The sequence below is a fragment of the Haliotis asinina genome, chromosome 13 (genome assembly GCF_037392515.1).
Source record: "Haliotis asinina isolate JCU_RB_2024 chromosome 13, JCU_Hal_asi_v2, whole genome shotgun sequence".
In the NCBI taxonomy this organism is placed as follows: Eukaryota; Metazoa; Mollusca; class Gastropoda; order Lepetellida; family Haliotidae; genus Haliotis; species Haliotis asinina.
The window spans coordinates 45444686-45516774 of record NC_090292.1 but is presented as its reverse complement, the minus strand read 5'-3'; the positions used below and the strand labels follow the sequence as shown (position 1 = coordinate 45516774).

The window sequence follows — 72089 nt, the reverse complement described above, 5'->3', positions numbered from 1 at the left end:
AAAATAAACGTTCGTGTTCGAGATAACGAACACGAACTAACAAAAAAAGCATTCGTGTTCTATATACTAGATATAAAACTACACAAAACAAAACAAAACTTTCGACACGGGGGGGACCCCCGGATTCGATCCGGGTTCGTTACTGTACTCATTATCTATTTATAATAACATTCCCTCCCTCGAACACGAACGTTGATACGTATATCTCGTATATCCCACCGGTAAATTTTGATACTTCTTCCATAAGATGTGTATTTAGAATTCAACAACAATTAAGTCAGGACCTGACACCCAGCACGACGGTTCTACCGGCTCCAATGACGACACATGACTCTGATCACCACGGTAGGTGGAAAACCTAGCAGCAACAGTTTTACTGACATTATGAACTTGTAAAGTTCATCAAGCATCAACACTCTCAAGTCGTACACAAAATAATGTCAATTCTGGCTCTAACAAACAGTTATGTGTTAAACACGCAATCGGTAATTCCAAAAGTTACATGTAGACTTTTACGTCATGTTGGATTGTTGTCAGCCATGATGGAATTGTTGAATTGACGTAGCAATGTCCGAGTCACGTATCAACATGATGTAAACATTGTAGATGCTTGACAAGATGCCTGGTGTACATAGTTTACTTTATGTTACAGCGACTCCATCACCAGCAGCAGGCAGCGACATCTTCTCTGCCATCGGGGACGGTGTCCTGGAGAGAGTGAAGCGGATCCTGGAAGCAGGTCACGTGAACATCAACTGTAGAGGAAGGAACAGCTGGACACCGGTAATTGTGGCAACACTGCATGGACACAGGGACTTGGTAAAGTTCCTGGTGGGTAGAGGGGCTGATGTGCCACTGGTGATCAGTGGCGGTAACAACACCCTTCACGTGGGCTGTTATTATAATGGAGACCTGATGATTGTAAAGCTGATCCTGTCCGTGGTGGACGTCAACGTCAGGAACAACAACGGGAAGACAGTGACCGACACAGCGAGAATCTATGGACGTCAGCGAGTGGTGAAACTTCTGGTGTCACATGGTGCACACTGAAGTCAGCGTTGGTATAGACAGAGACGGAGCAGATGTCGTTACAGTCGCTGGCGTGGTGTGTGCCGTTCATGTCTGTCACGATTCATGTGATGTCTTTTTTTTCTTCTTGGTGATCATAAATTAAATTTGTTGAATTCAGACCCTTTGTCATGTTTTGTGTTTCGAACCTCGCATGATCAGGTAAGTAAATTGTGAAATGAGTGTAAACATGAGTGATTGGACGTAAACGTCGTCTGTCTTGAAACAATTCTGTGACAATTTTGTTCTGAGAATCTCTCGAATTCTGAGTGAGTGAGTGAGTTAATATTTAACGTCACATCGGCAATATTGCAGCCATATCGTGACGAGAACATGCATGACAAAAAAGAATATATAGGCATATTATGAACACCCTGTCTACGAAGGACAGTAAAACCACTAGACTATCACAGTTAATATTAAAACTAGTGTGGAAACTTAAATAAAAATATAACAGTATCATTATTTGGACAATAAAATATAAAAACAGGCCATGGATCGCCAACAACAGAGGGTAGATCACCATACCAGGGACCATGGGGACTTACAGTACCTCTGCTACCTGCATTGTCCCTGGCTGGATTTACACCATCCCCTCAGCTGTTGGCGACTGTATGCTAGATTAGCCACAAATTAAAATGACACATATTCTACGATTAAAAAAGTGAAAGATTGAATCTGACTTAAATCGTTTTGGGACTTACGTACCCTCTCAGGAGGACAATAATTTTACGGTACTTCAACCCCCTTCGAGGATACAGCCACTAACAATCTCAGTTGCTAATTCAACTTCCAATCATAAAATACTTATTTATTTACATGTCAGTCAATAAATTCAATTCTTTCAAAAATGCAATAATTAAATGAGAACGTACGTTACTAAAAAGGTCCTTCATAGTTCTTGATTTAAAATAATTGTCCCTTGTGATGGAATATTCAACACAGTCAAGCAAGACATGCTTGACCGTGATTATTTCATCACAAGGGACGCAGAACGGAGGATCCTCACCTTTCAAAAGATATTCATGCGTATACCTAGTGTGGCCAATACGACATCGTCGTATAATGACCTCTTCAAATCTGGACCGACATCCCAAGTAGGTGTAACCAACAAATGGTTTTATTGCATGTAATTTATTGATACCTACTTGGGTGTCCCACTTCTTCTGCATGAGATCACGAATGTAAGATCTAATGGTGGCTTTATAATCATTGTAAGGAATAAGAAGTGGTGATACAGATTTGTTAAGCGCTGCTTTAGCAGCAAGGTCAGCCAATGTGTTACCAGAGATTCCAACATGGCTGGGTAACCAACAGAAGACGATGTCGTATTGGCCAGTTGCAAGATAGTTATAAAGTTCAATAATTTCTATTAAAAGTGGATGTTTACATGCTAGGTTTTTAATAGCCTGAAGGCAAGAAAGAGAGTCTGAATAGATTATGTACTGTTTATGTTTAGGATGTCTTTGGATATATTTAAGGGCTGTTAATATGGCGTTAGCTTCAGCTGTAAAAATAGAACTATTGTCTGGTAATCTAGAAGATATTGTTCTGGATCCAATGACAGTAGCACAAGCCACTGCGCCACCGCCCTTAGACCCATCTGTAAATAAGGATTTATAACCGCAATATTTATGTTTCAACTGATTATATTCTTGTTTGTATTGTAGTTCATTAGTTTCTGATTTTTTAAATGTACTTAATGTTAGGTCAACTTGTGGCCTAACCAATTGCCAAGGAGGAGAAGAAAGAAGACGGGAAGGAGCTATGTTTTCCAGCTCAATGCCGGCCGAAGAAAGAAAGGGTTTAATTCTGTGTCCGAGAGGTGGAACAAGAGAACACTTTTTGTTGTATATATCCTCGTAGAGAGGATTGAAAACACAGTTATATGCCGGGTTAGATTTGTTAGAGTATAGTTTTGTAGCATATTGTAAAGATAATTTTATACGTCGCTGAGTGAGGGATGGCTCATCTGCCTCGACATAGAGACTGTCAACGGGAGAAGTTCGAAAAGATCCAAGACATAATCTTAGACCTTGATGATGGATAGACTGCTTTTACAGGCTCCACCATATACAATGGAACCATAGTCAAGTTTGGAGCGAATGAGTGATCTGTATAAGTGAAGTAGGGTGGTTTGATCGCCTCCCAATTTTGAATTTGAAACCACTTTTAACAAGTCGAGTGCCTTCAAACATTTAACTTTAAGGGATTTAATATGTGGCAAGAACGCCAAGTGGGAGTCAAATATAAGACCCAGAAACTTGGCCTCTTTAACAACTTTAATAAGTGTGCCGTTTAGATACAGTTCAGGGTCCTTATGTGGTTTGTATTTACGGCAGAAATGTATACAGTTAGTTTTTGACTTAGAAAATTTAAAGCCGTTTTCCAAACACCATTTATTTATCTTGTTCAGACACAACTGCATTTGCCGTTCAATAGTATGCATGTTTTTACCTCGACATGAAATGTTAAAATCATCCACAAAAAGTGATCCATCAATTGAATCGTTTAAAACCTTTGATAAACTGTTTATCTTGATGCTAAAAAGTGTAACAGACAAAATACTGCCTTGTGGTACACCCTGATCCTGACTGTAATGATCAGACAGGGTAGAACCCACACGGACTTTGTCTATCATTTAAAAAGTTGGCTATAAATTGAGGCAATCGGCCTCGCAATCCGAAGTCATGTAAATCTTTTAAAATCCCATGTTTCCAAGTGGTGTCATATGCTTTTTCTAGATCAAAAAAGATCGACACTGCATGTTGTTTATTAATTATGGCATCCTTAACAAAAGATTCTAAACGCACTAAGTGATCGACTGTACTTCTGTTTTTGCGGAAACCACACTGAATATCTGTTATTAGGTTATTTGTTTCCAAGTACCAGACAAGTCGATTATTTATCATGCGTTCCATGGTCTTGCAAACAGCTAGTAAGTGAAATTGGCCTATAATTGGAAGGATCCGTATTATCACGTCCAGGTTTAGGAAGGGGAACAACGATAGCATCACGCCACGACGAAGGAAATTGTCCAGATGTCCAAATATTATCAAAAATATGTAACAGCGTCTCTAAGCATGTATCTGGCAAGTGCTTCAGGAGTTGATAATGTATGTTATCAGCTCCTGAAGCAGTATCATGAGCCTGATCAAGAGCAGTATGAAGCTCATGTAACGAAAACGTTTCATTATAGTCTTCCCCATTATCTGAATTAAAGTTAATAGTTTTCTTTTCTTGCTGTTTTTGATGTGTTTGGAACTTAGGTTCATAATTTGACGAGGAAGAATGTTTTGCCAAAGTTTCACCAAGTTTATTAGCAATATCGGTTTCATTAGTTAATAACTGGTTTCCATCTTTAAGGTGGTGAATACTAGATTTGGAGCCCTTACCTTTGATTTTTTGGATCATATTCCAGATATTGGTGTACGTGAATTAATGTTTGATACATATCGTTGCCAAGATTGGCGTTTGCTTTGTTTAAAAGTACGCCGTGCTTTAGCATTTACAATCTTAAATTTATTCAAATTATGCACCATGGGGTGTCGACGGAAATAGTGTTCTGCCTTTTTCCGTTCCTTTCTAGCTTGTTTACATTGATCATTGAACCATGGATTGTGAATATGTGGAACTGCAGAGGACTTTGGCATACACTCATGAGCAATAACATTCATTTCATCACAAAAACGTTGAATAGCATCAGGAACATTATCAAAAAGTTCAGGTTTAAGCCTGTCAACACACAGAGTTTCATATAAACGCCAGTTAGCCTTTTTGAAGTTCCATCTTGATGATGGAGGAACATCAGATGGATTCACAGGTTTTAGTAATGTTGGGAAATGGTCACTCCCACAGAGGTCATCATGAACTGACCATTCAAATTCATTTAGAAGGCTTGAATCACAAACTGATAAATCAAGGGCAGAATATGTTCCTGTGCCAGGATGTAGATATGTGTTCGACCCATCATTGAAAATACATAAATCATTTTCGGAACAGAACTCCTCTAGTATTTTACCTTTAGCATTTGTAGTTATACCACCCCAGAGTGGGTTGTGGCCATTTACGTCTCCCATAATAACACAGGGTTTCGGGAGTTGGTTATACAAATTTTGAAGTTCGGTCTTCTGAAGTGTTGAAGACGGTGAGATATATAAAGAGCATAGTGTGAGTGCAACGTGTAAAGTAAGTCTCACGACAACAGCTTGGAGACCAGTACTAAGAATAATAGGGCTCTGAATAATATTCTGGTTTATAAGGATAGAAGCTCCTCCAGTGGCCCTCTCGCCCGGGGGTGAAAAAGAATGGTAAGCATTGAAATGGAGTAGGTAAAAAGTATCCGTCTGCTTTAAATAGGTCTCCTGCAGACAGACTGCTGATGGAATAAAGTCCTGGATCAATAGCTGTAAATCATTGAAATTATTTTTTAGCCCTCTGCAGTTCCACTGTATGATGTTATAAGAAGAAACTATCTTTTGGGGGGATTTCTTTGGGATCTACCCCGCACCTTTTTGGAGGGCGACGGGCTATGTGCCCTGGGATGGAAGTTTTCTGACACTTCCATGGCCTCAAGCGATCCGTATTTATTAAATAATTTTACAGGATTTTCTGAACCCTTCTGGGGTCTGCCACTCTTTTTTGAAGATTCTGTTCTTGAGTCAGTTTTACTTTGAACAAAATTCTTCGAGCTTGTTTTTGATCGTGATTTGTGAGTTGGCTGAGACAAAGATTGTTCTCCAGATAGAGATGAAGTCTGACTACAGGACTGTGACCCGGCTTTAGATACCACCTGAGTGTTGACAGAAGATGTCAAGGTTTGAGTAGACTGTTCGGGTGCAACGAACTGAGCATTATTTGTTTTAACCCACGTCAAATCTGTCTGGCAATGTATCGACGAGGTAGTTACTTTTGAGGTATATTCAGGAGTTCTTACAACTGATGCAAATGATTCAGTATGTGCTGCAGATTCCACAAGTTTCTTTGCGTCAGAAAAGCTGACGTTCTGGGTGAATTTAATTTTATTGATTTCCATTTGTTTTTTCCATACTGGACACTCTTTGGCGAAAGACGAATGGTTTCCCGAACAATTTGTACACTTTTTATGGTCACTGTTACAGTCTTCTGTGACATGAGTATTCTCACTACAGTGGGCGCATGTAATGGGCTTGGTACAAGTGTTAACACCGTGCCCATATCTTTGACATCTAAAACATCTCAAAGGATTTGGGATGTACACGTCAACTGAAAGATTACAATAACCTGCTTTAACAGACTTCGGAGGATTTGGCGATGAGAAGGAGAACAGATAAGTATTTGTTTGGACCGTTTCATTGTTTCTGCGGATCGTGAATCTTTTAACATAAATCACTCCCTGATCTTTCATCTCAGAAGCAATATCTAACTCTGACATATCAGCAAACAATCCATCTCTGTCTCTGATTATGCCTTTACTGGTATTCAGAGTCCTGTGGGCAGTGATAGAGACGGGAATTCCAACAAATACTTCTGTTGACATGAGGTTCTTTGCTTGCTGTTTTCTGTTGCATTCAACCAGCAGAGAGCCTGAACGCAAGCTGTCTAACGTTTTTAACCTCACCTGCAATGCCATGTATACCCTTGGAAATGGCGAAAGGGTTAAGTTTCAGTGGCGTCTTGTCTACAGTTTCTAGAACTAAAAATCGTGGCCAATAGTCGATTGAGTTGGAAGGTCGTTGGTCGTCATCATCGTTGTCAAGTTGACGTTTATTGCGTTTTTGGGGGGTTTGGTATTCCATAGGTAGTACATATGTTTCATCATCCGAGCTCCCCACCCACCACGGAGTATCACAAAGGACAATGCTAAACACAAGCGGGTCTCCAACTTGCAGCACCAAGGATACTCAGTCGATATACTCCAGCAGAAAAACCAAAAGATTAATTCTTCCACCAGATTGGCCCATGAGCCACCGCCTTCTGGGCATAAGACTCTAGGCAGAATTCATGTAAACAAAATTCAAGTCAGATAATATTCTGAACAAAGGGTGCCAAGACTAAAGTTTAAACAATTCCAAATCAAATTTTGTGCAATTACATATTATCTATGCACAGGGCTTGGCATGACCAGCCGATTGGTTGAACCGGGCCCATTCAACCACCCGTCTAGGTGAAGTCAGGGCCAAAGTGGTGTATTGGGCAATAGGAACACTAGTCCTGCTCCCATGCCCTCAACCACCAGGATCCCCTCCTCCACCGACACAGGGCCGCAACCCACGGCAAACGGGTTGGTGGACCAAATATCCCCCCGGGTCCACTACGGGGGTGTCGGCGAGCTCTTCGCGTTACCCAGCACCCACCACGAGGAGGTGGCTCGCCACGGGTGCCTCTCGAATTCTGAAACATACAACACCAAACTGTTTCTTTACATGTCGCTGTACTCAGTGACCTCAAACTGAGCACAGTTTCACTCAGCTGACGTGGCGCTATTTTGTACAGTGACAGTGACGTCTCACTGCTGTCGATGTCACAATCTTGCACTGAGGCGGCCTGCCGTCTTCACAGCCAGGTTGAGCGACGCAGTGCTGGCTTCATGCCACACAATACAAGCAGTGTCAGTCAACTACCGGGTCGTAGATGGAGGACAATATGGAACAGGGAAGAGGAAATCAACAACAAGTTAAGGAGCATTGCCAACAAGATTCTTCTTATTGGAGTATGGTGATTCAAACGTTAGTACCTTACGAAAAGTACGACAAATCTGACCTTAGTACTAAAGTCAATGACATGTTAAAAAGCATCAACAAAGACTACATCATCGTAGATCACCCAGCTGAAACAAAAACATGCACTACAAACACCGTAGGTCGCGAGAATAGACAAAAACCGTGGGGCGGCGTACACCACCTCCATGTCGGTATCAAAACAACCTTCCTCTATCACATCACTAAAAACTGCGTACGCGAAATTCAACATGCATTGCAAACGAAACTATGCCCCAAACAGACTTCCCAACGCGCATAAAAAATGCGCAACGTAGAAGGATGGCTGAGATATGTCACCATGAACGGTGAGACACGAAACGGAACACTGGCAAACACTCAGAGAAAAAACACAACAACAACAAACAGAAAGAGGGCAGGAAAAATCGCCAAAAAACGAAAAAGAAACAAAAAATGCCCAAAACCTGCAATTTCTCATCAGACTGATTCAAACCCACAATATAAAACAACAGGGAGAAATACTCACGGTTTACAATCAAAACAAATTATCCAAGAGTGAGTGAGTGAGTGAGTTAATATTTAACGTCACATCGGCAATATTGCAGCCATATCGTGACGAGAACGAGTAATTATGAAAGTACAAATGAATTAATAGCACATACGTTGTAAAACCCTGTCGACAAAGGACAGTAAAATTAACTAGGATATCACAGAGTAGAATGTAAAACTAGTGAATAGACCTAAAACAATGTATCTATACAGGACAATACAATATAAAAATGAGCTATAGGTTGCCAACAACTGAAGGTAGATCACCATACTAAGGGCCATGGGGACTTACAGTACATTTGCTTCCTGCATGGACCCTAGTTGGATTTACATCATCCCTTCAGCTGTTAGCAATTTAGACAAATCTAGCCATAAACTAAAAACATTTCACGATTAAAAAGCTGGAAAACTTAAATTTACTTCAAATGTTTTTGGACTTATGTACCCTCTCAGGAGGACAATTATTTTACGGTACTTCAACCCCCTTCAAGGGTACAGCCACTAACGGTTTGAGTCACTAATTAAATCTTCCAATTATAAAATATTTATCTATTTACAGTTCAGTTAATAAATCTAATTCCTTTAAAAATGCAATAATTAAATGAGGGCTAACATTGCTAAAAAGATCCTTCATTGTTTGTGAATTAAAATACTGATCCCTTGTGATGGAATATTCAACACAGTCAAGCAAGACATGCTTGACTGTGATTCTTTCATCACAAGGGATGCAGAACGGAGGATCCTCACCTTTCAAAAGATATTCATGAGTATATCTCGTATGGCCAATACGACATCGCCGCATAATGACCTCCTGAAATCTGGACTGACAACCCAAGTGGGTATAACCAATATAAGGTTTTATTGCATGTCATTTATTTACACCCACTTGGGTGTCCCACCTCTTTTGCATCAGATCTCGAATATACGATCTAATGGTAGCTTTATAATTAGAGTACGGGACAAGAAGTGGAGTCACGGATTTTTTGAGTGCTGCCTTGGCAGCAAGATCGGCCATTGTGTTGCCAGAAATGCCTACATGGCTGGGTAACCAACAAAAGACGATGTCGTATTGGCCAGTAGCAAGATTATTATACAATTCAATTATTTCTATTAAAAGTGGATGTTTACATGACATGTTTTTAATTGCCTGGAGGCAAGAAAGAGAATCAGAATAGATAATATACTGTTTATGTCTGGGATGCCTTTCAATATATTTAAGAGCAGTTAATATTGCGTTTGCTTCTGCTGTGAAAATAGAACTATTATCTGGTAATCTGAAAGATATTGTTCTGGATGCAATGACAGTGGCACAAGCCACTGCGCCACCATCCTTGGACCCATCTGTAAATAAAGATTTGTATGTATTATACTTACTTTTTAATTGATTATATTCTTGTTTATATTGTAATTCATTTGTTTCTGATTTTTTAAAACTTGTCAGTGTTAGGTCAACTTCGGGTCTAACTAACTGCCAAGGTGGAGACGAAAGTAGACGGGAAGGAGATATATTGGCTAGCTCAATGCCGCAAGCAGACAGAAAAGGTTTCACTCTAAGTCCCAGAGGCGGAACAAGAGAAGATTTTTTATAGTACTGATCCTCATAAAGAGGATTAAAAACACAATCAAATGCAGGGTTGGCTTCATTAGAATATAATTTTGTTATATACTGTAAGGAGAGTTTTATACGTCGTTGAGTAAGAGATGGCTCATCGGCCTCAACGTAAAGACTGTCAATGGGAGAAGTTCTAAATGACCCAAGACATAGTTTTAAACCTTGATGGTGGATAGAATCAAGTAGTTTGAGGTTGCTTTTACAGGCTCCGCCATAAACGATGGAGCCGTAATCAAGTTTCGAACGGATGAGCGATCTGTATAAGTGGAGTAGGGTAGTTTGGTCTCCTCCCCACTTTGAATTGGAAACAACTTTTAACAGATCAAGTGCCTTCAGGCATTTAGTTTTAAGGGATTTAATGTGGGGTAGATGTGAGTCGAAAATAAGACCCAAGAACTTGGCCTCCTTTACTACTTTGATGGGGGTGCCATCTAAAAATAGTTCTGGATCTTTATGCGGTTTATACTTTCTGTAGAAATGCAAACAATTAGTTTTTGTCATAGAGAATTTAAACCCGTTTTCAAGTGACCATTTTTCAATTTTATTGAGACAAATTTGTAATTGCCTCTCTATTGTATGCATATTCTACCTCTACAAGAAACATTAAAATCATCCACAAATAGTGATCCATCTACTGAATCACTTAAAACCTTAGAAAGACTATTGATTTTAATACTAAACAAAGTCACAGACAAAATACTGCCTTGTGGAACACCCTGATCTTGATGAAAATAATCTGAGAGGGTTGATCCCACACGTACTTGAAACTGTCTGTCATTTAAAAAATTGGATATACACTGAGGCAAGCGACCTCTCAACCCAAAAGAATATAAATCTTTCAAAATACCATGCTTCCAAGTAGTATCATATGCTTTTTCGAGATCAAAAAAGATTGATACTGCATGTTGTTTTTTAATGAAAGAATTTTTTACAAATGATTCCAAACGAACCAAGTGGTCAATTGTGCTTCGGTTTTTACGAAAACCACATTGTATATCAGTAATCAGATTGTTGGTTTCCAAAAACCAAACTAAGCGATTATTTACCATTCGCTCCATGGTTTTGCAAACACAGCTAGTTAAGGAAATAGGTCGGTAATTTGATGGATCTGTATGATCCCTCCCAGGCTTTGGAATAGGAACAACTACGGCGTTCCGCCATGAAGGGGGAAAATGTTGTGTTATCCAAATATGGTCAAAAATGCCAAGTAACGTTTCGAGACATGATTCAGGCAAGTGTTTTAAGAGTTGGTAATGGATATCATCAGGTCCTGTTGCAGTGTCGTGAGCCTGTGATAGCGCAGTATGAAGTTCATGTAATGAAAATACCTCATTATAATCTTCACCATTATCAGATTTAAAATTCACTGGTTTCTTCTCTTGGTGTGTTTGATAAGTCTGGAATTTTGGATGATAATTTGAGGAGGACGAATGTTTAGCCAAAGTTTCACCCAACTTGTTTGCAATATCATTTTTTTCAGTTAGTATGTTATTATCATTTTTGAGATGCTGAATACTACTGGATTTGGAACCCTTGCCTTTAATTTTTTGGATCATATTCCATACCCTTGACATAGGAGTACGGGAATTTATTTTGGAAACGAAATTTTTCCAAGTATGACGTTTAATGTGTTTAAACGTTCGTCGAGCTTTAGCGTAACTGATTTTTACATTATTTAAGTTATGAACAGTGGGATGAAGACGAAAATATTTCTCTGCTTTCTTCCTCTTTTTCCTAGCCTGTTTGCATTCATCATTAAACCATGGTTTACGGATGTGCGGATTTACAGAGGACTTATGAATAGTTTCATCAGCTATATGTTTCAGTTTGTCAGAGAACATTTTAATTGGATCAGGTACATCCATGAAAAGGTCTGATTTAAGTTCCTTAAGGCAGATGGCCTGAAATAATGGCCAATTGGCCTTTGAAAAATTCCATCTTGTTACAGGCGGATCATCGGAAGGGTTAATTGCTGTAAGTACTGTAGGAAAATGGTCACTACCACAAAGATCATTATGGACTGACCATTCAAACTCATTATAAACGTTTGAATCAGTGAGTGACAGGTCTAAGGAAGAATATGTTCCCGTTCCAGGATGTAAATATGTGTCAGAGCCATCATTGAGTATACATAAATTATTATCAGATATAAACTCTTCAAGAACTTTCCCTTTACTGTTGGCATCAGGACTTCCCCATAATGGGTTATGACCATTGAGATCACCCATTATGATACAGGGTTTTGGTAATTGGTTATACAAATCTTGAAGATCATTCTGATGGAGAATGGAAGAAAGGGAGATATACAAGGAACAAAGAGTAAGGGTTATATGTAAAGTAAGACGAAGAGGAACAGGGCTATGAATTATACCATGTCTCACCAATATGGAAGATCCACCAGTGGCTTTGTCACCAGGGGGTGAAAAAGAATGATAAGAATGGTATTTACGCAATTCGAACTTATCATTTTGTTTCAAGTATGTTTCTTGAAAACTAAATGCTGATGGTTTAAAATCCTGTGCTAATAACTGTACTTCATTAAAATTTGTCCTAAGTCCTCTGCAATTCCATTGGATTAAGGAGTTACTGTTCATTTTATAGCAGGTGGTAGTACTGGGGACCGACTTTTCCCCTTCCGAGGCGAACTGCTTCTATTTCGCGCACGGGGATGAGGAGAGACGTCCATGTCTTCTAACAGTTGAAACTTGTTATAGATTTGTACAGGATCACGTGATCCCTTTTGTACTCGATCAGTTTTTTGTCTGTAATCCACTTTTTGACAAGGATTTTTCACAACAGGAGATACTGTCTGTGATTCAGTCTGGCAAGCTGATGTTGCATGGTGTTTATCAACAGTAGAATCTGATGCAATTAAAGTGTGTTTGTCAGCTTCAACCCAGGTGAGATCAGTCTGACATGCAACTGACAGAACAGACTTAGTATTGGGGCGAGCAACAACTGTAGAATATGGTACACCCGATGACTGAGGGGAGGCTACATTAACTAAACGTTTTGCCTCATGATATGTGACATTCTTTTGGATTTTGATTTTGACAATTTCATATCCACGTTTCCAGACATGACTTTGACGAAGACATATGATCTCCAAGACAATTGACACATTTTGGAGAAGACAAACAGTCAGAACCTTCATGATCATCTTTACCACATCTATAGCATGTTGCACGATTTCTGCAGGATTGGGCACCGTGACCAAACTTTTGACACTTGTAACAACGAAGTGGGTTTGGAATATACTGTTCCACTTCGATGTTACAATATCCAGCTTTTATGTACTTTGGGTGTTGGGGTTGAGAAAAAGAAATTAAGTAGGTGTTGGTATTCAAAGTTTCTCCATTTTTCTTAAACGTGAATCGTTTAACATGAGTGACTTCTTGGTGTTGCAGTTCAGTAACTATTTCCTTTTCACTCATGTGGGCAAGCCAGCGGTCTCTGTCCCTCAAGATGCCTTTGCTACTGTTCAAAGACTTGTGAGGAGAAACTGAAACTTGAGTATTTGCAAGCTGTTTTGTGGCTATGAGGGTAGCTGATTGTTTTGCTGTTTTACACTCTATGAGGAGAAACCCTGATCTAATTTTTCTGACAGCTTGGACATCACCAACAAGTCCATAAATTGCTTTTGATGTGGCAAACGGATTTAGCTTGAGTGGTTCACCATCAGTCGAAGATACAACCAAGAATCTACTCCATGTATCTGGATATCTGTTTGTGATATTTTCATCATCAGAGGACAAACACTCATCTAGTGCTCGTTTGTTTTTTTGGTTGAGCCATGGTTAATAATAGAAAGTTCACCATTCCAGCTCCCCACCCTCCACCGAGTATCACATGGACAATGCTATACACCAGTGGGTCTCCGACTGGTAGCACCAAGGATACTGAAACGGTATACTCCAGCAGAAGATTAATAGAAAATTAATCGATCTACCAGATTGGCCCATGAGCCACCGCCTTCTGGGCATTAGACTCTAGGCAAAGTTGATAACATCACTTTTCAAATTTACAAGTGCTATATGAGTGAAAAGCCAAGACCTAAATTGAAACAATATAAAATCAAATTTGTACAATTACATAATCCACGCAAAGGGCTTGGCATGACCAGCCGATTGGTCGAACCGGGCCCATTCGACCACCCGTCTAGGCGAAGTCAGGGCCAAAGTGGTGTATTGAGCAACAGGAACACGATTGCAGGCCCCTATTGCCCTCAACCACCAGGATCCCCTCCTCCGCCGAGACAGGCCGCAACCCACGGCAAACGAGTTGGTGGACCAAATATCCCCCCGGGTCCACTACGGGGGTGTCGGCGAGCTCTTGGCATTACCCAGCACCCACCACGAGGAGGTGGCTCGCCACGGGTGCCAAATTATCCAAGAAAGAAAGCACTCAACTATTTTCGATAATAGCAGGCGCAAACTACAACACTGAAGGCCATGGCCTTAGAATGCCAGAGAACGCAAACACTGAGCTTCGACGAGCTCATGAACGAATACGAAAACAACAACACGACAGACACCAACAAATACGAAACTGTTGAAACCAGTACGCAAATTTTCAACAAAATAGCCAAACACAACGGATGGGACAAAGACCAGTTCTTAGAAGAACTGAGTTCAGTGCTAAACAAAAAAACAAGAAAAACACGTTTGTTCTATTAGGCCAACCCAATAGCGGTAAATCGCTGCTAGTGCGCAGTCTCATTCCGATAACACGCTTCTACGCGGAGGTCAAAATGGGAAGCTGCTACAATTTTGTCTGGCAGGACTGCGTCGATAAAAATCTGATACTCATAGAGGAACCATACATAGCCGATGACGCTCTAATGGAGGAATGCAAACTCATCTTCGAGGGCGCAGAAACTATGGTTCACAAAAAAAATCAGGGAGACACCCTACTAAAACGAACGCCCGTACTTATCACAACCAACAACAGCATCACGAAATATTTTCCCATAGCCAAAACAGCCATAGACGCCAGAACTTACCAATACAAAGCCAAACAGGCCCCATTCCTGAAACATGTCACAAAACAACTCAATCCAGGAATGTGGCAAACACTCTTTCATGAAATGGAACAAACAAAAAAAACAAGAGCTCTGCATTATACTCGATGACAGTTTTGACCAAGAACTATTACAATTACCACAATACACACAAGACGAGACGATAGTTGACTTGGACGAACTGAGCGACGAATCGCCAGAAACAGTATGGAATCGAGAAAGCAATGCTCCTATCTGTACTCCCGTTTCCAGGTGCGAGACGAGCCGCCAGTCGGACACCAGTCGGACTCCCATCGTGCCGAACAACACACCTCAAGCTCCCAGAAAGGTGGTGTCAACAAAACCACGACAACTGCGAAGAAGAATTCTGGATCATGAAAACGAGCAAAATGACGAGAGACGAATTAGAAGAAAGCGGGATATACGAGATACTGATCCTGGACAAAGCGACTATTCTGTTGCCGACGTGTTCTACTCGTCCTCTGCTCATGCAGTACAGCAAGCCAAGCGACCAAGGACATTTCAAGACAACCACCTTCAAGAAACACATAGCGTGGAAGTTCAGACAGTACCTGGAAGAAGTCGAGAATATCAATCAAGCCCTGAAGGAAGCGGCAGAAATGGTGAAAGAACAGGAAAAAGTCCGACTCCAGATAGCAGCAGCACCACCAACCAAGAAACAGAAAACCACGGACAGAGTACTATGGTAAAAGACGTAGAGCTCGTAACAACGTTGAAGCTATTCGACGAGCAGTGGAAATTCGGCAGAAACACCAACGCTCCAGCAAAAGGCAGACTATGGGAAGACTTCAATGACGAAGAAAAGAACTTTTATAAACATGTGCTAAACCTACTACGACAACACGAAGACAGAACAAAAGGAGAAGTTACATCCCTTCACGTCAACGAACAAGACACTATCGCTGAAATCTACACCAAACGTCGCAGAAGTTGTGACTATAACGACACGATAATGACGAGAGGATGCCACTCCGGCCAGATCAAGTGTTGCAGATGCGACTGGACCATCATGGACCATGACCATGTCAAGTGCCAAGAAGATCCGGACATAGACTATGTCACCGACAAGTTCGGGATCGAACACATGTTGGTATTACATTGAACTCTTCGCATTCTCGAACATTCGTGTCTCGAACACTTGTAACCTTGAAGTTTGAGGTGATTGATTGTTAAAAAAATAAATAGTTATCTCCCCTTCAAACCTCGTTTTCAATTTAGCAGAGGACTTCCGGCAGCCATATTGGACGAACAGGTAACGGTCACAGGTTTGAAAAATGAGTATAAAATTTATAGGTAGAAGGAGAGGCAGACTCAACGTTAGAAGTAGGAGACCTAGTATAGTACTACGTATAAGAAAAAAAAGACCATTAAAACACTTCAGCTCGCACGGGAACTGGAACAGACAAAGGTTTGGAAGATGAGTTAATGCAAAAGGGGAAGAAGTAACACCAAAAACGCAAGGAGAGGCATGGTACCCGATAACAAACGCACCCATAACACAAACACCGTACACAGGATTAACTTCGACAAGATGGCCCATATGACAGAGACTAAACAAATCATGGCAAAACGTAAAACAAAGATGGGAAAACATAAAAAACAAAAGAGCAGGATACCAAATAATAAGTAACGACGGAGACATAGAATTAGCAGAATTCACGAACCCGTACAATGAAAAAAGACCGACACCATCATTCAGAAAATGGTTGAAAGGTACTACAGAACAAAGAAGACATTACGAAAGAATACAACTACACAAAAACAAACCAGATTGGTCCAATCCAACAAGAGCAAATAACCCAGAATACATACACAATCTATACAACGCACAAATAGAAAGTCAGTTGTTCAACCAACACTTACCAGACATGGAACCCACAGACGACCTCATGTGGAATTTTGACGAAAATGAAAAAAAATGGTTCTTCATACAAAACATTGACGAAGAATACCAAGACACGGACTTGTTAGAAAGACCGGTCATAAAACACAGAAAAGCACAAATTAGGAGATGCGGAACACCGAGTCACGAATACTTAACAAGACACAAAGAAAGATTCAATTACAAAGGAAACCTAAAAGCAGAAGCACACAAATACGACAAAACACTAGGAAACATAAAAGGATTCGCAAAAAAACAAGGCAAAGGAGTAGTCAAAACAACAACAACAAAACTATCAAACATAAAAGACTGGGCAAAAAACAATGAAGGATCAATCAGAGACAATCTAAAAAAGGCAGGAGAAAAAGCAGCAGACTTTGACTACAGCGTAGCAAGAGCGAAGGGCCATTAAAAAAAATAGTGGAACAAATAAATCCAAATCCAACTCTGAACGACAAACAAATAGACACAAAAATAAAACAACTAAAAAAAGAAATAAAAAACCTACAAAAACTGAGAAATAAAAACCACGAAACAAAAACACCAACTGGTTTAACTTTAACACCACAGATACCAGATCCACCACAGTCCTCAGGCAACATGAGAGGAAGCAACACACAAACACAGGCAGGAACAGGAGCAAAAGATCACGGTGCAACAGCAACCGACATCAACAGGGGAGCAGGAGCGAACGTCAACGCAGCAGCAAACAGACCCTTCAACAATCCAGACCACCAAAGATTTCAAAAAGTAACAAGAACGTACGAAAAAGCTTACATAGTCACAATACCGATATACACTGAAAACACATGTGAGTACTACAAAAACAACCTACAAAAAGCCGTAAAGGACAGAACAACCTGGAAACAACACGGAAGCTGGACAGACGCCCAGGCAACGAAGGGAATACAACCAGACGAATACAAACCAAACAACGACGACACGGTGAAAATAGAATGGGCAAGTCCGCTATCCTACATACCGTACAACAAATGTGCACATCAATGACACCGGCCGACATGAGAGAATTCGAAAACTTGGCACTAAAATACAGAGTCATAAATTACGGATTCGAAATGACAGGATTCCAAGGACACTTCGAGGCACCGGGAACGAGAATGAATCAACCCAGACAAGGAATACCACAAAACTTTCAACTGCTACTAAACTTGGATCAAGACAACAGTTTAACACCCTTAAACATTTCAAACGGAGTCAGCGAATTAGATCCAAACGACACCTGGTACATAAACGGAAGAAACAACATATACGACCGAGGAACACACAACGTGGAATTCACGGAACCAATGCCTCAAGACCCCAAAGAAACAATACTACCAAAACTGATCATAGGGGGAACGTTCCTTAAACAATGGCTCATAGAAAACACGGTATCCCAGGAAAAAAGTAGATTTCGAAACAACCGTAGTAACACCAGAAGTGGATGTAGGATACGTGCACGAAAATCCATCCAAACAGTGGATCATGAACGGAGCAATGTACGAAAGAGCAGGATGGAAACAAAAACACGAATACCCAATACCACTAAGAAAACAAAACTGGGAAAAACTAGCACCCAAATACACACCTGTCACCTACGAAATACAATCAGACTGGGACACGAGTAGAAACAGAGTACAAGCAAGATCAGACACACAACAACAAATCTAGCCTACCAGTTCCCAGAATACTGCCCGATAGCAAGCCTGGTGGTATACCCAATGTACACCACAGGAGGAGCAACGATGACAATAACCACGGGATTCGTTCAAGCAAGAATAATCTACAGAGCACAGGTAGAAATGCTGATACAAAACAGAATACCACTCTTCCCGAACTTCAATCCAACACTACAATTCTGGTATTCAGAAAATCACAAAAACAGCGCACAATTCAACACATCAAACGAACAAAAAACAGAAGACGACAGACAACAAAGCCTACAACTAAAATTCGTACCAGGAGACTGGCCAGACCAACCAAGCGTCAAACCAGCAATATTCCAAGCAGACAGACAAATTCAGTAGACCAACCAGGCCTACAGCAAACACAAAACGCAAGCACAGCATGGGGATTAAAAGAACCAAGATACGTACCACACACAAACGAGTGACGTTTCTAACGTTCGTGTTCGAGATATAAACTACAAGAAAAAATAGACGTTCGTGTTCGAGATATAAACTACAAGAAAAAAATAGACGTTCGAGATATAAAACTACAAGAAAAAAATAGACGTTCGTGTTCGAGATGTAAACTACACAGAAAAAAATAAACGTTCGTGTTCGAGATATAACGAACACGAACAACAAAAAAAAAACGTTCGAGTTCTATATACTAGACCAATAACTACACAGAAACACTAAAGGAAAGTTTCGATACGGGGGGAGCCCCCGTTTCGAGCCGAGCCGAGACTGTACCCATTATCTATTTATATACCTAGAACGCGTATAAAAATATTGATATCTCGAATATCGCTCCCTCTCAGGAGGACATTAATTTCACGGTACTTCAACCCCCTTTGAGGGTACTGCCACTAACAATTCAAGTTACTAATCTAAACTACCATGAATTAAAATGCAGCTATCTACAGAACATAATAATCAAAATTCAGTTATCAAATCAATTTCTTTTAAAAATCCAAGAATTAAATGAGAACTTACGGTGTTAAAAAGATCCTTAATTGTTTTTACATTGAAATATTTATCCCTTATGATCGAGAATTCAACACAGTCAAGAAAGATATGCTTTACCGTGGTTCTCTCATCACAAGGGATGCAAAACGGAGGATCCTCACCTTTCAATAGGTATCAATGATTATATCTGGTATGGCCAATACGACATCGCCGCATGATTACCTCTTCAAATCTGGACTGACAACCCAAGTAACCAATATACGGTTTTATTTCATGTAATTTATTTATACCTACCTGGGTGTCCCACTTCTTCTGCATCAGATCACGGATGTAAGTTCTAATGCTAGCTTTATAATAACTGTATGGAATAAGAAGTGGTGTCACAGATATGTTGAGTGCTGCCTTGGCAGCAAGATCGGCCATTGCGTTATCGGAAATGCCTACGTGGCTGGGTAACCAACAGAAGACGATGTCGTATTGGCCAGTAGCAAGATCATTATACAACTGAACAATGTCAATTAAAAGTGGATGTTTACAAGAAATGTTTTTAATAGCCTGAAGGCAAGAAAGAGAGTCGGAATAGATTATATATTGTTTACGTTTAGGATGTCTTTGAATATATTTAAGAGCTGTTAGTATGGCGTTAGCTTCTGCTGTAAAAATAGAACTCTTATCCGGTAATCTAGAAGATGTTGTTCTGGATCCAACGACAGTGGCACAAGTCACAGCGCCACCGCCCTTGGACCCATCTGTAAATAAGGATTTATAATTGCTATATTTATGTTTCAATTGATGATATTCTTGTCTATATTGTAGTTCATTAGTTTCTGAGTTTTTAAATGAAGTTAATGTTAGGTCAACTTGTGGCCTAACCAACTGCCAAGGAGGAGAAGAAAGAAGACGATAAGGAGCTATATTTTCCAGCTCAATGCCGGCCGAAGAAAGAAATGGTTAAATTCTATGTCCTAGAGGTGGAACAAGAGAACATTTTTTGTTGTACAAGTCCTCAGAAAGGGGTTTAAAGACACATTTACAGGCAGCGTTGGACTTATTGGAATATAGTTTTGTTATGTACTGTAAAGCTAATTTTATATGTCGTTGGTCAAGAGATGGCTCGTCAGCTTCGACGTAGAGGCTTTCAATGGGTGATGTTCTGAAAGAGCCAAGACACAGTCTTAGACCTTGATGGTGGACAGAAAGTTTAAGGTTACTTTTGCAGGCTCCACCATATACGATTGAGCCATAGTCACGTTTAGAGCGGACAAGTGATCTGTATAAGTGAAGGAGAGTAGTTTGATCACCTCCCCATTTTGAATTAGAAACAACCTTCAGCAAATCGAGTGCCTTCAGGCATTTTGTTTTTAGGGATTTAATATGTGGCAAAAAGGTCAAATGTGAATCGAAAATTAGACCCCAAAACTTAGCTTCCTTTACAACTTTGATGGGGCTGCCACGTAGAAATAGTTCTGGGTCTTTATGGGGTTTGTATTTACGGCGAAAGTGTATACAATTGGTTTTGGATTTAGAAAATTTAAACCCGTTTTCAAGACACCATTTATTTATTTTGTTTAAGCACAATTGCAGCTGCCGTTCAATAGTATGCATATTGTTGCCCCTACAAGAAATGTTAAAATCATCCACGAAAAGTGATCCATCTACTGAATCATTTAGAACCCTGGATAAACTATTGATCTTGATACTAAAAAGTGTGACAGACAAAATACTGCCTTGTGGGACACCCTGATCCTGATTATAATAGTCAGACAAAGTTGAACCTACTCGGACTTGAAATTGCCTATCTTGTAAAAACTTTGATATAAAAAGGGGTAAGCGACCCCTTAAACCAAAATCATGTAAATCCTTTAAAATGCCATACTTCCAAGTGGTATTGTATGCTTTCTCTAAATCAAAGAATATCGACACTGCAAGTTGTTTATTTATTATAGCATTTTTAGCAAAGGATTCTAAACGTGTGAGTGAGTTAATACTTAACGTCACATCGGCAATATTTCAGCCATATCGTGACGAGAACAGATTGGAAATTGAAATGGGAAATGTGCATACTATAAAAAAAAACTGTCGTCAAAGGACAGTAAAATAACTAGAGTATCACAGCTACGGATAAAATTAGTGTGGAGCGGTAAAACTGATAGAACTATTTGGACAAGACAAGATAAAACACGGGCTATACGCATCACCAGCAGCTGAAGGTAGATCACCATGCCAGGGTCCATGGGGACTTACAGTACCTTTGCTACCTGCATGGACCCTGGCTGGATTTACACCAGCGCTTCAGACACTGGCGATGATAGGACAATTTAGCCAGAACTTAAAACAACAAACACACTACGACTAAAAAGTATGGTTGAGTAAAATCGACTTTGAAAAGTTTTTGGGACTTACGTACCCTCTTGGGAGGACAATAATTTTACGCTACTTCAACCTCCCTCGAGGGCACAGCCATTAACGATCGCAGTTGCTAATTTACAATACCATGCATAAAAGATATATTATCTATGTACAAAACATATTCAGAATTTATGTAGCAATTCTATTTCCTTTACAAATTCAAGTATTAAATGATGATTAACGTTATAAAAAAGATCCTTTACAGTTTTCTCATTGAAATATTTATCCCTTGTGATGGCAAAATCAACACAATCAAGCAGGACATGCTTAACAGTGATTCTCTCATCACAAGGGATACAAAACGGAGGATCCTCACCTTTTAACAAGTGTGTGTATATCGCGTATGGCCAATGCGACATCGTCGTATAACAACCTCTTCAAATCTGGACTGACAACCCAAGTGGGTATAACCAATGTAAGGTTTTATCTCATGTAATTTATTTATACCTGCTTGGGTGTCCCACTTCTTCTGCATCAGATCACGGATATAAGATCTAATGTTAGCTTTATAATCAGTGTAGGGAATAAGAAGCGGTGTCACAGATTTGTTGAGTGCTGCCTTGGCAGCAAGATCGGCCATTGCGTTACCAGAAATGCCTACATGGCTGGGTAACCAACAGACGACGATGTCGTATTGGCCAGTAGCAAGCTTATTACACATTTCAATAATGTCAATTAAAAGTGGATGTTTACAAGAAAGAATTTTAATAGCCTGAAGGCAAGAAAGAGAGTCTGAATAGATTATATACTGTTTACGTTTAGGGTGTCTTTGAATATATTTAAGAGCTGTTAATATGGCGTTAGCTTCTGCTGTAAAAATGGAACTATTATCTGGTAATCTAGAAGATATTGTTCTGGATCCAATGACAGTGGCACACGCCACTGCGCCACTGTCCTTGGATCCATCTGTAGATAAGGGTTTGTAATTGCTATATTGATGTTTTAATTGATGATATTCTTGTTTATATTGTAAGTCATTTGTTTCTGACTTTTTAAATGATGTGAAGGTTAGGTCAACTTGTGGCCTAAGCAATTGCCAAGGAGGAGAAGAAAGAAGACGGAAAGGCGATATACTTTCCAGTTCAATGCCGGCAGAAGAAATAAATGGTGTAATTCTGTGCCCAAGAGGGGGGACAAGAGACAGGGTTAGATTCGTTAGAATTTAATTTAGTAATGTATTGTAAAGACAGTTTTATACGATGTTGAGTAAGAGATGGTGCATCGGCCTCAACGTAAAGACTATCAATAGGTGAAGTTCTGAAAGACCCAAGACAAAGTCTTAGACCTTGATGGTGGACAGAATCAAGAAGTTTAAGGTTGCTTTTGCAGGCTCCACCAATATACGATGGAGCCTTAATCGAGTTTCGAACGGACCAGTGATCGATATAGGTGTAAGAGGGTAGCCTGATCCCCTCCCCACTTTGAGTTGGAAACAACTTTCAACAAGTCAAGAGCCTTCAGGCATTTAGTTTTAAGAGATTTAATATGAGGCAGAAATGTTAAGTGGGAGTCAAAGATTAGGCCCAAGAACTTGGCCTCCTTTAGAACTTTGATGGGAGTGCCATCTAGAGATAGTTCAGGGTCCTTATGTGGCTTATATTTTCTGCAAAAATGTATACAATTTGTTTTGGATTTAGAAAATTTAAAGCCGTTTTCAAGATACCATTTATTTATTTTGTTTAAACAAAGCTGCAGTTGCCGTTCAATGGTATGCATATTTTTCCCATGACAAGAAATATTAAAATCATCCACAAATAACGATCCATCAATTGAATCGTTTAAAACTTTTGATAAACTATTTATCTTGATGCTAAAAAGTGTGACAGACAGAATACTGCCTTGTGGAACACCCTGATCCTGATTGTAATGATCAGACAGAGTAGAACCCACTCGAACTTGAAACTGTCTGTCATTTAAAAAGTTGGCTATAAATTGAGGTAAACGACCTCGCAAGCCGAAGTCATGCAAGTCTCGTAAAATACCATATTTCCAGGTTGTGTCATATGCTTTTTCGAGATCAAAAACGATAGACACATCATGTTGTTTATCAATTAGTGCGTTTTTAACAAATGATTCTAAACGCACTAAGTGATCGACAGTACTACTGTTTTTGCGGAAACCACACTGTATATCAGTTATAAGGTTATTTGTTTCCAAGTACCAAACAAGTCGATTATTTATCATGCGTTCCATGGTCTTATAAACACAGCTAGTTAAAGAAATCGGACGATAATTAGATGGATCCGTATGATCACGTCCAGGTTTAGGTATTGGTACTACTATAGCGTCACGCCATGAAAAAGGAAATTTACCTGAAGTCCAAATATCACCAAAAATATATAAGAGCGTCTCTAAACAGGACTCCGGTAAATGCTTAAGGAGTTGATAATGTATGTTATCAGCTCCTGTAGCAGTGTCATGAGCTTGATCAAGAGCAGTATGGAGTTCATGAATAGAAAATGTTTCATTATAATCTTCCCCATTATCTGAATTGAAAGTAATAGTTTTCTTTTCTTGTTGCTTCTGATATTGCTGGAATTTTGGTACATAATTAGAAGAGGAAGAATGTTTAGCGAGGGTTTCACCCAGTTTATTAGCAATATCTGATTTATCAGTAAGTAATTGATCTCCATGTTTAAGATGATGGACTGTAGATTTAGTACCTTTACCTTTAATTTTCTGGACCATGTTCCATACCTTGGACATGGGTGTCCGAGAATTTATTTTGGATACATAATTTTGCCAAGATTGGCGTTTGTTCTGTTTAAAAGTGTTTAAAATTTTAAATTTATTTAAATTATGCACCATAGGATGGCGACGGAAATAATGTTCTGCTTTTTTTCCTTGCCTTCCTAGCTTGTTTGCAGTCATCGCTGAACCATGGTTTTCGAATATGTGGAACTGCAGAGGACTTTGGTATACACTCATCAGCTATGGAATTCAGTTCCTCAGAAAAAACATTTAATAGCATCAGGAACGTAAATAAAACGTTCGGGTTGAAGTTTTTCAGCACACAATGTTTGATATAAAGTCCAGTTAGCCTTTTTAAAATTCCTCCTTGATGATGGAGGTACATCAGATGGAGTTACAGCTTTTAATATAGTAGGAAAATGGTCACTTCCACACAGGTCATCGTGGACTGACCATTCGAATTCATTTAGTAGTTCTGAATTTGTGAGTGACAAGTCAAGAGCAGAATAGGTCCCTGTACCAGGGTGTAAATATGTGTTGGAACCATCATTATAAATACATAGATCATTGTCAGAACAAAAGTCTTCCAACAATTTACCTTTAGTGTTTGTAGTTACAGTACCCCAAAGTGGGTTGTGGCCATTTAAATCTCCCATTATAATACAGGGCTTTGGGAGCTGATCATATAGAGCTTGAAGATCAGTTTTGGCAAACGCCGAAGACGGTGAAATATAAAGAGAGCATAATTTAAACGCTACATGTAAACTAATAGTAATTCTCACAGCAACAGCCTGCATATTAGTAATAAGTGGAACAGGGTTTTGAATAACGTTTTGTCTGACTAGAATAGATGATCCTCCAGTGGCCCTATCACCCGGAGGTGAAAAACAATGATATGCATTAAACTGACGAAGGTCAAATGTATCTGTTTTAAGTATGTCTCTTGTAGACATAACGCTGAAGGTGTAAAATCTTGGACTAATAGCTGTAATTCATGTAAATTAGTCCTCAATCCTCTGCAGTTCCACTGTAAAATATTACTGGAATAAACTATCTTTTCGTTGGGTTATTAGGGGATCTACCCCTTACCTTTTTCGAGGGCGACAAGCTATGTGCCCTGGGGTGGAAGTTTTCCGATACTTCCATGGCCTCAAGCGATCCGTATTTATTGAATAATTTTACCGGATTTTCTAAACCCTTCTGGGGTCTGCCACTCTTTTTTGAAGATTCTGTTCTGGAGTCAGTTTTACTTTGAACAATATTCTTCGAGCTTGTTTTTGATCGTGATTTGTGAGTTTGCTGAGACAAAGATTGTTCTCCAGATAGAGATGAAGTCTGACTACAGGACTGTGACCCGGCTTTAGATACCACCTGAGTGTTGACAGAAGATGTCAAGGTTTGGGTAGACTGTTCGGGTGCAACAAACTGAGCATTATTTGTCTTAACCCACGTCAAATCTGTCTGGGAATGTATTGACGAGGTAGTTACTTTTGAGGTATATTCAGGAGTTCGTACAACTGATGCAAATGATTCAGTTTGTGCTGCAGATTCGACAAGTTTTTTGGCGTCAGAAAAGCTAATGTTCTGGGTGAATTTAATTTTATTGATTTTCATTTGTTTTTTTCCAGACTGGACACTCTTTGGCGAAAGACGAATGATTTCCCGAACAATTTGTACACTTTTTATGGTCACTGTTACAGTCTTCTGTGACATGGGTATTCTCACTACAGTGGGCGCATGTTATGGGCTTGGTACAAGTGTCAACACCGTGCCCATACCTTTGACATCTAAAACATCTCAAAGGATTTGGGATGTACACGTCAACAGAAATATTACAGTAACCTGCTTTAACAGACTTCGGAGGATTTGGCGATGAGAAGGAGAACAGATAAGTATTTGTTTGGACCGTTTCATTGTTTCTGCGGATCGTGAATCTTTTAACACAACTCACTCCCTGATCGTTCATCTCTGAAGCAATATCTAACTCTGACATATCAGGAAACAATCCATCTCTGTCTCTGATTATGCCTTTACTGGTATTCAGAGTCCTGTGGGCAGTGATAGAGACGGGAATTCCAATAAATACTTCTGTTGACATGAGGTTCTTTGCTTGCTGTTTTCAGCTGCATTCTACCAACAGAGAGTCTGAACGCAAGCGTCTAACGTTTTTAACCTCACCTGCAATGCCATGTATACCCTTGGAAATGGCAAAAGGGTTAAGTTTCAGTGGCGTCTTGTCTACAGTTTCAAGAACTAAAAATCGTGGCCAATAGTCGATTGAGTTGGAAGGTCGTTGGTCGTCGTCATCGTTGTCAAGTTGACGTTTATTGCGTTTTGGGGGTTGGGGGTTGGTATTCCATAGGTAGTATATATGGTTCATCATCCGAGCTCCCCACCCACCACGGAGTATCACAAAGGACAATGCTAAACACAAGCGGGTCTCCAACTTGCAGCACCAAAGATACCCGGATGATATACTCCAGCAGAATAACCAAACGATTAATTCTTCCACCAGATTGGCCCATGAGCCATCGCCTTCTGGGCATAAGACTCTAGGCAGAATTCATGTAAACAAAATTCAAGTCAAATAATATTCTGAACAAAGGGTGCCAAGACTAAAGTTTAAACAATTGCAAATCAAAATTTGTGCAATTACATATTATCTATGCACAGGGCTTGGCATGACCAGCCGATTGGTTGAACCGGGCCCATTCAACCACCCGTCTAGGTGAAGTCAGGGCCAAAGTGGTGTATTGGGCATTAGGAACACTGGTCCTGCTCCCATGCATTCAACCACCAGGATCCCTTCCTCCACCGACACAGGGCTGCAACCCACGGCAAACGGGTTGGTGGACCAAATATTCCCCCGGGTCCACTACGGGGGTGTTGGCGACCTCTTGGCATTACCCAGCACCCACCACGAGGAGGTGGCTCGCCACGGGTGCCCGCCCACCATTACTATGTATAGTTGTAGTGTTTATATACCTGAATTAGAGAGACCACAATACACCTGCAGTTGCATGCCATCATTAGGGATGCCAAACAGTATATATAATTGTATACCGGGATTACATACACCAGACTGTTTGTGGAGTTATATACCGGGATTACATACACCAGACTGTATGTGGAGTTGTATACCGGGATTACATACACCAGACTGTACGTGGAGTTGTATACCGGGATTACATACACCAGACTGTACGTGGAGTTGTATACCGGGATTACATACACCAGACTGTACGTGGAGTTGTATACCGGGATTACATACACCAGACTGTACGTGGAGTTGTATACCGGGATTACATACACCAGACTGTACGTGGAGTTGTATACCGGGATTACATACACCAGACTGTACGTGGAGTTGTATACCGGGATTACATACACCAGACTGTATGTGGAGTTGTATACCGGGATTACATACACCAGACTGTATGTGGAGTTGTATACCGGGATTACATACACCAGACTGTACGTGGAGTTGTATACCGGGATTACATACACCAGACTGTAAGTGGAGTTGTATACCGGGATTACATACACCAGACTGTACGTGGAGTTGTATACCGGGATTACATACACCAGACTGTACGTGGAGTTGTATACCGGGATTACATACACCAGACTGTTTTTGGAGTAGTATACCGGGATTACATACACCAGACTGTATGTGGTGTTGTATACCGGGATTAAATACACCAGACTGTTTTTGGAGTAGTATACCGGGATTACATACACCAGACTGTATGTGGAGTTGTATACCGGGATTACATACACCAGACTGTATGTGGAGTTGTATACCGGGATTACATACACCAGACTGTTTTTGGAGTAGTATACCGGGATTACATACACCAGATTGTATGTGGAGTTGTATACCGGGATTACATACACCAGACTGTATGTGGAGTTGTATACCGGGATTACATACACCAGACTGTTTTTGGAGTAGTATACCGGGATTACATACACCAGACTGTTTTTGGAGTTGTATACCGGGATTACATACACCAGACTGTTTTTGGAGTAGTATACCGGGATTACATACACCAGACTGTATGTGGAGTTGTATACCGGGATTACATACACCAGACTGTGTGTAGAGTTGTGTACCGGGATTACATACACCAGACTGTATGTAGAGTTGTATCAGGTCATTTGAGGTTTTTGTTTTGTACGCAAGACCTCTTCCCAGGTTTTACTCGGTTGTTGGCGATCTATAGCCCGTGTTTTATAATGTATTGTCTTCTTTAATTACTAACATGTTTATGTTCTATTTTTTCCTGCTGGTTTTGTATTCATATATATGACATTCTAGTGTTTTGTTGTCCTTTGTCGACAGGTTTTTATGTTACACATATATTCCATTTCAGTGTTAAGTTCCCGTCACGATGTGGCTGAAATATTGCCGATGTGACGTTAACTATTTACTCACTCACCCAGGTTTTACGTTTTGTAAATATCATTTCCCAACTCAGTATGAACACCAACAATCCAATGATAGCGAGTGAGTGAGTTTAGCTTTACGCAGCACTCAACAATATTCCAGATATTTGGCAGCGGTCTGTAAATAATCGAGTCTGGACCAGACAATCCAGTGATCAACAACATGAGCATCGATCTGCACAACTGGGAACCGATGACATGTGTCAACCAAATCAAGGAACCCGACCACCGGATCCCATTAGTCACATCTTACGACAAGAAAAGTCGCCGTTTGTGGCAAGCGTGCAAGAGTTGCTGAAGGCCTAGTCCACCCTGAACCTTCATGGGTCGGGCTAACAGTGAACAAGGAGAGATAGCCCAATGTTTGTGCACAGTCTTATACCCACTAATGGTGGTGACAATTCGTGCATGTTTTATTTCACAAGAAATGTGTGCATGGTAGACACATGTTCATTGTTGAGGTAAAATTGGTGATTCCGTTTTCTGATCTGTTTTTACCTGGGCCTTCCAAAACACAACAAAACTTATTGGAAACACCATCAATGGATTTTTGGTACGAGTGTTTTACTACTTGGTTACAAAAAGTGTGGGTATGTTTTTACTCTGTAGAATTGCAACACCTCGGCCCTGGACACTTAAGTATGGTAAAACATTCTGTAGCTGGGATTTGACACTGTTGACAGTTTAGTTTGCTGTAAAACTGGATGTTAGAGATCTCATTTGCAGATCCACTTGCATTCCATTTCATCGATTGTTGTCCTTTGAAATTAACTGAAAAGTTTAATACGATTCGTGTCAAATATTAATGATGAGTGGTCCCCATTACCTGTAGGCGAACGTCCCAAGGAAAATAATACAAGAAGTATTTAAAAAAAATAGTATCACAATACATGTAGTTCTGATTGAATGCGTTGCTTTGTGTTTCTTTTCTGTATTTTCATGCAGGTGACATACACAGTATTGGTTAGTAATATATATCTGCTTCCAATGAACCAATCAATAATAATTAGGTGATTTTTTTCTAATTGTAAAAAATTTTGTAACTTTGATCATTAGGAATGATAAGTGGTATTATGACCCTGGGAAGTAATATCTTTTTACAAAAACAACAAAACTTCATATTCATTACGTGAGTCAAGCACAATAATCGTACAAGACAAAAGCAATATTTCTCTGAAATTTCGCAGGATGAAAGTGACTAACCCTTGAAACAGTTCCAAGTTTAAATGTTTCTATATGTATTACATAGAGTGGTATTTGATTGTAACATTAACCAATTGAGAATATGAGCTGAGAACATAACGCTGGCTTAGAACAGTACTACAGTTACAACCAGTGCATAAAATAACCACTGGCCCGCTAGCCCCTGGCTAGGAAAAATCCACAGTCACTGGCCCTACTGTCTAGTGAATTTTCTAGGTGTCATTTAGTACGTATAACTTATAGGCATAACTGGATAACATTCGGAAACTATTTCGCACACTGGTTACAATAGTAGTTTGATAATATTATGCACCAATATGCTAAAGGTAGTCATCCAGAGGCAATATGACAAGACGCCATATCCAAAGACATAAAATGGAAGAGGAAGTGAAAGAAGTACTTCTGAAATCTGAAAGAGAACAAGCAAGGGTTTTTTTTTCATCACAAATGAAGAGAAGGAATTGTAGAATTCAATTTGAACCTTATCAAAACTGAGGAAAATACAAATCATTAAAAATTCATGAGGGAGAGACAACCCAAAATGTAGGGCAGCTTGAAAATGTGCACGGTGTACAAGAAGTTCTTGTTAACCAGAACATTCTATAGACACCGGGAAATATGCTCAAAATTCACTGCTGACCCCATGTCACTAAAATGTTTAGATATATATGATTTACTCAAAGATGAATCTTTGAGACCAAATTTTGCTTAAGTTCAGAGACACTGAAGTAGGTGAACTGTGTCGCCCAAATTGGTTAATCAAACAAGTGGGTTACCGGCACTTCTACTTAAGAAAATCTGAAAAGTCAAAACAGGAAGAGGTCAGAAAATGTGTGATGACAGAGATCCGAAAGCTGTCAAGGCTCTTCATTCATTTTAAAACTTTGTGTGATGAACATGTTACCCCTGAACATAAGTTCTTTTGAAAGAGTTTCCATTCAAGGGATGAAACGGTAAAGAAAAGCATGGGCTAAATTTTAACTTCAATGCAATCATACAAAGAATAATTAAATACCTGAAAGGCTTTTAACTCTGAGCTGATGCAGGATAAAAAAAATTTAAAGAACTGGAAAAATTCCAAATGGCCTGTGCATTTCAGACCCACGAAATGTTTTCTAAGGCAAGATATTGCCAAATCTCCAATTCTCTTGACCATGCATTAATTCATACAAAAAAACAAAACAAACACAAAACAAACAAACAAACAAGAATATTTCATGCTTAAGAATGTGGTACCAGCAATTACGGGAGGTATTTCACAGACAAAAAATGTGAGCAAGCACAAAACTGCAAAACATTCTGTAACGGGAAGCAATATTACCGTGGGCTATCAGCTTCCATTATTGCCGCGCCCGTCTTTCACTCCACACCCTCAAAATTTTCCGAACAGCCGTTCCTCTCTCTTCTTCGTCTCCCTGACTAACGCGAGTCGCTCCTCCTCAGTCCAACTCGGCCTTCGTTTGGGTTCAGGTCATTCTCAATGATGTAGTCTTATCTATCGGTAGACGATTTCTTCCATGTTTACATTAGAAACGGAAGTTGATTTCCGCGCCAGCGCCGCTTACACCACGTTTAAAAAGTTAACTGAGATCGATCTCAAAATCGGAGTTAAAAACTCAGTTGAGTTTGAGCTGAGATTGTTTCGACAAACGGAAATTTTTGAGAAAACAACTGAGTAAAATACTCAGTTTGAGATTTGAGTACAAACTTAAGTTTGTTTCGAGAAATCGGGACCTGTTTGCAAGAGTCAGACGTCAGTAACATCCACCTTATTCAGCAAACTCAGCTAAACTGGTTTGCATGACCCAACGTCAGTGTATGAAATAACTTTTTGCTAGTTACATGACAGTCTTACATCGTTATTCTAGAGCCAGCCCTGTGGGCCAGTACATTTTCCGAGGTTATATATTTGACCATGTCATTGACTAGCTACTGGAAATATTGCTTAAATACTTTACAGCTGTGGTAGGGTTGGGTATCACTAAAATTTCAGTACCAGTCGGTATACTAAGGTTTTTGTTCAAGTACCACGGTATTTAATACAGTATATAGTGCTGAAGAAACTACTAACTTATGACCATCTGTTTTTCAGAAATGGATTTAGATGATTTGAGACCAAAATTCTGCCTTATATCTGCTTTCGCCTTTCTATTTGGTACAAGTTCATAGTCAGTGTCTGCCATTTTGTAACCTGAACCACATTAAATATCATCATCTGGCTATTTTTACTTTATTCAATCTACACTGGACAGTGGCATTTTAAAGAAACCATTTAAGCTATTAAGCTTTAACTATTGAAATGTCAAATTCTGCTTACAAATATCTTTGTGATGAGAAAACACCTCGGATTTCTGCAACCAATATGTAACGATTCATGAAAACAACCTCAGTTTAAAATGCCCATCTCTAAATGGTGGTAGCTAAATGACATCTGGCCCCGATTTCTCGAAACAAACTTAAATCTGTTTTCAGACTTGAGTCTGATTTTCATTCAAATTTGAGAAAACTCAGCAAAATGCATTTCTCAAACAAAACTGAGTTTTATTTCGACTCAACTTGAGTTAAAAACTCACGGGTAACTTACAAGGGGATGTCAATAAGTTTTGAGCCTTGAGTATTTTTCATACCCAGGTGTCACAGCCTATGGTACGACATTAAACCTTGGGGTGTAGCTGATGTGATATATAAGTTATGGTATCCTCCTCTCAGAAGTTCTTGAACATCTCACACTGACAGAAAGAGACCCCCCTCACGAAAGTGAAAATTAATGAAAATGAGTATAGAGCAGTAATTAAGTTTTTAGTTCTTGATGGAAACTCGGCGAAGAACATTGAAGAAAGGCTTTCAGCAGTTTATGGGAAGTCTTCCCCTTCATCTGCTACCATCAAACGATGGGTCAATGAAGTTAAGCATGGTAGAGTCTTGAAGATGACTCCCGTCCAGGTCGCCCAACAACAAACACTAGTCAGGAAAACATTGACAGAGTGCTTAGACTTGTGCTAGAAAATCGTCGAATCACACTCCACGAGTTGGAGGAGACCACAGGCATTTCACACCAATATGTTTGTGTTTTTCTATGCAAGGCTCAAAACTTATTGACATCCCCTCGTAAGTCATTATTTGAGATCAAAATGGCGCACAGGAGGAGACAACGCCGTCGCAGAAACAAAGCTAGGGTCGAGATAGGGTTGATCGACCGCAGCAACCCTCTGGAAACCATGTCGGAGGAATCGGTGTTTGCGCGTTATCGTTTTTAGGCCTGACACTATCCTCTTCATAGTGTCGTTGAAAGTTGGCCAGCTGAGGAGAGGGACAGCTTGGAGCTGCCCCCTGCCTCCTCTGACGCAAGTGCTCGTCTCCCTCCGGTTTCTGGCGACCGGTGGGTTTCGTTCCCTGATAGCCGATACTTAAGGCGCTCCTCCATGCACGCAGCGCGTCACAACAAAAAAAATCTCCTTCATTGATTTAAGTTACTGTCACTCCACACAGGCAGCGCGTCGGCGTCAAAATTTTTGAATCGCGAAAAAAGCGATTTTTGCTGCTTGACGCGCCGACGCGTAGGGGAATCCCCGACTTCCGACCATTTTGAAAATACACGTGGTTGCAAGAACATTTTGCTATTTTGGACAATATTTCAAATTCACGATGCCCAAATCACAGATAAATGAAGAATTGTTGATCACTGAGGTGCAGAAACATCCCTGCCTCTATGATATTGACAGCAGACATTATAAAGACACAGAAATGGCAAACAATGCATGGACGGCAATCAGCCAAGCATGCGAGACAACAGGTAAATATGGTTTTCACTTTTTATTGACAATATCAAACTCATGAACATTGTTTGGAGTTGTGAACATACTTTGTCACTTGTGAACATACTTTAGAAATCTAGAATTTTAATATTCAGGTTACCTTTCAAAAATGTCAATGTCACTCGAATATTATGAAGCACCCATAAAATGCACTTCAGTGCTCTTTTACGTTCAACCTCTTCGAACGATGGTATATTGCCAGGGTATTTCTCCAGAAGATGAACAGAAATAACTGCAATATTTGTCACAGATATTCATGGCATCTGTTCCTGGGTGATTACCAATTCCACCAACATCTACTAGCGCTCTTGTACTGCCCTGTGTTTGGTTATCCTGAGGTAGTGGTTGGGTTGTTTCTTTCAGCACAAAATTATGCAGGACACATGATGCCAGTGTTATCTTTTTAACACTTTCAACCTTCTTGTTGCTCTTTCTGTGGAAAATGCGCCATCTGTTGGCAAGAATGCCGAATGCATTTTCTACTACTCTTCTGGCTCGAGAAAGGCGATAGTTGAAAATGCGCTTGGTCTCGGGTAAATCTTTTCCTGGATATGACCTCATAATGTGTCTTTTCAACGGGAACGCTTCGTCTGCAACAAAGACGTAAGGCATGGGGCCGTGATCTGTGTCTCCAGGTAGAGCTGAATCTTTTGGTATGTTCAGTTTCTCTTCTTCAAGAGCTCTTCCAAGTGCTGAGAATGCAAAGATACCACCATCACTGTTGCGACCATAGGCCCCTACATCAACAACGAGGAATCGGTAGTTTGCATCCACGAGCGCCAAAAGAACAATAGAAAATGTTCCCTTATAGTTGAAGTATCTGGAACCAGAGTTTGGTGGTGCTTCAATCAAGATATGCTTGCCATCAATGGCTCCCAGGCAATTGGGAAAATTCCATGTTTTGAAACCATTTGCGACCTCTAACCAATCGTTTTCTGTGCGTGGTGCTGGGAGGTAAATTGGTCCTCCTAGATTCCAGATAGCATCACAAACCTCAGGAATGATGACCTGTACTGTCTTCTCTCCCAAACGGTAACTGAAGGCTATCGTTCTGATTGAATCACCTGTTGCCAAATGCCTGCAATTACAAAACGAATATCTTTAAGTATACTATATTTAAGAACTGTGGTGCTGGAATTGTTGCTCTCCTAAATCTGCATATATCTATTAACTAAACACTAAGTGTACTAAGAGAATACCATTTTCAATGAAATTGTTTATATTTCAGCTGCTGAGTGTAAGTCAAGATGGAAGTCGCTACGTGACAGGTACGTCCGTATGAAACGGGAACAGAAGACCAAAAGTGGCCAGGGTGCTAAGTCCAAGAAACCATGGAAATATGCTAACATCATGTCTTTTCTGGCCAGATTCGTACAGGAAGCAGAGTGAGTATCTCCTTTTTCATGCTTTTGTGTTGAAATGGAATGTTTAGCAATTTGATCTGTTTATTTGCTGATAATAATAATTTTGTTTTGAATTGTTTGTAGGACATCCAGTAACCTTGCCATATCAGATGATGATGCTGATGATCAACAGCAAGGTGACCAATCATTGGATGCAGGCAACACCAGCACTGACGGTACTATGGATGTATCTACAGATAGCCAGTCCAACCCAGCACCATCAACTTCCTTCACTTCGCGTCCTATTCCGCCAAAAGACTTACCAAAGCCTACTAAACGGTCTAGGAACCAAGTTGATGATCCTGTTGGAAGGGCTATGTTAAATTATCTCCAAAAGGAAGATGCTGAGAAGCAGGATTTGGATGAAGACGAACTCTTCCTGAAATCACAAGTCCCTGCTCTGAAGAGACTCCCACCACGAAAGAAGGCGGAAGTAAAGTTATTAATGCATGAGATTTTGTACAAGGCTGAGTGTTTCCCCGACATGCACCTGAGCATCCAAACTACACGTATGGGATTTCAAAATCAAACCTATGCACCATTTCACATGAATTCCATGAATCAAGATTGGGATTATACTGATTCATCACAGGTTTACCAAAATCTGTGATTTTTCGAGAAAGTTGAACTGTATTACGATTTTCAGAAACTTCTGTAAAAGTATAATATGTTCATTTCATTTCTAAAGAAGGAAGATTTTATTTTTGGACGAGGTAGTTCCTATTTGTTACTTATGTTTGTTGTGTACTAAAAGTTTGAAATAAACATGCTGACCTGAGTGTGACTGCAAGTCTTTCTTTAGCAGGAATCATTCGTTGCAAGCTGCATGCACGTCTGGTAATGTTGGGTCCAATGAGTGCTAGCAATTCTTCAAACTGGTCCTTAGACATTCTAAAGTATTGGAAAAAACGGCCAGCATCCAATTCCAGCTCCTTTACCAGACGATAATACTCTCCATACTGTCGTCTGCTTAACAGGATATTGTGCATCCATGTCGTGTGCTTTCTCTGTCGGTGTTTCCATTGCCAGTAGACATACATAAGCATGAAAGCTTTCTTCTTTTGGTTCATTTTCTCCATGAAATCAAGTCAACAAAAACTAATATTAGTTAGGTAGGGATAAATTGACGCTGTGACGCGCTGCCCGGGGAGAGGCACACAAAAAACGCGGTCACGCGCTGCGTGCATGGAGGAGCGCCTTTACAGTAGCATTTCCGCATCGTCTGTTTATCGGTGAATCAGGGACTTTTTGCGGAGCTTTTGTTCCGCTGGTACAGCGATTCATTAAGATGCCCGCGGAAACAGACACATGAAATCCATGTTTTACAAGATTGCAGGTAAGAATCTTTAGTTTTCTCAGCCAGTAAATATCACAACAAAACCACGGTACAGAATCGTTACCGGATGTTATGAAAAGGGAGATCAATCTAAATGCGGTGCCGAAATGTTGAACAGCGAAGCGGAATAATCAACTCTGAATGTATCAACATTACAAAGATGTTGCTTATGGTATCGTTATCTCTTCAGTGTTACATTTAGACAATTCTTTACACATTTTTAGGATTTCCAAACGCATTGGGATGTGTTGATGGGACTTTCATAAGGATAACAGCCCCCAGTAAAGATGAAGGTGACTACGTGAACAGAAAGGGGTTCCATTCACTCAATGTTCAGGTGGGTTAATGTATTGAAATTCTGATAATTAAAGATATATTTAATACATCAGATTGTTCATATTTATGGAACTTCATGTCATAAAATAAAAAGCAATGAATTCGTTTCAAAGAAATTTATGATTATTGCATTGTAATTGTTTGCACCATAGTAAATGAAAAAATATGTTACAGTTGATTTTGTTTATTAAAATTAATCTATAAAGATGCAGTAAACTGTGACCACATAATATTGAGTTCACAATCAACACAAATGTTAAATTTCCTCTGCAAATAATTATCTTTTTTTTCTTGTGGCAGATGATCTGTGATGCACAGTTCAGAGTTACAAACTGTGTGGCCAAATGGCCTGGGAGCATACATGACAGTCGAATTTTCCGTGACAGTAAAATCAGTCTTGCATACGAAAATGGTATGTAAGAATAATAACTAACATATCATAACACCTCCAGTATTAAGAGCAATGAGAATAAATTTAATACTTCCAAGTTTTTGTCAGTGTGAAATTACTAGTGTAACAATGATAGCTCGTTAAGGTTTGGTAATGACAATTAGTTGTGAAGAGTTTATAGATTTATTGTCTGGGATTTGATGATTCCTCAAAGTGGATCTTGTGAATAAACCCTTAAAAATAATATATACAAATGACTGTTGTAAAACAGCAACTATCCAACTGTAAGTAAACATAAAATTACGTTTACATTTTCAGAAACAATAAATACTTAATATATGCATACATGTAAGCATATGTTACAGACTGCAGTCATACAAACCAAACTTGATAAGGTACAAAAGTCATATATATCACAATACCAAGCAATATATATATGTACAATAGAAACACACACACACACACACACACACAAAATGTTTCTGATTTCATCAATGTCCATAAAATAGGCACTACATGCGACATTACCTGACATGTCATTGGATTATTTACATAATAATCCACCTACTCACACAATACAACAGTAGGTACATAATATTACTAATAGTAATACTGATGAAGTCATATTTGATTATATATGATACATAGATGATGTGATAAACCAGCTATAGTAAAACACCATACCCAAACTCCGGTCCAGTTCATTGTACAATAATTCTCCTGCCTTTAAATTCATCCAAATGACATCGTATACCAGTATTAAGCAAAGAATACTTGAGACTTGCAATTTGGCATAATATTTCAGGTACATACAAGAGTTTACTTCTTGGGGACTCAGGCTACCCGTGCAAGTCATACCTGGTGACACCGCATCTATCTCCAGCAAACAGGGCTCAAGAGAAATTCAACAGAAGTCAAACGAAAACCAGAGTTGTTATTGAATTCGGAATTCTTAAGCTTAAGATTTTCTTGTCTGTATAGTGGTTTGCGCGTGTCACCCAAGCGTGCATGTGATGTGATTGTAACTAGTGTAATATTACATAATATTGGCATTGACAGACAAGATGTATTTAATGCTGATTACGATGATTGTAATGATGATACATTCACAGTCCAAGTTGCTGATGAATTGACTGGAACAAATGTTAGAAATTATCTTTGCCAGGCATACTTCACCTGAAAAGTTTACAAAATATTTTCAGGTGATGACTTCTTATGCAGTAGAATCTGTCTAAGCAGGCACTCGTTGGGACTGAAGAATATTCTGAATTAGGCAATGTGCAATTATTGTAGAGCTGGTGATAAATGTTAAAATGGGTGGGGTTGAGCTTCTATGCCCGTGTTAAGAACTTGCTGGATCCGACAGATGCCGGTTGTGACAGCTTCTACCTTATAATGTAAAGAACAAACAAACTGTCACTGTCTTAATCATCTTATGTACAAATAAGATATTTTGATGGTATGTACATCACAAGTCAATACTCATTTTCACATTTCAGCTTCATAATTTCCAATTGTAATCTTTGTTTTCTAGCTCTTCCACCTCAGCCTTCATTTTGAAATAATTTGCTTCTTGTTTCAACTTTTCACATTCTGCAATGTATTTGTCCCTTTACGCTCGTAGAACAGACACTTCATCTTGAAGCTTTCGTTTGCTTGGTTTACTCCCTTTTGTAGTTGTTTAGGGTACGTGGAGGATACCCTGATTGTCAATGATGACATTGACAGGCAAGTCGCAATCTGGAACAAATATTTATTCTGATGATTATCAGGTTCATTGTTTAAAATACTGTAGATGTAATTGTGCCTATTTATCTGAGACACATTTTGACATTTCATCCTCAATCAATAATCATGCAGAGCATATTGATCTGTTTAGACTTTGAACTTAAAGAGAGATACAAAAAATGTTAAGATTTTGAAGATTGAACTAGTCCCTTTGGAAAATACCTTACTTTCCATAACATTTAGTAGAGGGCATATTGTGCACGGATGTGTTACATTGGTTATACTCACTGGGGATGGAAGTACTGGTGAGGCCACATTCCTCATTGATGGCTAGGTGGGCTTCACCATTAGGTAGACATCTCTCCACTGCCATGGAGCTGATCACACTAAGGAAATCTGAAACATATACTACTCAACAAGTGGGTAATCTGCCTTAACTTAAGGCAAGTTATTTATAGACCTCATAACATTTTTATCTCAACTACTGAGTTTTGACTTCAAAACATATTCATCAGCCTTCAACTGTGGTAATTAAAGGTACAAGGACAAACTGTCATCAAATGCAATTGGTTGTACCTTCTGAGTCAAACCCATCTGCCTGGCCTTGTAGCGTAGGCCTGTCGGACAACTCCTCCATCACCATAAGCCTCCGATCGAGAGGGTGATGAGGGCTTCGGTCCACCACCTGTCTTGGGCCGGCGTATCGCGTCTGCTTTGTCTTTCGCTGTGAATAATACAATATATTGATGTATATCTCATATAATGTAATAACCCCACAAAACAGTCATATTTGCATTTATGACTATGTTACATTTACAGTTACCAGCTATGAATTGCCAAAGACATAAAACCAAATCACAGTAGGATTTTCAAACTACAATTACCTACCATGTATCACTTTTCATAACAATATCATTAATATAATTCTTGAAGACCATTCCATTGTCACTCACTTCCTTCATTGCTCGTATATGACATGTATTAATATTTGTACTTGCATTGTGCTTGGGACTTCAGTCTACACTTGAGACTGATACACTTTTAAAAGGAATTGATGGTATGTCTTCCATTAACAGTTACTTCTAAATAAATCACTTTCATGTTTGGAAATTATGATTGTGCACTGAATATTTTGTCATACCTCTTTGCTTTATTTTGGCATATTGCTTCATCACCTCCTCCACAGTTCTTTTTACCAAATTGGATTTCCTGCAACAATAACATTATGTTATGACGAATTTTCACGTATGTTTAAATTATTGGCAGACATTTAATGTGTACAAGTTACCATCTGTTCTATTATCTCTGGTCACATACTGTACTTACACTGCAATATATTTTCTAGTTCGAATAGTGACACAGTCCAAAAGACATTTTGTTAAATATTCTCAGCTGACGTAATGGTACAGATGAATAAAAATAGGATTTGAAATAATATTGAAAAGTTATCATTTACATTTGATTTGTTTTAATATATGATTGTGTAAATCATATTCAGTATACACATAAATTGACATGGTTTCAGGATGGTCAAATGTAAATAGATAAATATTGATCAGAGAACTGTAATGACTGCATATATTTGCCCCCCAAATTTTATGAATTTCATTCATAATATATTATCAAGATGATTCCATGATTACATATTGGAAACTTTTGACTAGATGTACTGACACGTTCTCAGGTCTGTAATTCAAGTTCATATACCGTCATGCTTACTAAAGCGATAAACCACATCGATCATTTTAATGTCAAGCACAGTGAAAAACGCGTTATTCTTGTGACTTCACCGTGCATATTTTATGCAAAAAAATTATTAGTCAGGTTGACATTTATAAGTATGTTTATATCCGTGAACGATAACAATATTGAAAACGTACGTGTTGTGGGTGATCGAAACTCGGACTCGGTTGTGAGTAAGCGATCGGCATCTGACCAGCTGAAATTTCTAAGTCTGTTTTTTTTAGATGAATGATGTAGGTACCAGAAGACTTATTTCAACTTTTACGTGACAGAATGTACCTTCAAGTTCTAATTATAGGCAATAGTAACTCAAAGACAAGATTCTGAAATATTTCATATTCAACTTGCATGTTGAGAGCTTCTGCCATCTCCATCCACGCTTGCTCCTGTACCTTTGTCCCTTTGACGGAGCCACACCCCTTGAATTTGGATGATAAACGATCCAGTCGTTTATTTACTTCTTTCTACTAAATAGGTTTTTTCCTCCTCTGACCAATTTGGTCGCCGCTTACCCTCAACCTTGGACGCATTCATGGCTTCAGGACAATCGAGTTGGTAGCAGACGATGGTGTTGTCATTAGAAACGGAAGTTACGGACACTTCAAACCGCTTACAACGTTGACAAAATTATTCGGCGAGATCTCAAATTAAAACTCAGTTGACTTTGAGTTGAGATTGTTTCGAGAAACGGAAATTTATCAGTTGAGTAAAAAACTCAAACTCAGTTTGAGATTTCAGTAAAAACTAAGCTTCTTTTGAGAAATCGGGGCCTGCATGTATAGTTCATGATCAATCAAATCGTAACTTTCACAGATCAGTCTACCCATTTATTTTGTATTTGTCAATCTGCCCTTATTCTACACCAAACTTGACTCACAGATATATTTGGTTGTCTACTGGTGCCTTTTGATAGTGTTAGAATTCTGCATTTTTGGCGTTTCCATGGCAAGAAGTTTGACTTTGAATTCGGTAGTAGTGTAGTTTTCCAGAGCAGACCTCTAAACCTGGTCACTATTTCTTCTCCAAACTGGTCACATAGATAGAAACTTAGATTGGTCTAATGGAGTGCTGGTGCCTTTTGGTAGTTTTGAAATCCTGCATAACAGTTATATTTTGGGTGTTTCCATGGCAACAAGTTTGAATTTGACTGAATTGGTGGCCATTTTCCGGAGCAGACCGGTAAAACCGTTCACTGTGTCTTCTTCAAACTAGGCACATAGATGGATCTGCCTTTTGATAGTTATGAAATTTTGAATAAAACTTTTGGCAACAAGTTTGACTTTGACTGACTTTGGGGGTAACATTCTTTCCCGGGTGGTATTAAAATATACTCCGTGCGTGCACATTTATCCATTCACTATTTCATCACCAAACGTGGCACATAGACTGGTATAGTGGTGCCTTTTGGTAATTTCAGAATTCTGATTAAACTATTTCGGCTTTTTCATGGCAACAAGTTTCACATTGGACTGAAATTGCTGGTTGGGCCCCTTTAAGGAGGAGAACTTTTGAAACCTTTCATTGCTCTCCTTTCGCTTTCCTATATACACACCCAAATATTTGGCATAGTCATTACTTGTAGACATATTCATGAAGGGCGTTGCGAGGGACATTGATGACTCTGTCTTGCTGTTCTGATTCAGATATCAGTGACACTACATGAATCAAAAGTGACCACCAAGGTACTTTTTAAATCGGCTTTAACACGTTCAAGTGAATATCTATATAAGTAAGTCATTCCTTATATTATTTTAACATTATATATGTTTTCTATTTTAATACAGGGCTGGTTACATGTTACCACAGCCGGCAACATTTGTCATTTATCAGCTCGTGGGATTTCTAGGAATTTCATCCACCGCCAACATATCAGTGATGCATTTAATGCCTATCAAAATGGTCTTGAAGAACATGATATAGGGATGTGTGTGTGTGTGTTGCCATGACGACCATGATTTGCGCAGGTGAAGCTTAATGACAGACATCCCAGTGTCACAAGTCACCTAGACAACTCCTTACATGTATTTTGATCTCAATAGAATGAATAGAGTTGTTCAAATCTTTGACTACAGCAATGTTGTAAAAGAAGTTTGGCATGCTGAAGAATTATGCTCAGTTTGCCAATGAAAATGAGAACTTGTTACTAGCCTTTGTCCATCTCACCTTCAGAATGAACTTTATACTTCTATATCATATCAAAATATTTTAATTGAATATTCAGTGTTTTAACCAAATAAACCAAAATGTTTTATTTTTTTAATTTTGGAAATTGCCTTAAGTTATTACTTTAACATTTTCTTTGTTTTACGACTTGCACATATTCTGAAAAAATGACAACAATGAGATCCTTCCCAAAGTATGCTTTGATATTGAAATGTATAATGTATTTTTTTCATAACAGTAGGCAGATGTAGGGTCTTTGAAAATCCAAAATTTATGGAAAAAGATGTCCAAAATGTGTAAATTTTCTGAAGACAGAAATTATAAATTGTACATTTACATGCTTATCACATCCCACGATATGCGTTTCTTTCTCTTGGACACTGAGTGGAACAGTGTTAAGTTTTTTTATCCATTCGTCCTATCAGTTCATGCTGCTCCCTTTACATGCAACACCACCCTTGTGGCCAGTTTGAACCATCATTCTCGTTTGTAGAGCCACATCTGAGTAGCTTGGCAAGTCATGCAGGAAACTCACTTGTGAGATTGGATAAGTTTAGAATTTACAATTAACTACAGACAGCCAAAAAAGTGTAAATTGATGACAATGAAGAGATACCTAGCAATGCACAATTGAGGCCTGTTACAGAGTATGCATCTCATGTACTTGTGCATCAAACTACATAATTACATTTCGCCACGACAAGCTATATTCAACATTCGCTGACTCTCATATTTAGCATACATCATCATGAAACTTTTTCTGTAATTGTAACGAAACAAAAATCAGGTGAGCTTCAGTCTTAGCCTTTTGGCTCATACCTTCAGCAAACTAACTCTGATGTAAGGACAGAAATGATATACTTTCATTTCTAATTTTATGGACACATCTTTGATCCATAGATGTGCCCAGGACTCTGTGATATGTATGGCGAATATCAGAAGATATATCGTTCAGATATCTCTTTGTCCGTAGCGTATCATAACATTTCGGTATCATCTACCCTCTAGGTTCTATTATATAGCCTAACTGAGGTTAGATGCTATTTCAGTCATTTCTGTACTGTTTTGTTTTTATTTTTATTTTGGATCCAGAAAAAGATTCATGTATAAAAATTACAAAGCACAAAAGGAACAGAATGTAAGACATGAGTGTATTTCAGATATCATTAGTCGCCTTCATTTATCACTAAACTAAGGTAACCTGGGATCTGTATTATGACTGTTACTCAATTTATATGAAGGTTATTTACCCAGTAAGTACATGCCATAAATACAAACAAATAGTTTTGACGCTTATCTGGTTTAGTTCTCATGTTCATAGAATTAATATATCTTTTTCTCAGCTGATCAAGTATTTGCTAAAGTCGCAAAGTTAAGGACATACTATGGAAGGGAGCTGAAGGAGGTTAATAACTCTCAGAGGAGTGGGACTGCACCATCTGACCTGTATGTTTCCCAGTGGGATTTCTTTCATATCTTGGATTCACAGCTCAGAGGACACGTACACAAGAGACTATCAGTGAGCAATATGGTAAATAGCTTTAGTTTCAAGAATTTCAGGATTTGTACATCATAAGTACCACATATTTGAACAAGTGTATGTATGGCTTTGGACATACCTTGATATGATCCAATATTGTATGTTTTTTTTTTAATCAACAAAGACACTGAGAACATACCAGCAAGAACTAGTATTGTTTGTAATGAGATTTATGATTGCCATGATTTTCACAAATGGTGAAACCTTCCCTTTATGGTATGGCTATGAAGTAATGAGGCAATACTGGCATTCTTCTTGACAGATTCATTGTTTACTGCAATTCCTGTCATGAAATACTGTTTATTGCACTTTGATTGAGAATAGATACAATATCATTTATTTTCCAGCAGAATCTGGCTGAAAAGAACATTCCCGAGCAAGAGACCTTGACTACTGAGAGCATTACACTTTAATGCAGTACCTCCGATCTACCAATAATGGTAAAATGATATATATTCAAGTTATCCATATGTTTGTTATCCATGTTTGTGAGAATACCAAATGCATTTTCCAGCACTCTAATGGCCCAAGATAGGCGATAATTAAAGATCCTTTTCTGAAAAGATAAATCTTTCATGGGGTAAGGTTTCAACATAAATGCATCTTACCCAACAACGACACTGAGCACCAGCTCTTGTCTTCCGGGGAGATAACTTGGTTCTGGGGATATGAAGTGAATTATTTTTTAATGTCTCGGATAAGTCAGAATACTACCGCACCACCTGCTCTCCCATTTGCCGCTACATCAACATAGATGTACCTACAGTTAGCATCCACTATTGCCAGAAGGATGATGCTGAAGAGCTTTTTGTAATTCGAGAATACAGAGCAACTCTTGTTTGGTGCCTTGATGGCAATATGTTTCCCATCAAGGGCTCCAAAACTGTTTGGTACGTTCCATTTGGATATAAATTCTTCTTGAATTTTAAGCAATTCTTCTTCTGAAATTGGTACCTGAAACATTATTGGGAAATATGAAATATGATGCATAAGTGTCTTGTGCAACACTGATGTAGATAATTATTTTTGTTTTTTCGTTTGAATTTATGTTATGTTTCAGTCAGCCACTGAGAACAATGAGTTGTGTTCAACGTCACCTATGCCACCCTTACAAGGAGTGGAGACAAATCATAGACAATGTGGATGTGAACAGACTGATGGTAGAGACTTTAACTCAGATCAATGAAAGAAAGAAGGACAAACAGGAAACAGAATCAGATTTTGACATTCTATTTGGCAAGCAAGTAAGATTAGCGATAAACAAGATTCCCGATGAAAGAAAACGCCAATAACTCAAACTGAAGATTCAGTCATTCATCTTCGAATATCAGTGTGAAAATGAACCATGAATAGTTCCAAGCACAAACTACTGACTTAGTATTTCATCATCTAAAAGCAAAGATTTACTGAAATGTTATGTGAAATTCTTTGTGTATGACTGATTGCATCATTCAAACTACTGTAAACGATGGCATATGTCATTACCAAGAAATGCATTAGTTGAACATTCTTTGTACAAAATCCCATACATAATTAAGAATATATCCATTAATTCTCTCTTTACATTTCCTGGCTTACTGACATAATGCATGTGTCTGATTACCAGTGATTTACCACTTAAACATCTTTTTATAACAACATTCAATGCTGAAGTAATATTTCTCATAGAAATTGTTCTTTTGACCAAACAGAAATATTTACTGTCTTGTTTGAAAAGTTACCTGAGTAATAGTTTAATTAACTGCTTAATGAACTCAAAATAACTTCATTACCAATTGGATACGACTGGAATGTACACAGCCACAAAGGATTTCACCAGTGACTTAATATATGTAATTTTCATTAGGCAGTGGTATGCTCATGAAGTAGATTCAAATGATGGTTGATAGTGATGGTGGGAAATGATGTCATGATGCCTTAAAAGTGTTTATCCTTTAAACCCACTAATGATGTAAACAACAAATATACATGCCACAAATACTGCTTTATTATTAATATTAGTGTTAGCTTCACATGGTGAAGTGGAGTGCTTCGTAAATGGTCCGGTAGACTTCATGAATTAACTGGCAGATTGTATTTCTTGGCATGTGATAGAAGTACTCTAGTTACTTGTAAGTGCCACCTGGTGACAAAGATTTTGCTTATATCATATGTGAACAACAGTCAAAAAGGCATAGGTTTAATGCTAAAGATACGTGAAGCTGTGTTTGCATTCGTAACCATAATCATACTATCATCATTATTACCTGAAAATGATAGATATTTTATGACACTTCAACACTGAAAATAGCAGATAGGTAGGTAGACAGGTAGATCATCTCCCTTAACAACTAACGCTCGCAATAAATTCCTTAAAAGTATCATAATAAAATATATCACACGCTATTCACAACAAAGCTCTTTGAACATATTATTATTTTTTTTTCAACTAAGACATAAGAAAACGTACCAAAACTGGAAACGTTTCGAATCCATTCTCAGAAAATCCCTAAGTGTGAGAGGGTCTTCTTGCTCCAGTTCCCGAAAAAGGGAACGATGTGCACGTGCGGTAGGCCTGCGTAGTATTCATTGCCTAACCCAGATGGATTTGGGTTTTCTTTTCCTCTTTTTCTTTTCATTTACCAAATGTACGACAATCAACACCAGCGCCTCCTCATCACTTGAGGACTCCATTTTGCGAGAGATCCCAACTCGTGTGGACTCTTTTTGGTACCATTTTCAAACCTACATACTGCATACTACAAGTTATTACTACAAGTCGCACCGTGAGAACGGGCCTTAACCTAAATTAGATTTTTTTTGTTTGCAGAAGTTCTAAAATTCGAAAAAAAACTTTTTCAAAGTGCTCCGGTATTGAAGAACCCAGCTGTTACTCGGCAACTGCAATCGGTATGTATGGAACTGGGAATCATATTCATGTGAGGTTAATGCGTATGAATCATTAGACCACGTTTGCATTTAATGCGCTCTTTGGAAAAATACAATACATCGTTAGAAAATTCACATCATTTTCTGACCTGTTGTGTCAACTGACATAACTGTGTTCCTCTTTAAATATTCAAATTGTAGATGTTGTCAATAACGTTTTGAAATATAATACACAGAAACAGATTACCACGCTGTACTCAGCAGTATGTCAGTTATATGGTGTGCGTCCGTAATTAATCAAAACTCACAGTTTGTTTTCTGTGTTGATGTGTAAATTGACATAATTGTGTTCCTTGGAAACGGTTTTTGACGATTTGTTCCTTAAATATTCATATTGTAGATGTTGTCAAGAACTATCTGAAATCTACAACGCATCTTGTGTAGTCGTTGACAGCTGACTGATCATGTGTCCTTGAAGATAGGATCACATTTTAGCAATGGTCCATTTCCATACTTACCGTCCCATTTGGAGGATTAATACTCATTGAGAATTCCTGGTGATCTACAGTCTAGTTTTATATTACATTGTATTTTATGACTTTTGAATACACCATCGTGAAACACTCTATCCACCAGGCTACCTTGCCGGCCTGATTACACATGTACAGTAAAAAAACAAGAGTAATTTGTGAACTTTTTCCTCAAAGAGCAAATGGTCATTACTGCTTTAACTTTGACCTGGGCTTACTTCAAACGTGTGTCTGATCACACAGAACTGGCACTGAGAGGGATGTTGTATTCTGTGAAATTCAAGTTGCAAAATGCATTCATCAATATTACATTCATCATCACCTGGACTGAGTTTAGTTTTATACAACACTCAACGACAATGCACCTGTATCACAGGTTCTCTCCCAAAAGACAACTTAACACAAGACAGACTCAGTGAATACATGATGAGCCATGCTGTCTACACATAGTTAGTCCATTTGTTGTCCCAGGGTCAGGGTATAGTAACATCACAATCACTGGTAAATTTAAGTGATTTATAGAATCTACCCTAAGATGATACCACTAAATCAAAGTGCTACATCTGTACAAATCGATCCATACCTTAAGCTTTTTGCAATTATCACAACTGAACTAAGATATCATTCATATCTAATGTATGGCATTATGTCATAGTTAATGTCTCTAAAAGATCGCCAGATAATTACAAATGCATTACAGGAATATATATATTCCTATGACATAAAGCCATACATCAGATAACCTTGAGGATATGACTGAAGTAAAAAAAGCATACCGTTTCCACCAAGTGAGTGAGTTAATATTTAACGTCACATCGGCAATATCTCAGGTATATAGTGACGAGAACATTTAACATTTAAGTGGGATGTATGCATATTTTTAAAAAAATTGTCGACAAAGGACAGTAAAATGACTAGAATATCATAGATATACATGTATAACTAGTAAACAAATGTAAAACATTTTAGCTAGAAGGGACAACTTAATATATTAAAAGGCAACAACTGAAGGTAGAATACCACACTAGGGACCATGGGGACTTACAGTGCCTTTGCTACATGCATGAACCCTAAGTGGATTTACACCATCCCTTCAGCAGCTGACGATTGTAAGAATTTTACTCAAAATTACAATAGCAAAAATAGTACCTTAACAAAAATCCTAGTTAGTTTAAATTTACTTTGAATGTTTCAGGACTTACGTAACATTTCAGGTGGACACTTTGAGGGTACAGCCACTAACAATCTTAGTTACTAATCAAAGCTACCAATAATAAAATATTTAATTCTTTACCCGAAATTGTTTTTTGATAAATGAACACATTCTATAATACTTATATTTTCAAGTTTCACATTTCAGCTAAATATCTTAAGAATGGAATCACAAAAGCATCAAATAGCTTCAGGTGGCAGGAGATAGATACAATAAACGTCACTAAATCACGCTTTTGTTAAAATATAGTTTATAAGTTTGAGCCTTCTCGCAGAATTGTCTCCCCGGTTCTTATAGCTATGAACAATATTTCACCAAAATCCTGAGGTTTTAATGATGGTTAATATATTTAAAGTTAGTTGTTGCCTAAAATGTTAAAACATTAAAACACAACTTGAAGAAAAAGAAACGCAAAACCCAAATGCTGTAGATCAGCGGACCAAAGATACATAAATACACTTTTTTTGAGCAATGCATTACTATCTTGTCCATATTTCATGCGAATAACAGTCATGACAGCCATTACTTTTGTCCACAAGTCAGTACCTCGTCGTCGTTGGATGTTTTGTTGTGGAATCCTTCCACATTCCTCCTGCAGCATGTGGAACAACTGTTGAAGATTCTGTGGTAGGTTACGTGGGTTTAGATCCGGGGATCTGGAGGGCCAGAGTTATTGTTTTTTCTGGACAAGTAGTAGACTGTCGTTGTCTTGTTGGAAGAGCTGTCGTTGACGGTCACAAGGTAAAGGGCATGCGGATGGAGAATCTGGTCGATGTATGGATTGGCCGTTAGATTGCCCTGGACAAGCACAAGTGCCAATCTGCAGGTGTATGAGATCTCCCCCACACCTTAACACTTTCACCACCGAATCTGTTCACCTGTCTGATGCAGTTAGGAGCAAAACGTTCATGACGTTGTCTGTAGATAGGGTTTCTACCATCACGTTGTCTAAGGAGATAACAGGGTACATCGCTAAAACATATACCCCTCCAGTTGGCCAGGTCCCATGGCAGCACCGTCTTACACCATTTCACTCGTCGACATTGATGTGGTCGTGTGAGGCTTGGGGCAACTATTGGACGTTTGGAACACATTCCCACTTTTCGGAGAGGGTTGGTTGGTTGAAGGTTCGTGATTGTCTCATTGGACACTCTTCAGGTTCCAAATTGTTATTGTGGTGTATCCCGGTTGGTACGATGGCGGTCACGTAGGTGTGTTACCCGGATGTACCGATCTTGGGCAAGTTTGGTGACTCTAGGTCTTCCTGATCTTGGTTGGTCATTTGCCAAATTGGCTTGACGAAATCAATCCCAAACTCGAGTTATTGCTCTGAACGTTGAAGATCCTTGCCATCTCACTGTTTGATTCGCCAGCTTGCAATCGTCCAAATGCCTGATTTTGATCGGCAGCCTTGAGACTTGCCGTTTTCGAGTACAGTACTTGCAAAGATCGTGGATGGATTTGTGAGATTCATTTGAGTCTTTTATATTCACATGCTGTACTCATGTTTCACACTTGAAAACATCATTGTGCCTTATAATCGTGTTTCATGACATCCACGCACATCATGGCGATCCTGGTTGATGAAACCGTTCAAATTCATTTTTGGTTGCGTTCAGTCAAGCATGATTTCTAGAACATTCCAGAAACAATGTGCAACCCTACAACATCTTTGAGTTTACATATGTGTACAAAATTGTAAATATCATTTTTGAATTTCATTTTTTGAAGAATGTTTTATTTATTTGTATATACAGAAGTAGCACTCCGCTCTAGAAGCATCATCTAAGGGGGCACCCGTGGCGAGCCACCTCCTCGTGGTGGGTGCTGGGTAACGCCAAGAGCTCGCCGACACCCCGTTGTGGACCCGGGGGTATATTTGGTCCACCAACCTGTTGGCCGTGGGTTGCGGCCCTGTGTCGGTGGAGGAGGGGATCCTGGTGGTTGAGGGCAATAGGGGCCTGGAACCGTGTTCCTATTGCCTAACACACCACTTTGGCCCTGACTTCACCTAGACGGGTGGTAGAACGGGCCCGGTTCTATCAATCGGCTGGTCACACCAAGCCCTGTGCATGGTGACTATTTTTGCACATTGTATTTGTTATTGGGTATTGGCACTTTTGACATCTATTGCATAAATTATAGTTTATATTATACTGCCTAGAGTCTTATGCCAGTAGGCGGTGGCTCATGGGCCAATCTGGTGATGTTGACCACTGAATAATGTATGTCTTCAATTTCTTGTCAAGGTCCGGACCAGTCTGGCATCAAATTGGTTGACAAAATACAGCTATTCAAGTCATATTCTCCGGAGTATAACACCCCTGTATCCCTGGTGTCAGCACCTTGGATACCCGGTGCTTATTGACACCGTCCTTGTTGACGCTCCATGGCGGGTGGGGAGCAGGGGTGCCGAACCAATCCTTTTCACTATGTCTCAAAAACTCGCTGGTTCCAAGAGACGTCACTCAGATGAAAGTTCCTCAGATGATGACCATAACTCTACTGTAGATTCATGGGCTCGATTTATTGTAATTGAAGCTGCGGACCATACCCCCTTAAAATTGAACCCGTTCGCCATTTCTAAGGCTATTAATGGATGTTGTGGTGAGGTTAACAATGTTACTCGCCTCCGTTCTGGATCTTTGCTTGTTGAATGTTCTAGAAAGCAGCAATCTGTGAACCTTTTATCCATCAAACAATTTGCCAATGTTCCAGTGGTGGTTACTGTACACAAAACACTGAATTCCTGTCGTGGAATCGTCCGTGATCGCGCTCGTTGTCTCTCCGATATGAGTGAAGACGAGATTGTCACTGAAATGAAACATCAAGGGGTCACGGCTGTGAAACGTTTCACTAGAAAACAAAATGATTCTATCATTAAGACCCACACTTATCTTTTTACGTTTTCTCTTTCCAAACTCCCTACATGTGTTAAAGCTGGATACTTCAATATCGGAGTGGACGTATATGTCCCAAACCCACTCCGATGTTATAACTGCCAAAAGTTCGGTCATGGAGCCAAGAACTGTCATCTCAATGTTACATGTTCTCGATGCAGTGGAGCTCATGAGAGTTCAGTGTGCACGAATGAGTCTCTGAAGTGTGCTAACTGCAGTGGTGACCATCTTGCTTCCTCAAAATCATGTCCCCGTTTCGTACATGAAGCCCAAAATCTTAAATACAAGTGTACTAACAATGTGTCCTATAATGAAGCCAAAAAACTAGTGTCATCACAGTCTCCCTGTTCAGTCAGAACATATTCAGCCGCAGTCTCGACCCCAACTTCAACTAAAGTTTCAGTATCATGTCAAACCGACATTTCATGGGTTAAAGGACATCTTACCCTTGAGGACTCTGATCTTCTTAATCACAGTGATTCACAAACATCAACATCAGCCTCTCAGACAGAAGTCCATCAGTCAAAAGCTTCGTCATCCAATGTTCAAAAGGACAATGATACAGTTCTGTGCACTGCGCATACAGGAAAAATTAAAAAAACAATCAAAGAAGAAACACAGGTCCCTCCAACACTTGGAGGTTCCACCGTCCATCAAACCTACTGAGGTTCATAACAGCTTTGAACTTATTCAGATGGAAACCACTCCTACATTGCCTAACCTGGCGAGAGGAACTCCATCTCGATCTCGATCTCCCATTGAACCGCCATGAGTAGCTCAAATCATATCATTCAGTGGAACTGCAGAGGACTTCAGCATAATTTCCATGAACTCCAGTTATTAGCACAAGATCAACATCCATCAGCAGTTTGTTTACAAGAGACATACCTTAAACATACAGATAAGTGTGATATAAGACGTTATAGTCCTTTTCATTCTTTTTCACCACTGGGCGATAAAGCTACCGGTGGCGCATCTGTTCTTGTGCGACGGGACGTCATTCACAGTCCTGTTCCTCTTAACACTAACTTGCAAGCTGTAGCAGTCCGTCTCACACTACACATTACCTTCACACTCTGTTCCGTGTACCTTCCCCCGTCTTCCAATATTCAGAAGCCTGATCTTCAAAACTTGTGTGACCAGCTTCCAAAGCCCTTTATCATCATGGGCGATTTCAATGGACATAATCCTTTATGGGGAAGTTCAAGTATAAATCAGAAAGGCAGAATGATTGAGGATTTCATAGCTGATAATGACCTGTGCATCTTTAATGATGATTCAGTAACATACCTGCATCCTGGTACAGGTACTTATTCATCCCTAGATCTGTCTCTTGCAGATTCAACTATGTTGAGTGAATTCACATGGTCAGTTCACGATGACCTCTGTGGAAGTGGCCACTTTCCTACAATTCTGAAACCTGTGTCACCATCTGATGTTCCCCCGTCATCACGATGGAATTTCAAAAAAGCTGACTGGCTTTTATATGAAACCCTGTGTCTTACCAAATTAAAACCTGCAATTTTCGTGGACAGTCCTGATCCCATAAAATGTTTCTCTGAAGAATTAAATATAATAGCTGATGAATGTATCCCTAAGTCCTCTGCTGTTCCTCATATACGCAAACCATGGTTCAATGACAACTGCAAGCAAGCTAGGGAGGCAAGGAAAAAGGCTGAACGATATTTCCGTCGCCATCCTATGGTACATAATTTAAATAAATTTAAAATTTTAAATGCTAAAGCACGGCGTACTTTTAAACAGAACAAACGCCAATCTTGGCAAAATTATGTATCTAAAATAAATTCTCGGACACCCATGTCCAAGGTATGGAACATGGTCCAAAAAATTAAAGGTAAAGGTACTAAATCTAGTGTCCATCATCTTAAACATGGAGATCAGTTACTTACTGATAAATCAGATATCGCAAATAAACTGGGCGAAATACTCGCTAAACACTCTTCCTCTTCTAATTATTTACCTAAATTCCAGCAGTATCAAGAACAACAAGAAATGAGAAATATTAATTTCAGCTCAGATAATGGCGAAGATTATAATGAAACTTTTTCTATTCATGAGCTCCATACTGCTCTTGAACAAGCTCATGATACTGCTACGGGAGCTGATAACATACATTATCAACTCCTGAAGCACTTACCAGAATCCTGTTTAGAGACGCTCTTAACAATTTTTGATGATATTTGGACTTCCGGGAAATTTCCTTCTTCATGGCGTGAAGCCATAGTAGTACCAATACCTAAACCTGGACGTGATCATACGGATCCATCTAATTATCGTCCGATTTCATTAACTAGCTGTGTTTGCAAGACCATGGAACGCATGATAAATAATCGACTTGTTTGGTACTTGGAAACAAATAACCTCATAACAGATATCCAATGTGGTTTCCGTAAAAACAGAAGTACTGTCGATCACTTAGTGCGTTTAGAATCATTTGTTAAAAACGCGCTGATTAATAAACAACACGCTGTGTCTATCTTTTTTGATCTCGAGAAGGCATATGACACAACCTGGAAATATGGCATTTTGAGGGATTTACATGATTTCGGTTTGCGAGGTCGTTTGCCTGAATTCATAGGCAATTTTTTAAATAACAGACAATTTCAAGTCCGAGTGGGTTCTACCCTGTCTGATCATTACAATCAGGATCAGGGTGTTCCACAAGGCAGTATTTTGTCTGTCACACTTTTTAGTATAAAGATAAATAGTTTATCAAAAGTTTTAAACGATTCAATTGATGGATCTTTATTTGTGGATGATTTTAATATTTCTTGTCGAGGGAAAAATATGCATACTATTGAACGGCAACTGCAGCTGTGTTTGAACAAAATAGATAAATGGTGTCTTGAAAATGGCTTCAAATTTTCTAAATCAAAAACCAATTGTATACATTTCTGCCGTAAATATAAACCTCATAAAGACCCAGAATTATTTCTAAGTGGCAACCCTATCAAGGTTGTCAAGGAGGCCAAGTTCTTGGGACTTGTTTTTGATTCACATTTGACCTTTTTGCCCCATATTAAATCCCTTAAAACCAAATGCTTGAAGGCACTCGATTTATTAAAGGTTGTTTCTAATTCAAAGTGGGGAGGGGATCAGACTACCCTCCTTCACTTGTATAGATCACTCATCCGCTCAAAACTTGATTATGGCTCAATCGTATATGGTGGAGCCTGTAAAAGCAACCTGAAACTATTAGATTCTGTCCATCACCAAGGTCTAAGACTTTGTCTTGGTTCCTTCAGAACTTCACCTATTGACAGTCTCTACGTTGAGGCTGATGAACCATCTCTTGAGCAGCGCCGTATTAAGTTAGCTTTACAATACATTACTAAATTATACTCTAATGAATCTAACCCTGCCTATAACTGTGTTTTCAATCCCTTTTACGAGGATTTATACAATAAAAAATCTTCTGTTGTTCCACCTCTAGGACACAGAATTAAACCATTTCTTGCTGCTGCCGGCATTGAGCTGGAAAATATAGCTCCTTCCCGTCTTATCTCTTCTCCTCCTTGGCAGTTGGTTAGGCCCCAAGTGGACCTAACACTGACCACATTTAAAAAATCAGACACTAATGAATTACAGTATAAACAAGAATATAATGAATTGAAGCATAAATATAGCAGTTATAAATCCTTATTTACAGATGGGTCCAAGGACGGTGGCGCAGTAGCTTGTGCCACTGTCATTGGATCCAGAACAATATCTTCTAGATTACCAGACAACAGTTCTATTTTTACCGCTGAGGCTAACGCCATATTAACAGCTCTCAAATATATTCAAAGACGCCATAAACATAAACAATATATAATCTATTCCGACTCTCTTTCTTGCCTTCAGGCTATTAAAAATATCTCTTGTAAACATCCACTTTTAATAGAAATTATTGAATTATATAATGATCTTGCTACTGGCCAATACGACATCGTCTTCTGTTGGTTACCCAGCCACGTTGGCATTTCCGGTAACGCAATGGCCGATCTTGCTGCTAAGGCAGCACTTAACAAATCTGTGCAACCACTTCGTATTCCTTATTCTGACTACAAAGCTAGCATTAGAGCTTACACTCGTGATCTGATGCAGAAGAAGTGGGACACCCAAGTAGGTATAAATAAACTACATGAAATAAAACCTTACATTGGTTATACATACTTGGGTTGTCAGTCCAGATTTGAAGAAGTCATTTTGCGACGATGTCGTATTGGCCATACAAGATACACTCATGCATACCTTTTAAAAGGTGAGGATCCTCCGTTTTGTATCCCTTGTGATGAGAGAGTCACGGTCAAGCATATTCTGCTTGACTGTGTTGAATTCTCCATCACAAGGGATAACTGTTTCAATGTCAAAACTATCAAGGACCTTTTTAGCACTGTTAGTTGTCATTTAATCATTGGTTTTTTAAAAGAAATTGATTTTTTGGTAGAATTTTGAAAATTATGTTGTGTAAATAGATGCATTTTAATGATTGGTAGTTTGAATTAGTAACTTGAATCGTTGGTGGCTGTACCCTCAAAGGGGGTTGAAGTATTGTAAAATTATTGTCCTCCTGAGAGGGTACGTAAGTCCACAAACATTCACAGTAAATTTAAATCTACCAGGATTTTAATCGTAGCATTCATGTTCTTTTAATTTCGGCTAACTTTTCATACAATCGCCAGCAGCTGAAGGGATGGTGTAAATCCAACTAGGGACCATGCAGGTAGCAAAGGTACTGTAAGTCCCCATGGTTCCTAGTGTGGTGATCTACCTTCTGTTGTTGGCGATCTATAGTCTGTTTTTATATTGTATTGTCTAAATAGTGCTATTAGTTTTAACTTTCCATGCTAGTTTTAATTGAAGTTGTGATATTCTAGTTGTTTTACTGTCCTTCGTTGACGGGTTTTTATGATTTATATATGCTCTTTTTCATTGTTGAATGTTCTAGTCACGATATGGCTGAGATATTGCCGATGTGACGTTAAGTATTAACTCACTCACTCACTCATCTAAGGGTATATTCTATATTTTATTAAACTTAGTGTGTTGTTACAATACTCTGTAGTGACTCTGAGTCATTATTTAAATATGAGTGGACAGCATGGTTAAGCAAACTTGTGTAATTAAAGAGGATGGTGTAATATAAAATCAGACTTTAGATCACCAAGAATTCCCATTACATATTAATTCTCCAAATGGGACGGGAAGTATGGAAATGCACCGTTACTATATTGTGATCCTATCTTGAAGGATACATGATCAGCTAGTTGTCGACGACTACAGAAAATGTGTTTTAGATTTCAAATAGTTCTTGACAACATCTACAATATGAATATTTAAAGACGGACACAGTTTCCAGTGAAAACATGTATGTCAATTTACACATCGACACAGAAACCACTGTGAATTTTGATTAATTACGGACGCACACCATATAGCTGAAATATTGCTGAGTACAGCCTAAACCTACCCTCACCCACTCATTCACCGAAGGACAGATGATCACGGTAATGCTAATCGTTGGTCAAAGACATAACTGACTTGTCGATAACTCCTTGTGTTGGGGCAGGAGTAGCTCTGGAGTGTTGGGCCAAAGGGACGAGACTAAGAAATGGTCTCACTTCGGGTTATTTAGTGGACATGTGCATTCGTAGTTCAGAAATTTATATTGTGGGTACCTCAAGGTAGTGATACGTGTCTGGTGTAGTCTTTATCACTATACGGGTAGCTAAATGTTCTGAGGAGCCGCCACCTTAGCAGGACCATGTTCATGTAGACTGGTGATGTAAGAAAGGTTAGCCCAACTGTATATGCTCCTAGAAGCACAGTAGACTGAGGTACGGCCAACAAAGATATCAACTGTTTCCATAAGAGAATGATCCTGCCTCAGTGTACATTAGTGACCAAAGCTAAATCGAGCTCAGTCAAATAAGCATGACATATGGGTGTAGTGTTTATAATATAACGGTGCACGCAGAGATCTTTAGACTGGAAGATGATGACATGCAACGACTGAGTCTGGTGTATAATCAGCCCCCTTGGTTCTCTCTGATACTGGTTACGACTGGGGTAGAACAAGGAACGGACTGTGGTTTTATTTATCAATAAAGGTACAAAGAAGCAGGAAACTTATGACTATGTCAAAACATTAATATCAATATGTCATAAAATGAGACCTGCTTTGACATATTACTTTTCCTCTTGGGAAACCCTTCTGAAACAAATGATGTCATTATGTTGATATCTAGTTGTGCAACACATCAATTCCGTGTAATCTGACCAATCAGGTGTTGAGAAGCCCTTTGGCTGAGAGGAACAACTGACACGTACTCTCTGCATATTCATGACAATCGTTGCAGCCTTCTGTGTTCTTGTGTTTGCCGTAGACTTCAAGCCAGGCTTCTTGTACTGACTGTCTACCCGGTGGCAGCTTCTAGAGATAGATGTTCAAATCGTTTGCTCCCTGTGTATAAGGTGGTCGTCTGTAGACACATACGTTCATAACTTTGGGTTCATCATCTACTTGGTGGTAGCCTCCAGACATTCGCGAAAATAGTCTTTGCATTCACCGTGATTCTTGAACCTCGTGGTACTCGTGCATCATCTCAAGGGTGGTGATTTCAAAGCTCTCGAACATGGCACCGAGGTATATGAGCGACCGTGTGAAACTACTCCTGACATTAACGCTTTTGCTGTTGTTTGTGATTTCAACAGGAAGCACGAAGCAGTGTACATCTAGGAAGACGGATAGGGACGGTTATGTTATCAAGAACATTGGTATCAAGCTGTGTCAGCTTAAATGTGCTGAGCATGGTCAATGTGTAAATTTTGACTACGATGCTGACACTTTAACCTGTCGTTTATCAACAGATAAATCAACGATCAAGAAGGAGGAAGGACATGCCAATCTTGCACAAAGCCACTCACACGTAAGTAAAAGTTTCTAAAGGCTTGTCCTAAATGGGTACTCAGTAAGCAGATGTATCAAAAATGTAGTTCCTGATGTATTTTGTAATTTTCTGAGCATCATTTGTAATTTTGTGTGTATGTTATTTTTTTGTTTTTGTTTCTTTTTCATTGCCCGTCAGACCCTTCTAATTTTCTGACCGACCTGCCAGTCTTTTTTTTTCCAGCACCCGCGACTCGAATCATGAAACCTACCACACCGTCATATAAATTTGCTGTTTTCAACAGATAAAAATCAAACCTATTATTGAGATAATTTTGTCTTTAGTTTATTTCCCACCAAGCGACCCATGTTCAGAATTTGGTGGACATGCGACACACAAAAGATGATGCCCAGACTTTCACGTGATAACTACAAGATCCTATAGACAGCTTTTGAAATTGAGTGTTTGAGCTGGCAAAGCATTACAGCACAAAAAGCGGAAGTCATCAGAAAGTCATATCTTATGAGTGGCAGGTTTCGTTTCTGAATATATCGAGACGTAAAACACTCACATTTTACCCAGGGTTATAAGGCGGTGGAAGGGAGTGGTTGGTCTCACTGTTATCAGATTGATATCGATCCGGCTATTTGAATGAAGTCAAATCATGAATAAAGTTGAAGTGCCTGAACAAACTTCTTTTTTTCAATTTGCAGTTTGGAGTGAGTGATAAAAGAAGTACTGGTAATGTTAATCAAATCATTAGAAGGGTAATACGGGTCATACATACATTCATATATGTATTCAAAATTATATTATTAGATGAGGTATAGAGGACAACATAACCTGATTCTTCTTTCTCCGTTTTCGAGGTTCCATCCGGTATGTGCAAACTAGGTCAACGATATTTGAAGACTCGATCTGGGAAAGATGTTTGCGTAGAAGGTAATATCCAGTGTTTCTAATATGGTCGCTCATATTCTAACCTAACAGGATTCAAAGCTCTTTATCGATTATCTGTGTACGTATTTGTCATGACATTTTTTGTCATTATTTATGTTTCTTGAATGCGCTACAGCAGTGCACACTATCTCTTGTTTCACGTCCATCTTAGACCTGCTACAAATGGTCGTGAAAAAGACTTAGGTCTGAGGCTAAAGTTAAAAATGGGAGTAACAATGTTAAAACATTGGAGACCAATAAATCAAGGCCTTGTTCACCTTGAGAACAGCCTAAAAAGAAGGTGCTTCGAGACCTCTTCTGATCAGTGATCAATGATAAATTGATAGTGCTCTTAATTCATCTTATATCTGAGGCCATGTTAGCTTCGAAAAAATGCAAGTGCACTAATAGTAGAGACCAATGCTACAATACATTTTCCTATGTTCATTTTACATCCCAGACAGACATTAGCCATACACAGCTGCGATTTCCGCTGCCATCTCAGATAATCACTTATCAAGCTTCATGCGGAAGCTTCATGCAAGCCATTACATAACCAGTAGCTTCGTTCTATATTACCTTCCACTTTGACGTGACTCTGCTGCGTCATTCGTGTTCAACTGTTTCAACATCTAGTAGTCTACTGGCTGGCATGCAACATCACCTATAGCAATGTCCCATATAACTGGATAGCATTAAGATCACATTGATAAGGTGGGACTCGTAATACAGTGTGATTCTGACTCATAATGTAATGTTCCAAGTTGTATAAACAATGATGGGACGAACTCGGACCATTCCCCGCTGCCATCATTGTGTATACACGCTGGACAATTACAATTCATGGCCGGCTTTTCTTTCGGTGATCCATAGACTGACAGGCTGAACGTTCCTGTAAAAGCTTTCGACTTACATACTCTAGCAAACTGACAGACCACACCACGTGAGCGACAAGAGGATGTGTAAGACAAACGTTCTTGTAAGAATGTGTTCACATAGAGACCATATGACCAGTGTGTATGTGGGTTGAGAACCACCCTGCCACTTGCACGAATTTTGTCTCCACAATGGTCCTTGTGGACCTCAATGATAAAGCTAAAACAGTCACGTGATTAGTTTTGAAAGTAGCACTAGCAATAACGATATATCACCTGACATGGAACAGAATCTGTTGTCAGCGGCAGATGAATGGCACACCGTTCGTTTATATCGAAATTGCTGTAGATATTTCTTGAACAAAGTAATAGCCCCAGATTGTTGTTATAACTTTAGTCTGTTATAATTTTGATATTTGAGATTTGTTTGTTTTTTTTTATTCATTTGTTGTAGCATTCAACATAATCCTTATATATTTTTATTTTCATCACCTGAGTGTAAAGAATCAGACAATATAATCATGCTCACACTTTGGACATGTGTATGAAATATGATTCACGATGGCAATCAGTAAAATGTCTAGATATTACAGTCATGTTATAAATTCATGATCGTGCGATTATTATTAACTTTAGTTATGAATTAGGATTATAAGACGAAATATAAAGAGCCACATAGGCTTCGATATTATTCATTCCTAACATGTTCTATCACAGACGGATGATTCCGAATGTTTTCATTTGTTATATAATGACGAGGGAAATATTTTTGAATAAAAATAGATTTCATTTTTGTTGGTCACTTATACTTTAAAAAAAAAAAAAAATTGCAAACACGGGTGGAGCAGCACAGGTCACGAACCAGTCGAAAACCCTAGGATATCATCCGGATAATCACCTGAGAAAAATAATAACAGAAGCAACACCCAGTCTACGGAAATACTGCTTTACATCAACGCCCCTTTAAGATAACAAATGTCCGTCAAGACCAAAACGTTGAACATTTCACACATATGCTCGCGAGAACTTTTAATTGTTGTCATGGTTACGAGTTAAAGCAGTTAAGAAGCATTTCCATTGTATGTATTTTTTTTCATGCAGATAATTCAAGGCCGAACCAGACGTGATGAACTTTATCAATTGACCCAGAGCATGTTGAAATAATTTCGAAAAGCAATCTGAAAATATTTCTAAACAGAAGCTAAGCTTTTATTGCATTGTACAATATTTTTGCACTGCGATGGATGCTGTTCTTTCCACTTTGGTTTTTCATTTTCCAACGTGGTTTCTTGCGGGAAAAAATACAGAGTCGAAGGGAAAAAAGTCACAATACAATAACGGATATTGTCATATAATATATACTAGTGGTTTGCAAAATGTCTCAGTTGTTATAACAGCTTCTGTTTCTGACATGGTAGCATAATTAATGACGTAATTGGAAGGGGTGGATATTGCAGAGAAGTTTTATGTGACGACATATTGCACGTACACATACATTGGGATTCAGTATGTTGGTCTGTAAATAATCGAGTATGGACCAGGCAATTCAGTGATCAACAGCATGAGCATCGATTTGTGCAACTGGGAACCGATGACATGTGTCAACCAAGTCAGCGAGGATGACCTACCAATCCCGTTAGTCGCCTCCTATGACAAGCGTAGTCGCCTTTTATGGCAAGCATGGGTTGCTAAAGGCCTATTCTACCCTGGGACCTTCACGGTTATTGAGATTTTAGAGTTGAGCTACCAGACATCACAGGTCAATAATGAGTAAATATGCAAAGTATCACATCCAACCCACTTCCGATTTATGACCACAGTTACACATTAATAAACGGTTGTTGTGACTTGTTTTTCCTGTGACTTTATTTTCTGTTGAAAATTGCGACTTGTTGTGACTGAATGTTATCTGTGACTTTCTTTACGATCACCTCCTGTCCTGTCATATTGTTTCTCCCTCGAGAGACAAGTATAAGGACTGACTTCGGAAACATATACATGTAACTACTGTTCATTGAATACATGGGGTACAGCATATCGTAAAACATTTAGTAACTATTAAATTAGTTGACGTAAAAATACCAACAACATGAGGTTTGACCTATGTCGGAGAGTGGGAGGAATATTCTAGATCTATTGATAGTCTTGTCGTTATGACACCAAAACTTACAAACGGCCATAACAGCGCTTCTCCCCGGACACATTCTCTGTTCAGATTTCTGATCATTGCAATGGGCGAAAATAAGGAACTAGACAATCTGTACTTGACAGGTTTTGCAATAATATCAAGCAGTACAAGTATAGTGCATACCTCAAATCTATTGTTACACATCTATAGTGAGTGAGTGAGTGAGTTAGAACTTATCGTCACATCGGCAATATTACAGCCATATCGTGACGACAACAGTTTAATTTAATTCATGTCAGTTTTAAAATATAAATTGAAAAAGTAAAAACCTGTCATCGAAGGACAGTAAAAATACTATGTTATCACAGATATGAACATAAAACTAGCGTTGAAAGCTAAAATATTGTAATTAAAGAGAACAATACGATATAAAACACGGGCTAGAGACTGCCAACAACCGAAGGTAGATCACCATATTAGGGTCCATGGGGACTTGCAGTACTTTTGCTACCTGCATGGACCCTAGCTGGATTAACACCATCCCTTCAGCCATTGGCGGTTATACTGACAATTAGCCATTATTAAAATAACAAAGATACTACGATTAAAAGTTTGGCCGTACTAAATTTACATAGAATGTTTGTGGACTTACGTACCCTCTCAGGAGGACAATAATTTTACAATACTTCAACCGTCTTTGAGGGTACAGCCACTAACAATCTTAGTTACGAATCTTGACTACCACTAATAAAATATTGAATTATTTACAAGTCATTCAACAAATCTAATTCCTTTAAAAATGCAATGATTAAATGAGAACTTACATTACTAAGAAGATCCTTCATAGTTCGTGATTGAAAATAGTTATCCTTTGTGATGGAATATTCAACACAGTCAAGCAAAATGTGCTTGACTGTGATTCTTTCATCACAAGGGATGCAGAACGGAGGATCCTCAACAGGTATTTATGTGTATATCTGGTGTGGCCAATACGAGATCGACGCATAATGACCTCTTCAAATATGGATTCACAACCCAAGTAGGTGTAACCAATGTACGGTTTTATTTCATGAAATTTATTTACACCCACTTCGGTGTCCCACTTCTTCTGCATTAGATCACGGATGTAAGTTCTGATAGTAGGTTTAAATCTGAATATGGAATAAGAAGTGGTGTCACAGATTTGTTGAGTGCCGCTTTGGCAACAAGATCGGCCATCCTATTCTGAGAAATGCTTACGTGGCTGGGTAACCAACAAAAGACGATGTCGTATTGGCCAGGGACAAGATCATTATGCAATTCAATAATTTCAATTAAAAATGGATGCTTACAAGAAATATCTTAATAGCCTGAAGGCAAGAAAGAGAGTCTGAAAAGATGATATACTGTTTATGTTTATGTTTATGTTTATGTTGTTTTTCAATATATTTAAGAGCCATTAGTATGGCGTCTAGAAGATATTGTTCTGGATCCAATGACAGTGACACATGCCACTGCACAACCGTCCTTGGACCCATCTGTAAATAAGGATTTGTAACTGCTATATTTATTTTTTAATTGATTATATTATTGTTTATATTGTAATTCATTCGTTTCTGTTTTTTAAAAGCAGTTAATGTTAGTTCAACTTGTGGCCTAACCAACTGCCAAGGAGGAGAAGAAAGGAGTCGTGAAGGAGCTATATTTTCCAGGTCAATGCCAGCAGCGGATATAAATGGCTTAATTCTGAGTCCTACAGGCGGAACAAGAGAACACTTTTTGTTGTACAGATCCTTATAGAGAGGACTGAAGACACAGTTATGATTCGTTCGAGTATAGTTTTGTAATATATTGTAATGCTAACTTTGTTGTGTAAGAGATGGTTCATCTGCCTCGACGTAGAGACTGTCAACAGGAGAAGTTCTGAAAGACCCAAGACAAAGTCTTAGACCTTGATGGTGGACAGAATCTAGTAATTGTAGGTTGCCTTTGCAAGCCCCACCATATACGATGGAGCCATAATCAAGCTTTGAACGGATTAGTGATCGGTATAAGTGAAAGAGTGTCGATTGGTCCCCTCCCCACTTTGTGTTGGAAACAACTTTTAACAGAACAAGTGCCTTCAGGCATTTAGCTTTGAGGGATTCGATACGAGGCAGAAAGGTTAAATGTGAGTCGAAAATAACACCTAAGAACTTGGTCTCCTTTACAACATTGATGGGTGTACCATTTAGAGATAGTTCATGGTCTTTATGCGTTTGTATTTACGGCAGAAATGTATACAATTAGGTTTGGATTTAGAAAATTTACAGCCGTTTTCAAGACACCATTTATGTATTTTGTTTAAACACAACTTGCCGTTCAATAGTATGCATATTCTTACCACGACAAGAAATATCAAAATAATCCACAAAAAGTGATTCATCAATTGAATCGCTTAAAACTTTTGATAAACTGTTGATCTTGATGCTAAACAATGTGACAGACAAAATACTGCCTTGTGGAACACCCTGATCCTGATTGTAATGATCAGACAGGGTAGAACCCACTCGAACCTGAAATTTCCTGTCATTTAAAAAGTTGGATATAAGTTGCGGCAAACGGCCTCGTAATCCAAAGTCACGTGAATCTTTTAAAATTCCATGTTTCCATGTTGTGTCGTACACCTTTCCCAAATCGAAAATGATCGACATTGCATGTTGTTTATTAATCATAGCATTCTTCACAAAAGATTCTAAACGAACTAAATGAATCGATAGTACTTCTGTGTTTACGGAAACCACATTGTATATCTGTTATTAGGTTATTGGTTTCCAAGTACCAAACAAGTCGATTATTGATCATGCGTTCCATGGTTTTGCAAACGCAGCTAGTTAGTGGAGTAGGTCTATAATTGGAAGGGTCTGTATCATCACGTCCAGGTTTCGGGATGGGAACAATTATAGCATTACACCAGGATGAAGGAAAGTTTCCAGATGTCCTAGATGATACTAGTATCATCAAAAATATGCAAGAGTGTCTCCAAACAGGACTCAGGAGTTGATAAGGTATGCTATCAGCCCCAGGAGCAGTATTGTGAGCCTGATCTAGAGCAGTATGAAGCTCATGGATCGAAAAGGTTTCATTGTAGTCTTCGCCATTATCTGAATTAAAAATAATTGATTTCTTTTCTTGCTGTTTTTGATATTTTTGAAATTCAGGAACATACTTAGATGTGGAAGAATGTTTGGCCAACGTCTCACCAAGGTTATTTGCAATATCTTCTTTATTAGTTAGTAACTGGTTCCCATCTTTTAGATGGTGGATGCTAGATCTAGAACCCTTACCCTTGATTTTCTGTATCATATTCCATATTTTTGATATCGGCGTAAGGGAATTAATTTTTGATACAAAATTTCGGCAAGAGTGGCGTCTACTTTGCTTGAAAGGACGCCTTGCTTTCGCATTTACAATTTTACATTTGTTTAAGTTGTGGACCATAGGATGGCGACGAAAATAATGCTCAGCTTTCTTCCGTGCCTTTCTAGCCTGTTGGAATCATCGTTAAACTATGGTTTTCGGGTATGAGGAATAGCAGAGGACTTAGGAATACACTCGTCAAGTATATTATTTAGTTTATCTGAAGAACATTTTATGGCATCGGGAATATTATGAAAAAGTTCAGGTTTAAGGTTCTCACGATAGAGAGTTTTGTATAAAGTCCAGTTAGCCTTATTAAAATTCCATCTTGTCGATGGAGGAACATCAGATGGATTCACAGGTTTTAGCAATGTTGGGAAATGATCACTTCCACAGAGGTCATCGTGGACATACCATTCAAATCCACTCAATAAGATAGAGTCCATAAGTGACAAATCAAGAGCTGAATAACTTCCTGTGCCAGGACGAAGATACATGTTTGAACCGTCGTTATAAATGCATAAATCGTTGTTTGAAATAAATTCCTCCAGTAACTTACCTTTAGTGTTTATGCCACCCAAGAGTGGATTGTGGCCATTTAAATCGCCCATGATTAAACATGGTTTCATAAAGAGCCTGCAGATCGCACAGTTGAACAGCTGATGATGGAGAAATGTATAAAGACCACAATGTGAATGCAACGTGCAACGTAAGTCGCACTACAACGGCTTGGAGATTTGTTGTGAGTCTAACTGGGCTATGGATAACATTTTGTCGCACCAGGATTGAAGCACCACCAGTAGCTCTATCACCAGGCGGAGAAAAATAGTGATACGCATTGAATTGACGTAGGTAAAATTATCTGTCTGTTTCAAATAGGTTTCTTGTATGGAGAGAGCTGACGGTTTATAATCTTGGATTAATAATTGTAAATCATTTAAGTTGTTCTTAAGTCCTCTACAGTTCCACTGTAGTACAGGTGAAGACATTACTTCTTCAGAGGCAAAACAGGAGATCTAACCCTCCCCTATTGTGATGGTGACAAACTATGAGTCCTGCCATGGCTTTGCTCGGATACATCCATGTCATCAAGAGATCCAAACTTTGGATTTGGATATGATTATTCGCCCCTTTCGAGGTTCTTCCACTTTGAGTCTTTTTGAAAATGTCACTATTTTGTTTTGACTTGTGTTTCGAAGCTGGTTTAACCATCTTTAAGATGGTGAACAGCAACTTTTGAACCTTTGCCTTTAATTCTTTGAACCATGTTCCATACATTAGACATTGGCGTACGTGATTTAATATTTGAGACATAGTTCCTCCAAGACTGCCGTTTATTTTGTTTGAAAGTACGACGCGCCTTCGCATTGAGTATCTTAAATTTATTTAAATTATGGACAGTTGGGTGACGACGGAAATAATTTTCTGCCTTTCTCCTCGCTTTCCTGGCTTGTCTACAATCTGTATTAAACCATGGTTTCCGTATATGTGGAGTTGTAGAGGACTTTGGTATACATTCATCAGCAATTTTATTTAAACATCAGAAAATAATTGAACAGGATCGGTGATATGATTGCAACATTCGGGTCTTAATTTACATGCACATAAAGTTTGAAATAACGGCCAGTCTGCCTTGGCAAAATTCCATCTGGTATATGATAGAGAGTCAGATGGAGTATTTTCTGATAATATAGTTGGAAAGTGGTCACTTCCACAGAGGTCATTGTGGACTGACCAATCAAATTCATTAAGTAGAGTAGAGTCTGCGAGAGACAAATCTAGACAAGAGTAGGTGCCAGTTGCAGGATGCAGATAGGTGGTTGAATCATCATTGTATATACACAAGTCATTATTGGCTATAAAATCTTCCAGTAGTTTACCTTTCGTGTTAGTCTTGTACCATCCGAAATTGGGTTATGGCCATTGAGATCACCCATTATGATGCAAGGTTTAGGAAGTTGGTCATAGAGACGTTGTAGATCAGACTGCTGGAGTGCTGAAGAAGGCGGAAAATACGGAGAGCATAGTGTATAGGTAACATGAAGTGTTAGTCTCACTGCAACAGCTTGGAGATTTGTTGTGAGTGCTACAGGACTATGGATAACATCCTGCTTTACAAGGATTGAAGACCCTCCAGTGGCCCTGTCACCCGGAGGTGACAAATAATTATATGAAACGAACTGACGTAAATCAAAAGTATCTTTCTGCTTCAAATAGGTTTCATGCAGGTAGAAGGATGATGGTGCAAAGTCCTGGATTAGTAGCTGTAACTCATTGAAATTGGTCCTTAATCCTCTACAATTCCACTGTACTATAGTTTTGGAACGGACTATCTTTTAGGGGCATTGATTGGGGATCTGCCCCGCACTTTTTTGGTGGGCGACAAGCTATGTGCCCTTTGATGGGTGTGTTCGGACACTTCCATGTCCTCAAGCGAACTATATTTATTATAAAGTTGAACATGATTTTCTGATCCTTTGGAAGACTCTGCCACTCTGAAGTTTTTTTAGAAAGATCTTGTGTTAAGAGTTCGGTGTGCAGAAACGGACACAGGTGTACCAACAAATGATTCAATGGAAAGGAGGTTGGATGCTTGCTGTCGTTTGCTACATTCAATTAACAAAGCACCCGAACGCAAGCGTCTAATGTTTTTCACGTCTCCTACAATGCCTTGAATGCCTTTAGAAACCGCAAAAGGATTTAATTTCAATAGTGCTTTATCAATAGTTTCAATCACAGAAACCGTGGCCAGTAATCAATAGATTGTGAAAGTCGCTGTTCATCATCGTTGTCAAGTGGACGTTTAGTTTTTTTTTGAGGGAGTTTCGTAAGCCATGGTGAATAAGTAATTTTTCATCATCCGAGCTCCACACCAAGGATACCCGGATGATATACTCCAGCAGAAAAAATAAAGAATTATTCCACCAGATTGGCCCATGAGCCACCGCCTTCTGGGTATAAGCATAAGACTCTATGGTGTGGCTTGTCAAGGTATTACACAGCAAGCAGTGAGATGTGTCGGTCGTGGTGAGGCTTGTCAAGGTATTACACAGCAAAATGTGAGACGTTTCGATCGTGGTGTCTCTTGTCAAGGTATTACACAGCAAGCAGTGAGACGTGTCGGTCGTGGTGTCGCTAGTCAAGGTATTACACAGCAAGCAGTGAGACGTGTCGGTCGTGGTGTCGCTTGTCAAGGTATTACACAGCAAGCAGTGAGACGTGTTGGTCGTGGTGTGGCTTGTCAAGGTATTAGACAGCAAGCAGTGAGACGTGTCGCTCGTGGTGTGGCTTGTCAAGGTATTAGACAGCAAGCAGTGAGACGTGTCGGTCGTGGTGTCGCTTGTCAAGGTATTGCACAGCAAGCAGTGAGACGTGTCGGTCGTGGTGTGGCTTGTCAAGGTATTACACAGCAAGCAGTGAGATGCGTCGGTCGTGGTGTGGCTTGTCAAGGTATTACACAGCAAGCAGTGAGATGCGTCGGTCGTGGTGAGGCTTGTCAAGGTATTAGACAGCAAGCTGTGAGACGTTTCGATCGTGGTGTGGCTTGTCAAGGTATTACACAGCAAGCTGTGAGACGTGTCGGTCGTGGTGTCGCTAGTCAAGGTATTACACAGCAAGCATTGAGACGTGTCGGCCTTGGTGTCGCTTGTCAAGGTATTACACAGCAAGCAGTGAGACGTGTCGGTCGTGGTGTGGCTTGTCAAGGTATTAGACAGCAAGCAGTGAGACGTGTCGGTCGTGGTGTGGCTTGTCAAGGTATTACACAGCAAGCAGTGAGACGTGTCGGTCGTGGTGTCGCTTGTCAAGGTATTGCACAGCAAGTAGTGAGACGTGTCGGTCGTGGTGTGGCTTGTCAAGGTATTAGACAGCAAGCAGTGAGACGTGTCGGTCGTGGTGTGGCTTGTCAAGGTATTACACAGCAAGCAGTGAGACGTGTCGGTCGTGGTGTGGCTTGTCAAGGCATTACACAGCAAGCAGTGAGACGTGTCGATCGTGGTGTGGCTTGTCAAGGTATTACACAGCAAGCAGTGAGACGTGTCGGTCGTGGTGTGGCTTGTCAAGGTATTACACAGCAAGCAGTGAGACGTGTCGGTCGTGATGTGGCTTGTCAAGGTATTACACAGCAAGCAGTGAGACGTGTCGGTCGTGGTGTGGCTTGTCAAGGTATTAGACAGCAAGCAGTGAGACGTGTCGATCGTGGTGTGGCTTGTCAAGGTATTACACAGCAAGCAGTGAGATGTGTCGGTCGTGGTGTGGCTTGTCAAGGTATTAGACAGCAAGCAGTGAGACGTGTCGGTCGTGGTGTCGCTTGTCAAGGTATTACACAGCAAGCAGTGAGACGTGTCGATCGTGGTGTCGCTTGTCAAGGTATTACACAGCAAGCAGTGAGACGTGTCGGTCGTGGTGTGGCTTGTCAAGGTATTACACAGCAAGCAGTGAGACGTGTCGGTCGTGGTGTCACTTGTCAAGGTATTACACAGCAAGCAGTGAGGTGTGTCGGTCGTGGTGTGGCTTGTCAAGGTATTAGACAGCAAGCAGTGAGACGTGTCGGTCGTGGTGTGGCTTGTCAAGGTATTACACAGCAAGCAGTGAGACGTTTCGGTCGTGTTAGGGCGTTATTGCTGTTAAGTTTTGGTTTTCTGACTTTTAATTGATTTAGGAAATTTGATGTAAATGTATAATATACGACTGTTGTAAAGTAATATGAATGCTGTGGCAACACAAAGATTACACGCGGGACGATGAAGGTCTTGGTAAACATGACAACGCAGCGTTTCACAAGATGAACTTGTTTTATCTGATCAAATCATGTGCCTGTAAGTCTCATTCTTTGAACTGATAACATTTACAGCTGTCACGGAAGACAGGTTCTATGAGATTATTTCAAAAATGCCCAGCCAAGTAACAGATGTGTTTCATGTGTATCTTTTGTTCTGCCTCAGTGAATAACTACATTGCCTGAAATACACCCCCACTTTAACACACGATCAAAAGTATCAGCCTAAAGTTTACATTGAAGGCCTACAGGTTTCGTCTTCTAACACTGAAACCATTATATGATAGACATGTATTTCTGCGACATTTACAAAAATGGTTAGAAGGTAGGTTATGAAAGGGGAAGTGTGCTCTATTGTAGTTATTTCTAATATTTAAACAGGGCGATTGTTTCTATCTTTAATACCACACACTGCCACGTATTTCTGCACTGGTCTGTCGTGCACATTGCTTCCATCGACAAAAACGTTCGTTGCAGCTGCAGTTTCCTTGAGTGCTCGGCAGACTTTGTCTGACACAAATTACAACGATACAGCATATAGCAGTATAGCTTAAACACACAGTCAAATTGTCTGCTTGATAAAGACGGAAGTTTAAAAATTAACTAAAGTACCACGTACACTAAACAGGGAAGGTGGGCTAGAGGCATCAAGGAAATGTATTTAGAATTCCAACCACGACTAATGAATTCCATCTAAACTCTCCATAAAGAGTAATTATGAGCGTAGGTATAAGTGCAGATGTCTGTGTTTCTTTTTTCATTTTCATTTTGTTTTCATTTTCAGTGTAGTAATGTGAATAATCATGTATGCTTACACTAATCCTGGGGACGAACCTTGCATATTCATAATGCAAACCAAAATAGCAATCTAATTAGTCACAGTGTTTCGACCCAGACG

At 39.2% G+C, this 72089-nt stretch overlaps 1 protein-coding gene and 1 pseudogene across 1 annotated transcript; both read left to right on the top strand.

Moving 5' to 3' along the window:
- Positions 1-317: 317 nt before the first annotated feature.
- LOC137259582 (sex-determining protein fem-1-like) lies at positions 318-1050 on the top strand. The gene is made up of 2 exons (XM_067797204.1): positions 318-345; positions 653-1050. Exons 1-2 carry the CDS (start codon positions 318-320, stop codon positions 1048-1050), a joined length of 426 nt encoding a protein of 141 aa, XP_067653305.1.
- Positions 1051-33366: 32316 nt separating this feature from the next.
- On the top strand, positions 33367-38696 carry LOC137259581 (uncharacterized; annotated as a pseudogene).
- Positions 38697-72089: the final 33393 nt, after the last annotated feature.

Excerpts from the sequence above, each read along its gene's own strand:
- LOC137259582 (XM_067797204.1), top strand. The coding sequence starts at position 318 with ATGACGACACATGACTCTGATCACCACG. Across the intron at positions 346-652 it reads ACATGACTCTGATCACCACG|CGACTCCATCACCAGCAGCA; the intron begins GTAGGTGGAAAA and ends TTTATGTTACAG.